The 71,235-nt window shown below is 44.3% G+C and overlaps 5 protein-coding genes across 10 annotated transcripts in view; 1 reads left to right on the top strand and 4 right to left on the bottom strand.

Moving 5' to 3' along the window:
* The window catches only part of LOC110485559 (platelet-derived growth factor subunit A-like), a 12,255-nt gene extending 9,744 nt beyond the window's left edge, over positions 1-2,511 (bottom strand). For 2 of the 3 annotated variants that reach the window (XR_005036861.1, XM_036949213.1), the window contains exons 1-2: positions 1,724-2,511; positions 1,226-1,322 (exon numbers count right to left, since the gene is read on the bottom strand). Coding sequence is in view for 2 of the 3 variants with exons in the window: in XM_036949213.1 (XP_036805108.1) it covers positions 1,226-1,322; positions 1,724-1,789 (163 nt within the window). In the remaining variant the exon portion in view is untranslated. The remainder of the gene's footprint in view (positions 1-1,225; positions 1,323-1,723) is intronic. The other variant, XM_036949215.1, reaches the window with a different exon arrangement.
* A 14,390-nt stretch (positions 2,512-16,901) lies between these two features.
* Positions 16,902-52,970, bottom strand: LOC110494906 (venom factor). 3 transcript variants are annotated; one of them, XM_036949211.1, is made up of 45 exons: positions 52,835-52,970; positions 52,565-52,594; positions 52,329-52,370; positions 52,196-52,234; positions 51,764-51,956; positions 50,537-50,711; positions 50,349-50,419; positions 50,069-50,160; positions 49,649-49,731; positions 49,415-49,502; positions 48,390-48,492; positions 48,131-48,245; positions 47,755-47,870; positions 47,336-47,479; positions 46,830-47,045; positions 45,855-46,055; positions 45,429-45,587; positions 45,032-45,161; positions 33,499-33,567; positions 33,219-33,348; positions 32,959-33,110; positions 31,751-31,958; positions 30,724-30,809; positions 30,194-30,333; positions 29,518-29,727; positions 29,305-29,371; positions 29,112-29,198; positions 27,661-27,940; positions 26,921-27,080; positions 26,659-26,775; positions 25,513-25,666; positions 25,228-25,391; positions 24,896-25,048; positions 24,675-24,734; positions 24,447-24,537; positions 24,282-24,333; positions 24,006-24,093; positions 23,253-23,342; positions 22,748-22,853; positions 21,033-21,122; positions 20,829-20,912; positions 18,599-18,679; positions 18,256-18,403; positions 17,940-18,087; positions 16,902-17,901 (listed from the first exon to the last, which is right to left on the bottom strand). In XM_036949211.1, exons 1-44 carry the CDS (start codon positions 52,921-52,923, stop codon positions 17,940-17,942), a joined length of 5,301 nt encoding a protein of 1,766 aa, XP_036805106.1. In that variant the 5' UTR covers positions 52,924-52,970; the 3' UTR covers positions 16,902-17,901. The 3 variants fall into 3 exon arrangements, with proteins under 3 accessions (XP_036805106.1, XP_036805105.1, XP_036805107.1); XM_036949210.1 differs by having other exon boundaries at positions 16,902-18,087; XM_036949212.1 differs by having other exon boundaries at positions 16,902-18,087; positions 52,196-52,231; positions 52,835-52,969.
* Positions 52,971-53,308: 338 nt separating this feature from the next.
* On the bottom strand, positions 53,309-58,686 carry LOC110485567 (coiled-coil domain-containing protein 130 homolog). The gene is made up of 11 exons (XM_021556662.2): positions 58,597-58,686; positions 58,275-58,319; positions 57,475-57,528; positions 57,253-57,335; positions 57,120-57,175; positions 56,950-57,010; positions 56,701-56,843; positions 56,130-56,302; positions 55,273-55,411; positions 54,896-55,088; positions 53,309-54,522 (listed from the first exon to the last, which is right to left on the bottom strand). Exons 2-11 carry the CDS (start codon positions 58,275-58,277, stop codon positions 54,144-54,146), a joined length of 1,284 nt encoding a protein of 427 aa, XP_021412337.2. The 5' UTR covers positions 58,278-58,319; positions 58,597-58,686; the 3' UTR covers positions 53,309-54,143.
* Positions 58,687-65,994: 7,308 nt separating this feature from the next.
* Positions 65,995-66,954, top strand: LOC118940349 (persephin-like). Its single transcript, XM_036949208.1, has one exon. The coding sequence runs from the start codon at positions 66,111-66,113 to the stop codon at positions 66,636-66,638; it is 528 nt and encodes a 175-aa protein (XP_036805103.1). The 5' UTR covers positions 65,995-66,110; the 3' UTR covers positions 66,639-66,954.
* Positions 66,955-67,294: 340 nt separating this feature from the next.
* Positions 67,295-71,235, bottom strand: part of LOC110515826 (WD repeat domain-containing protein 83) — a 4,117-nt gene continuing 176 nt past the window's right edge. The window contains exons 1-9 of one of the 2 annotated variants that reach the window (XM_036949205.1): positions 71,229-71,235; positions 70,983-71,098; positions 70,634-70,754; positions 69,025-69,130; positions 68,741-68,789; positions 68,381-68,507; positions 68,220-68,287; positions 67,881-68,104; positions 67,295-67,661 (exon numbers count right to left, since the gene is read on the bottom strand). The exon at positions 71,229-71,235 is cut by the window's right edge and continues 176 nt beyond it. In XM_036949205.1, the coding sequence (XP_036805100.1) occupies positions 67,491-67,661; positions 67,881-68,104; positions 68,220-68,287; positions 68,381-68,507; positions 68,741-68,789; positions 69,025-69,130; positions 70,634-70,754; positions 70,983-71,085 (969 nt within the window). In that variant the 5' untranslated portion in view covers positions 71,086-71,098; positions 71,229-71,235 and the 3' untranslated portion in view covers positions 67,295-67,490. The remainder of the gene's footprint in view (positions 67,662-67,880; positions 68,105-68,219; positions 68,288-68,380; positions 68,508-68,740; positions 68,790-69,024; positions 69,131-70,633; positions 70,755-70,982; positions 71,099-71,228) is intronic. The other variant, XM_036949206.1, reaches the window with a different exon arrangement.

Below are 71,235 nucleotides of genomic sequence, written 5' to 3'. Positions count from 1 at the left end.
TCCCTAGTGCCGCGCGGTGACTGTCCTCCCTAGTGCCCCGTGGTGACTGTCCTCCCTAGTGCCCCGCGGTGACTGTCCTCCCTAGTGCCGCGTGGTGACTGTCCTCCCTAGTGCCCCGCGGTGACTGTCCTCCCTAGTGCCCCGCGGTGACTGTCCTCCCTAGTGCCCCGCGGTGACTGTCCTCCCTAGTGCCCCGTGGTGACTGTCCTCCCTAGTACCCCGTGGTGACTGTCCTCCATAGTGCCCCGTGGTGACTGTCCTCCCTAGTGCCCCGTGGTGACTGTCCTCCCTAGTGCCCCGTGGTGACTGTCCTCCCTAGTGCCCAGTGGTGACTGTCCTCCCTAGTGCCCCGTGGTGACTGTCCTCCCTAGTGCCCCGTGGTGACTGTCCTCCCTAGTGCCCCGTGGTGACTGTCCTCCCTAGTGCCCCGTGGTGACTGTCCTCCCTAGTGCCCCGTGGTGACTGTCCTCCCTAGTGCCCCGTGGTGACTGTCCTCCCTAGTGCCCCGTGGTGACTGTCCTCCCTAGTGCCCCGTGGTGACTGTCCTCCCTAGTGACCCATGGTGACTGTCCTCCCTAGTGACCCATGGTGACTGTCCTCCCTAGTGCCGCGAGCAGCGGGACAGAGACAACTCCCACTATCACCGAGCAGAAGCTGGTGAGACGTCTTTTAGTTCCCTCCCGAGAGGGGCGTGCTCATGGCCGGGGCATCATCCAATGGAGATTCACCGACTCTCTCCCGCTAAGCTGCGGGAAGTAACTTGTCTAATTCAACATCTCTTATGTAGCAGACAAACCTGTCCAAGTTGCCTACAGGCTAACAGCCTATCACAAACCAGACACAGCCGTAGCACCTCTTCTCACCTCTGTCCTCCTACCTTCAAAGGGTACACTTAGAAACAAAGGTTCTGGATATAAACCAAAAAGTGTTCTATGCTTGCTTCATATATGGCACCCCTTAAGGTTATCTAGAACAAATGTTGGGTCAGTGAATAAGAACCCATGGGGTTCTGATCAACCAACTCAATAAGAGGGTTCTATATAGAACATTTAGGGGTGCCATATATGAAGCAAGCAATAGAACCCGTTTTGGTTCTATCCAGAACCTTGTAGGCTACTTCTGGCATGTTGTGTTGAGCTCAATTCAGTGTCTTTACTGAAGCCTAGCCCTAGGCTGTGTAATAAAGCCATTGAATGAAGACGGATATAAGAGGCTTTAGGCCTACCTTCCAAGTCTAGCTCCAGGAGCCGCTGGAGGTCGCTGATGCTGCGGATCTCACTGCGGGACAGCCGCTCCAACAGCTCCGGGGGGAGTGGGTCCTCCTAGAACAAAAGGAAAACATTGAAATGAAAATAACAGCACTTTATTACCTACACAGACGTTATCGTACCGTAATGGATAGCGCGGCTATAGAAGTGGTATGAGTGTGACTATGTAGCGCTGAAGAAGTGTTTTAAGCACAAATATGTGCACAATTAAGGGTGTGGTATAATGCACACTTAGTTTGCGCTTGTTGCTGAGAAGCCATAGATTCCCCCTATTGTCATGTCATTTTTGGACGGAGTTACAGCAACGCTACTCTGGAGTTTTGTGCATAATTATGCATAAGTGGAGCATGAGCGAACAAACATTGCACCTGCCAACGAAGTAAGCGTTGCACTAAAAACGGCACAATTTGAACAGATTTGGCCCCTACATAGCGTACAAACCAAAAGTCCTTTACCTCAGCGGCGGTGCGTAACAGGCACAATAAGCAGGCGAGGAGGAAGCTCAGAAAAGCGGCTCTCATCTCCCTTCAGGTCCTTTGGGCTCCAGAACGAGAGAAAGTTCCAGTAGTTCCACCAACACCGTTCCAGAACCAGGAGCTGAGGCGTCGCTCCCAAACCACGGGAATCCAGTACCATCCCTCGGGTGGAACCGCTACCTCCACGAGTCTACAGCCGGTAGTCCGAATTATTTGGCTATTATAGGCAACATGGCGAGGCTAACAGTGGGACTTTATTGGGTGTTCATTTAGGTTTACATTTAAGACTGACGTTTATTGAAGTCAGTTGGGTTTCCTACTCCGCTTTTGGACACAGAAGCAACACAGGAGCAGGAGATGGGTCGGAGTTACGGCACCTGAGACAAGAGCTATCTATGCGTATAAGAACTTCCAGGTGTGAGAAATGTAATCATTTTGTCGATCAGGCTATAATCCACGCGAAGTGAAGACGTCTCGTAGTGGAACATTTAAGTGTTTTAATCCTTTATGCATGTCGACACAATTCTCTGAGAATATAATATTTCACTATCCATACATGTATGGGAGACTTCCAAAAATATCAACTTTATGTCCTGTTTATATCAGCAAGTGGAGAATAGGTCAAAAATAATGTCAAGCCGTCCGCATGTCCCGGTTGTTCTTATCAAACGGTTTTTGTAGCCTATTGGATCCCTTCAAAGCGGGTCCGCTGAAGACTGTGATCTCCGTAGTGAATGAAGTCGGAACGCTTTGAGTCATATGATATAGCTACTGCGTTGCTGGGGGCTGGCGGGGCGCGGTCACGTTGCCACTCCGCTCCGCTCTCCGGGTGTGTGCTCTGTAACTACAGATGGATAGATCGGCTATAAAGGAGACCATTGGCTTTTGACTGTGGGCGCGCTCACATCAGTCCATTCAACGCACCAGACTTCTTTCATGCATCATTGGTCAAATGCAGGTGCGTTTCAGATCAATGCAATTATAGTGATGATGATGATGATAGTGGTGATGATGGTGATGGTGATGATGGCGATGATGGTACCCCCAAGCCAAAAGACTCCTGAACAGCTAATCAAATGGCTACCCAGACTATGTGCACCCCCCTGCTGCTCCTCTCTGTTATTATCTATATGCACAGCCACTTTAATAACTCTACCCACATGTATATATGACCTCGACACCGGTGACCCCGCACATTGACTCTGTACCGGTACCCTCTGTATGTAGCCCAGCTATTGTAATTTACTGCTGCTCTTTAATTATTTGTTATTCTTATCTCTTACTTTTTTAGGCATTTTCTTAAAACTGCATTGTTGGTTAAGGGCTTGTAAGTAAGCATTTCACTGTAAGGTATTCGGTGCATGTGACAAACAACATTTGATTTGATTTTGATGGTGATAGTGGTGATGATGATAATGATGCTGGTGATGATGATGGCGATGATGATGAAGGTGATGAGGATGTTGATGATCTCTATAAACATCATACCCTGTAACTGGCCCTAAATGCCCTGTTGTTTTACCACACAATGGCAGGTTACTAGTTAACACAGTAACATTCGATCCCTTCTAAAGCACCAGTCATTACATTTTAAGGGACTGAGCTCATTTATAACAAAGTACAAACCCATGGTTGAGTAGTTTAGGGTGTTTATAACCTATGAAGTCACTGGAGGCTTTCCACCTCTCTCTCTTCCCTCTCTTACACCCTTCCTTCAGTTCCCTCCTTCTCCAGCCCCCTCACACCTCCACCACCTCCAACCCTCCCTCCTTCTCCAGCCCCCTCACACCTCCAACCCTCCCTCCTTCTCCAGCCCCCTCACACCTCCACCACCTCCAACCCTCCCTCATTCTCCAGCCCCCTCACACCTCCACCACCTCCAACCCTTCCTCCTATCTGTTCACACCTCGAGTCCCTCACACCCCCCCCCCCCCCCCATTCCTTCCTCCACCCCTCTCCCTCCCTTCCAGGTCAGCCACAGTTGGCTGAGTGTGTCTGTTTTTAATTGGTGTTTAATTAACTTCATTAATAAGTGACCAGACCGCAGACACAACTGACCTCCATGATAAAGGAGTGAGAGAGTGAAAGGGGTGGAGGGATCAGAGGTAGGGGGGGACACGGTGTGCTGGAGCTAAGAACAACACTTGATACAAAACAGACATGTTCACACGGACCTACACACACATTGACTGTGTGCCTTGTGACCAGACACGGTGTCACGGCTGAGATAGTTAGGGACTTTGTGCCCACTGGACCCAGTCTCTCTCAACACTAGAGTAGCCACCATTCTAGCTACAAATGCAAACATTGACAGTCTATAGTAGTGGTGATGAGAAGGGGGGAGAGGTGAACGTGGAGGAAAATGAGGTGAAGGAGATGGGGAGAGGAGGAAGAAGAATGAAGGGGAGAAAGGGGCCAAGGAGGAGGGAAGGAGGAAGAGAAACAAGGTTTGTTGCCAATTAAGACCTATTTAGCCAGACAGAGACTCAGTGACTCTGTCTCTCCCTCCATCAACCCTGAAGGGCTTTGCTTTGGGCTGCTCTGGTCTGGTGTACTTGACTCCTGCAAGGCGCCAGACTCACATGCAAGTGCACATGTGTACACACACACACTCACTTACAGCACAGGGGTCCAAATTAGGGAAACAACTGGGTTAGAACCGAACCGATCCAGAACATTCCACTGTGACATCCTTGGACCCGATGAGAGTGATGCCAAAGGGCAATGATCTGGACCCTTAACCTCTCTGTATCCCTATCTCTCTCTCTTCTCTCTCACTTCCTCTGTGGGATAGAAGTGGGACATGCCTCCTGCTATGGTAGGGGCAGTAGCATGCATGTTGTCATGCCGACAGAGAGGCTAGAGGTTTCCCTAAAGTCTAGACCCAGACAACAGGATAGACACAGTAAAATAGAGAAAGGAGAGAGAAACAGAGACAAATTGAGATATGGAGAGACACAGAGAGGGAATGTGCATGAGAGAGAAGAGAGAGGGAGAAATAGGTCTGGATTCAATCCGTATCGCAGAAGTATCGTGGAAGATCTGCGTTATAGCTCCACTTAAATTGAAAGGCAATGTTCCAGTGTCCGCGGAGACTGTATTCACGGTAAACACTGCACATGTCTGCTCAATTGTAAATGACTTTAAAAAATGTACGCAGATTTACCATGAGACTTTCACGATACGGATTGAATCCAGTCGCTCGTTACATTTGATCTGTGGAGGGATGAGAGTTTTACAAGCAGGGTGTGGATGAAAGTACCTAAAAGTACCTAATACCTAATTCTATTCCAAACCCTATGCATAGTGCATAATGAAAAAACCTTTCATATGTGTCAGACCTGGGATTGATTTCTATTTGAAATCTTTTCATATACTTTTAACATTTGCTCTACAGATATAGGGTCTTAATTTGAGCCAGTTTGCTACCGCAGGAAAATAATTCTGCAGCAGCAGGAAATGTGGATTATAATTAATGGGCATTTTTTTTAAGGGTTTGATCGTTTTTTTGTTAAGGCACTAAAGTGGAAATTACAAACTTTAGAAGCATTTTTAAACCTTGAATACACTACAAGTTTTGCATTTCCTGCTGTGCAGGAAAATTCTCAGCAACAAAAGAGTGATCAAATTAAGATCCTACATCTGTAGTTTGCCTGGAGTGCTGGATGGGCAACGTTTGCATTTTTGTGACTATTCTATTGGTTCCGTAGTGACAGTCAAGCTCAATCAATCCCAGATAAAGTATTTTAAATTATTTTAGATAGTATTTTAATCCAGGTCTTATTTTAGTTTCCCCTCTATAAGAACCCATACCAAAAAAGTGAGTCAGAATGGATTTCACGATTTCAACCATTAAACCCGGGGTAATCCCATGGTTGGCCACCTCCCAAAAACTATTGTGTGACGCATGAATGTTTGGGAAGCGGCCAACCGAATACTTATCCTGGATAAACATCTTGAATATGCTAGTGTTTGGTTTACCTGTATAGTTAATGCAATGGCTCCATCTGTTTAAGCATAGGCTTGAGAGAGGTTTGGTGGATTCTCTTTGAATTTGGGAAACAGAGTCCCTCTGCTGCTACCAAAAAGTCACACACATGCATGTGTGCTCCTGCACCATACGCTTTACCCACATCTAAAGCAGCATCCTGAGCAATAGGTCAGAACAAGATTATTGTGTCTTTCCTGTGGAGATGAGATTTCAAGCATTGCCTGTTTGAGGATCACATAAGCATCAAAACAGAAGAATGCACTAAAAGACTGAATGTCACATTCCTTATCAGTCCTGCTAAGACTAAACATTTCCGATGTAAGTTAAACAGTAGAGCCACGGATGTTGCTATATTATCTCATCATCACATCTGAGGAGAGTCTACTTCTCGTGTGTACGTGTTTCCTCTTCTTCTATAATCGGCTCTTTGTTTTCAGATGGTTAAGACAAAGATCCAATGTGCATCCCAAATGGAACCCCATTCATTCCCTGCTATAGTGCACTACTTTTGACTAGAGCTCTATGGGGCCTGGTCAAAAGTAGTGCACTGTATTGGGAGCAGGGTGCCATGTGGGACATGACTAGAACACTCTACTTTATTTCTCTATGTGTAAACCTCCTCTGGCCACATCTAAGGGTCTATGTACCAGCATGTCACTGAACCTGTTCCTGGGTGCTTCTGGATTCACAGATTATTCACAGATCTTTCTCTCTTTCTCAATCAACTGTTCCTCTCTGCCTTCGTCTCACTCTGTCTCTCTTTCCCTGTCTCTGTCTCGCTGTCTCTGTCAGCGGCTGTCTCTGTCTCGCTGTCTTTTTCTCACACCCTCACAATGCCTCTCAAATCAACCAGCTGACATCCCTCTTTGAATCCCTCTTCCTCTCCCCCTATTTCGATACTCGCTAGTCACTCCCTTTTCCATTACTGACTTGTAGTCAGGTTGACGACTGACATTACTGTACACAGCTGGGGCTGAGGTTGAGTTTATGTAAAACACAAACACACAGTCACACACAGTCACACGCACACTCACACACACACACACACACACACACACACACACACACACACTTCTCGTATGATGCAGTTGCTTACAGCTGGCAGCTGTTTTGGAATCTGATTACAAAGTGTGAGAAACGTTGGAACATTTGGATTAAACAGTCATGTCGTCCTTTACATTGTTGGCTCCGATGAGAGCTGCTGTCTCTGTTTTTCCACAGCCTTTCTTTTAGTCTAACTGTGAGGCTATGAGAGAGATCATTCTGTTTTGAATTGATTAATCGGTGTGTGTAAGTAAACCCCACCAACACACACACACACACACACAAATGCCTGCTTGCACTGACACACACACACATCGACAAATCTATTGTCACCTAATTTGGCGATAAGACAATGCTTCCTCCTTCAAGCCTCTGTATCTGGGCAGCAACTAGTGACAATGATGTCACCTCTCTACCAGTGTGTCCGGACCTTGACACAGGCTGTGTGCCAGATTGCACTCTATTCCCTATATAGTACACTACGTTTGATAGGGCTCTGATCAAAAGTACTGCACTATATAGGGAATAGGGTGCTATTTGAAACACAGATACAAAAGACCGTAGTCTGATACACACACACACACGCACAGGCACACACACAGGGAACAATACCTCCCACTTCCCCCCATTAACCAGACCCCCAAAATAAACTCCCTCTATACACTAGACCATTGTTACTGGTGCCAACATTAGCACATCAGATCAGACACTTAAAGCCTTTACTTCACAACTCAAGACCAGAGGAAATCCCTTCTTTTGGAAGAGGAGAGAGGGAGATTTCTGTCCTTCTTTCCCAGAGTGATACAAGTGGTTGTGAGTGGTTTGCTAATTGTCCTCTCTCAATCTTGTTAATGCAGCAGAAGGAGAGAGCAGGAGAGAGAGAGAAAGAGTGTGTGTGTGTGTTCAAGACAACAGGGTTACAAACAGAGGAGCTGGCTTTCACAGATTGTCATGAGAATACAATGAATGACCTTTCAACCAACTTTGCCCACTGTTTACCATACTGCTCCAACACTCCTGTAGTGGAGTTACACAGCTGCTACTGTCCAATGGAAAGGTGAGGGATACCTATGGAACATGTGATGATTGGTCCATAAAGGAGAGGGGACTGTCTGTCATAACCACACACAGACAGACACAGACACAGACACACACACACACACACACACACACACACACACACTCTTAATGTAGGATCAAACAAGGCACTCAGGGTAGCGAACTCTGTCTTGGCAGATGTTTAAGGATGTGATTGTGTACATGCTTGTGTGTGTGTGTTATGTGTCTGTGTTAATGAGACAGTTATTATTGCTGTAGACAGGCCAACTGTCTAGCAGGTGATGGTGGAAAACAGGGAACCAGAAACAGTCATGTGTTGGGACTTGAAACCTGGCAGCATCATATATTCCCAATGCCGCATTTATGCATAGTATCTCTTCTGAGAACTCATTAACAGTTATGAATAAAGACACACACACACACACACACAACTGAGACTATACAGACTGTACAAGTCTCAGCGAGACAGAAAGTGAACTTGAATGAGAGTGGATGATAATGATGAAAGAAGAGAGAAGCATTAGATGCCATTAGAGTTCTCCTTCACTATGATGCTATATTGAATCTGTCCATCTGCCTGGCACAGCTTGACCATCAAGTGGGTTTGTTTGGCATGATGTTACTTTATCAAAGAAAAGGATAAATCAAGTGTGTTTAGTGGAAGTGCACACTTAGACGGTACAGTATGAGTGAAGTCAATTCATTTAAAATAACTTTATTTATACATTTAGGGCAATTACAAAATGATGTTGGCATGTGTTTTTCTATAACTTGGACGCGTGGGAGTTAGTTAGTCCTTTATGTGCAATATTAAAACATCTTATGTCACTAACCTATGATTAAAGGTTTACCTTGAGATGTTGACTATAATTGATGAACCGCAGATAGGTAGTGTGTGTGGAATTAGTCATACAGAGGAGGCTGGTGGTATGAGCTTTAGGAGGATGGGCTCATTGTAATGGTTGGAATGGAATTAATGGAATGGAATCAAACGTTGTGTTTGATGTGTTTGGTACCATTCCAGTTGATTTTATTCCAGCCACTACAATGAGCCCGTCCTCCTATAGTTCCTCCCACCAGCCTCCTCTAAGTCAGAGCACTCATACACTAAGATAAAACTCAAGACAAGTGTGTTATGGCCTTGACATTGGCAAAGTCAAGCTTATCTCGAGTCGAACACAAACAGCCACCTACCCAAATTGCACACACTGTATATAGACATTTATTTTATTTTATTGTGTTGACTGTACAGTTGTTTATTCTATGTAACTCTGTGTGGTTGTTTGTGTAACTCTGTTTTGCTTTATCTTGGCCAGGTCGCAGTTGTAAAGGAGAACTTGTTCTCAACTATCTTACCTGGTTAAATAAAGGTGAAATAAAGGTGAAATAAAGGTGAAATAAAGGTTAAATAAAGGTGAAATAAAAAGAAAATAAAAAGGATTCAATTGGTACTGCATTAGTTAGGTATGCTTTGAACTGATCTCACACCTGTTGATAAGAATGAAAGGGTTGGGTCAGCAGGTAGCTTTGAACTGATCTCACACCTGTTGATAAGAATGAAAGGGTTGGGTCAGCAGGTAGCTTTGAACTGATCTCACACCTGTTGATAAGAATGAAAGGGTTGGGTCAGCAGGGAGCTTTGAACTGATCTCACACCTGTTGATAAGAATGAAAGGGTTGGGTCAGCAGGGAGCTTTGAACTGATCTCACACCTGTTGATAAGAATGAAAGGGTTGGGTCAGCAGGTAGCTTTGAACTGATCTCACACCTGTTGATAAGAATGAAAGGGTTGGGTCAGCAGGTAGCTTTGAACTGATCTCACACCTGTTGATAAGAATGAAAGGGTTGGGTCAGCAGGTAGCTTTGAACTGATCTCACACCTGTTGATAAGAATGCAGGGGGTTGGGTCAGCAGGGAGCTTTGAACTGATCTCACACCTGTTGATAAGAATGCAGGGGGTTGGGTCAGCAGGTAGCTTTGAACTGATCTCACACCTGTTGATGAGAATGCATGGGGTTGGGTCAGCAGGTAGCTTTGAACTGATCTCACACCTGTTGATAAGAATGCAGGGGGTTGGGTCAGCAGGTAGGTTTGAACTGATCTCACACCTGTTGATAAGAATGCAGGGGGTTGGGTCAGCAGGTAGGTTTGAACTGATCTCACACCTGTTGATAAGAATGCAGGGGGTTGGGTCAGCAGGTAGGTTTGAACTGATCTCACACCTGTTGAAAAGAATGCAGGGGCTTGAGTCAGCAGGTAGGTGGGTATTACAGAAGGGGGAGTTGGTGTCATTTGCTGTTTAATCTACTGAGTTGTGATGTACGATAAGTTGTAAAGCATTGTAACTAGGAAACAATTGGTCAGACAGACTTGCCATAACTGAAAGGCTATAGTATAAGGCTCATCTACTAGATTCAGCCATGGGACAACTGTTTCCTGATCGGATGTTTAATTACAAATAATTTGTAGAGTGCAAATTGACCGCAAGAGGCCCAAAAATATATAATATTTGACTAAAACAATCATTTCAAACCTTGCTTTCATTCATTTATGATCACATATATATCTCTTTATTATGCGTGGGAATACTTTGGAACAGATTTACAAAATTAAAATCACTTGTATTTTGGTCCGAATACTTAGGGAGTGGTGGGGGGGGGGAGAAGAGACTGTCTCAAATCACCCCCAGGCCGCTAGTTGGGGAACCCTGCTGCAGTAGTATAGTAATGTCTAAACAGTAGCAGGATGAAAGGCTGTATTAGTAGAGTAATGTCTAAACAGTAGCAGGCTGAAAGGCAGTATTAGTAGAGTAATGTCTAAACAGTAGCAGGATGAAAGACAATAGTAGTATAGTATAGTCTAAACAGTAGCAGGATGAAAGGCAGTAGTAGTATAGTCTAAACAGTATCAGTATGAAAGTCAGTAGTAGTATAGTATAGTCTAAACAGTAGCAGGATGAAAGACAGTAGTGGTAGTGTAATGTCTAAACAGTAGCAGGATGAAAGGCAGTAGTAGTTGTGTAATGTCTAAACAATAGCAGGATGAAAGGCATTAGTTGTATAGTATAGTCTAAACAGTAGCAGGATGAAAGGCAGTAGTCGCATAGTATAGTCTAAACAGCAGCAGGATGAAAGGCAGTAGTAGTATAGTATAGTGTAAACAGTAGCAGGATGAAAGGCAGTAGTGGTATAGTCTAAACAGTAGCAGGATGAAAGGCAGTAGTCGTATAGTATAGTCTAAACAGCAGCAGGATGAAAGGCAGTAGTAGTATAGTATAGTGTAAACAGTAGCAGGATGAAAGGCAGTAGTGGTAGTGTAATGTCTAAACAATAGCAGGATGAAAGGCAGTAGTAGTATAGTCTAAACAGCAGCAGGATGAAAGGCAGTAGTCGTATAGTATAGTCTAAACAGCAGCAGGATGAAAGGCAGTAGTAGTATGGTATAGTGTAAACAGTAGCAGGATGAAAGGCAGTAGTGGTAGTGTAATGTCTAAACAGTAGCAGACTGAAAGGCAGTAGTGGTATAGTATAGTCTAAACAGCAGCAGGATGAAAGGCAGTAGTAGTTGTGTAATGTCTAAACAATAGCAGGATGAAAGGCAGTAGTAGTATAGTATAGTCTAAACAGTAGCAGGATGAAAGGCAGTAGTGGTAGCGTAATGTCTAAACAGTAGCAGACTTAGCACAATAAAACATATACCATTCCAGCTGATATAACACTAATCTTCTTAAAAGCTCCAGTTCTATGCTTCCCATCCCTCTCTCTCACACACATACTGTGGCCTTGGTTCTCTCTGTGTGAGCTTTGCATTACTGTTTCCTCCCTGTGTTATTATGACTGGGCATCAGGCTCCCAGGGTTCTTTTCCCACAGTCCCCCTCCCTCAGTGTCAGCCCCGGTCGGTCCCAGGGTTCTTTTCCCACAGTCCCCCTCCCTCAGTGTCAGCCCCGGTCGGTCCCAGGGTTCTTTTCCCACAGTCCCCCTCCCTCAGTGTCAGCCCCGATCGGTTCCAGGGTTCTTTTCCCACAGTCCCCCTCCCTCAGTGTCAGCCCCGGTCGGTTCCAGGGTTCTTTTCCCACAGTCCCCCTCCCTCAGTGTCAGCCCCGGTCGGTCCCAGGGTTCTTTTCCCACAGTCCCACTCCCTCAGTGTCAGCCCCAGTCGGTTCCAGGGTTCTATTCCCACAGTCCCCCTCCCTCAGTGTCAGCCCCGGTCGGTCCCAGGGTTCTTTTCCCACAGTCCCCCTCCCTCAGTGTCAGCCCCGGTCGGTCCCAGGGTTCTTTTCCCACAGTCCCCCTCCCTCAGTGTCAGCCCCGGTCGGTTCCAGGGTTCTATTCCCACAGTCCCCCTCCCTCAGTGTCAGCCCCGGTCGGTTCCAGGGTTCTTTTCCCACAGTCCCCCTCCCTCAGTGTCAGCCCCGGTCGGTCCCAGGGTTCTTTTCCCACAGTCCCCCTCCCTCAGTGTCAGCCCCGGTCGGTTCCAGGGTTCTTTTCCCACAGTCCCCCTCCCTCAGTGTCAGCCCCGGTTGGTCCCAGGGTTCTTTTCCCACAGTCCCCCTCGCTCAGTGTCAGCCCCGGTCGGTCCCAGGCAACCAACCCTCTCTCTCATACACACACACACTCTGCACCTGCCATGGGCGTCAGCGTTCATCTCACATCTTCTCTTTCCACATTAATCAACAGTCAGAAATGAAAACAAGAGGATCAAGTGGACTATACGGCTGCTCCCCAAATGGCACTCTGTTCCCTATAGTGAACTACTTTTGCCCAGGGTCCACAGGGCTCTGGTCAAAAGTATAGCACTATTTAGGAAATAGGTATGCCATTTAATACACAGCCTAGCTCTGACTGAAGCACTTCCCTTGTCTTAATGTACAGTTGAAGTCGGAAGTTTACGTACACTCAGGTTGGAGTCATTAAAACATATTTTTCAACCACTCCACAAATTTCTTGTTAACAAACTATAGTTTTTGGGTAGGACATCTACTTTATGCATGACACTAGTAATTTTTCATACAATTGTTTACAGACAGATTATTTCACATATAATTCACTGTTATAATTCACTGTATCACAATTCCAGAGGGTCAGAAGTTTACATACACTAAGTTGACTGCCTTTAAGCAGCTTGGAAAATTGCCCAGAAAATTATGTCATGGCTTTAGAAGCTTCTGATAGGCTAATTTACATCATTTGAGTAAATTGGAGGTGTACAATTGGATGTATTTCAAGTCCTACCTTCAAACTCAGTGCCTCTTTGCTTGACATCATGGGAAAATCCAAAGAAATCAGCCAAGATCTCAGAAAAAAATTGTAGACGTCCACAAGTCTGGTTCATCCTTGGGAGCAATTTCCAAATGCCTGAAGGTACCACGTTCATCTGTACAAACACGCAAGTATAAACACTATGGGACCACACAGCCGTCATACCGCTCAGGAAAGAGACGCATTCTGTCTCCTAGAGATGAATGTACTTTGGAGTTAAAAGTGCAAATCAATCCCAGAACAACAGCAGAGGACCTTGAAGATTCTGGAGGAAACAGGTACAAAAGTATCTATATCCACAATAAAACGAGTCCAGAATCAACATAACCTGAAAGGCCACTCAGCAAGGAAGAAGCCACTGCTACAAAACCGCCATAAAAGCCAGACTACAGTTTGCAACTGCACATTGGGACAAAGATCGTACTTTTTGGAGAAATGTCCTCTGGTCTGATGAAACAAAAATAGAACTGTTTGGCCATAATGACCATTGTTATGTTTGGAGGAAAAGGGAGAGGCTTGCAAGCCAAAGAACACCATCCCAATCGTGAAGCATGGGGGTGGCAGCATCATGTTGTGGGGTTGCTTTGCTGCAGGGGGGACTGGTGCACTTCACAAAATAGATCGCCTCATGAGAAAGGAAAATTATGTGAATATATTGGAGCAACATCTCAAGACATCAGTCAGGAAGTTAAAGCTTGGTCGCAAATGGGTCTTCCAAATGAACATTGACTCCAAGCATACTTGTTGTGGCAACAACGTCAAGGTATTGGAGTGGCCATCACAAAACCCTGACCTCAATCTTATTGAACATTTGTGGGCAGAACTGAAAAAGCGTGTGCAAGCAAGAAGCTTACAAACATGATTCAGTTACACCAGCTCTGTCAGGAGGAATGGGCCAAAATTCACCCAACTTATTGTGGGAAGCTTGCGGAAGGCTCCCCGAAATGTTTGACCCAAGTTAAACAATTTAAAGGCAATGCTACCAAATACTAATTGAGTGTATGTAAACGTCTGACCCACTGGGAATGTGATGAAAGAAATAAAAGCTGAAATAAATCATTCTCTCTACTATTATTCTGACATTTCACAGTGTTAAAATAAAGTGGTGATCCTAACTGACATAAAATAGTGAATTTTTACTCTGATTAAATGTCAGGAATTGTGAAAAACTGAGTTTAAGGTGTATGTAAACTTCTGACTTCAACTGTAGTTTCCCACTGGAGACTGCAGACAGTGTTATCCAGATAACAGATCCTGTTTCTGGGCTCCGTCATGCCTTCAACACACATACTGCGCCCCCTATAAATGATGATATAGAAGCACGGACAGTATAGAGATTAGAAAAAAAGGAGAGACTGTCTCAAGATTGTCATCTTGTGTTTTTCATGTCACAACACAGGAAATTAAGTCAGGATGTTGTGTGTGACGTCTTGTGTGTGTGCGCGTCTTCAAGATTTACTAGAGAGAGTGGAGGTTTGTGTGTGAATACCCATGATGCCGATCCTCTTCATTTCCTGGGCCACATCTGTTCCCCTGGGTGTTGTCTCAAGGAGAAAGGAGCGCTGATTGGCTGGCTTATGTTCTAAGGCCTACATGGTCAGAATTCAGGCAGTGTTCCATGCTTTTTACTTTGTGCTAAAAGGAGCAGCAGAAACACACACACACACACACACACACACACACACACACACACACACAGAGAGAGAGGCCAAAGCACAGGTGAACTAGTTTGGCTCCAAAACAACTTGTTCCCATAACAATCCCTCTCAGGATTCTGCTTAGTAAGGCTTTTAATTTGGAGGGTTTTGTCCTTCTCCTTTATCATACACTTGAAGATCTCACCGACAGAATGTTAAATGTTATGAACACTGACATTTCAAACTCTTATCGAACATAATGTTTCACTCTGAAATCATGTTGATTTACAAATATGTCTGTTTCACCACATGTATAATACTAAGATGAGGGTAATAACTCAAGACAAAGGAGAGAGTGTGACTTCCTCCTCTTGTATGTGAGAGAGATACGAAACAACTGCTGTGTCAGTAAGTCTCAAATTCCTCATGTTCCTCTCTCCTCACTTCAGTAGGAATAATCAAGGATTGGAGAAGAAGGAACCTAGGGTCTTGTCCTCCACGCTTTCCTGTGCCGTTTTGAGAAGGAGACGAGGAGAGAGGACACGAGGAATCTGCCATTGCACCCAGAAGCTGAGTTCTGATTCTTTACCCTTCACCCAGAGTTGTGCTTTCGATCACTCCCCCTAATGCATTTAAAAGCATTGGAAAGGTGCAAGAATGGCTAGTGTGAGTTCCCTTACACCAGTCCATTCTTTTTAAAATCATGACAGGGAGTATAAGTGCACACACTTCAGGAGAAGAAACATAGCCACTGTCCCACAGTAGCTGCTGTTCTGTGATCTCCAGTATCAGTGCAGAGCAGGAAGTTAGCGTGCTAATGTAGCCTACAGTAACTAAGCAGTAACTCAACTCCTTTTGGCCCGAGGATTAAGAGACATATTTGCTTATCTTTATCTCATTGTATTTATCTCTCTCCATCTCTCTCTCTCTCATTGTATTTATCTCTTATTGTATTTATCTCCCTCATTGTATTTATCTATCTTATTATATTTATCTCTCTCATTGTATTTATCTCGCTCTCATTGTATTTCTTTCTCCATCTCTCTCATTGTATTTCTCTCTCCATCTCTCTCATTGTATTTCTCTCTCCATCTCTCTCATTGTATTTCTCTCTCCATCTCTCTCATTGTATTTCTTTCTCCATCTCTCTCATTGTATTTCTCTCTCCATCTCTCTCATTGTATTTCTCTCTCCATTGTATTTCTCTCCCCATCTCTCTCATTGTATTTCTCTCTCCATTGTATTTCTCTCCCCATCTCTCTCATTGTATTTCGCTCTCCCTTTGTATTTCTCTCATTGTATTTCTCTCTTCATTGTATTTCTCTCTCCATTGTATTTCTCTCTCCATCTCTCTCATTGTATTTCTCTCTCCATCTCTCTCATTGTATTTCTCTCTCCCTTTGTATTTCTCTCATTGTATTTCTCTCTTCATTGTATTTCTCTCTCCATTGTATTTCTCTCTCCATCTCTCTCATTGTATTTCTCTCTCCATCTCTCTCATTGTATTTCTCTCTCCATCTCTCTCATTGTATTTCTTTCTCCATCTCTCTCATTGTATTTCTCTCTCCATCTCTCTCATTGTATTTATCCCTCTCCAACTCTCTCATTGTATTTATCCCTCTCCATCTCTCTCATTGTATTTATCCCTCTCCATCTCTCTCTTTCCAATTGTAGGCCTTTTTCTCTCCCTTTCTCAATGCAGGACTATATCCCATTATCTGATACAGAAGCAGTGAAATATCCCCCTGAGCAAATGCTACTGTGTGTAAGTCACTCTGTGTAAGTCACTCTGTGTGTACCCACTACGCATGCAATGCCAGTGTGTGTGCGTGTGTGTACACTACCAACACTATACCAACATTTGTGACCAGCTGTGTGACCAGCTGCCCATTACCAGACCTTCCTATTTAGATTATGTAGGGCACACACACATTTTAGAGGCAGCAGAAAATCCCATGGAAATCATGAGTCATTGCTATGGCGATAGCATTTCAAAAGTAGACTGATATTCTGTTATTTGAAGTTAGTTTACATACTGTTGGCCTACCTATATGTCATTGATATTAGTACCTGACCTGCGTGTGTTCCTGTGTGTGAGAGAGAGTGAGTGTGTGAGAGTGCAAGAACTATAACAGCATTATTTACAATATAATACCCCAAGAATACTTCAATCAACCCAACCACAACACATCCATTTATTTTTCTTAGAGCAGAATATGGGTTGATCATTATGTTTGCAAATCTGTGGCAACGATGGGAATAAAGTACTGCAATCTACAACATGGGCAAGTAGTCAAACTGAATGAGAAAGAGACGGCTGTGAATAATCACAACTCAATACAGGGTTTGTACTGAGAATCTCCCTGGTGTTCTGCATTCTGTTATTGTACTGAGAATCTCCCTGGTGTTCTGCATTCTGTTATTGTACTGAGAATCTCCCTGGTGTTCTGCATTCTGTTATTGTACTGAGAATCTCCCTGGTGTTCTGCATTCTGTTATTGTACTGAGAATCTCCCTGGTGTTCTGCATTCTGTTATTGTACTGAGAATCTCCCTGGTGTTCTGCATTCTGTTATTGTACTGAGAATCTCCCTGGTGTTCTGCATTCTGTTATTGTACTGAGAATCTCCCTGGTGTTCTGCATTCTGTTATTGTACTGAGAATCTCCCTGGTGTTCTGCATTCTGTTATTGTACTGAGAATCTCCCTGGTGTTCTGCATTCTGTTATTGTACTGAGAATCTCCCTGGTGTTCTGCATTCTGTTATTCTCTCTATGTGGAACATCCAGGAACACTAATGCATTCTACACAGTAGTGAGACAATATTCCACTGCACCAAGTGCCACCTGAGCGAGTTCCCATCGTGTGAGTGTGTGTGTTGTGATTGTATGCCATATCAAGTAGCCCTGGCTGTGACGAATCGCTGAGCTCCCAGTAACACAATCCTAGACCCACCCAGGCTTAACACCAGTCTGTCATGTTTTTACGCTTTCTAATTCTAATGTCCATTTTCCTCTAATGGTTACCATGGTGATTATACAACAGAGCAGTATATGTCGACTGCATGGCTCAAATGGTGACAGTTTCTGCTGAACCAGTGCATCCAGAGGTGTAAAGCTACATGGCAGCTCATAGGCAAAGTGTGAGTGAGTGAGTGAGTGAGTGAGTGAGTGAGTGAGTGAGTGAGTGAGTGAGTGAGTGAGAGTCTATTTAAACCGACATCCCTTCTCTGAGAGGTCCTTGCTGAAGTTGTCCAGCTCTGTGCACCTGGCCTTGAGTTTGGCATCACTAGCACACTCTGTTGAGGTGGGCCAACGCTCTACCCAGGCATCCTTGCCCAGCATGTATGTAGCACTGAGAGAGAGAGAGAGAGAGAGAGAGAGAGAGAGAAGAGGGAAAGAAGAGGGAAAGAAGAGAGAAAATAACCCCTTTAGGCAGATATTAACATAACTTTATTGCTCTGACTTGCTTTGTCTTGTCAGTACTATAAGTCCATTATAACATGTCACTGCCTCTCCCCACCTGTTGGTGGAGCTGTCCTTGTACCAGAGGTCAGTTTTTGGCCCCATGATGAGGTAGTCTGTACCCTCCTTCAGGTCCAGACCTCCTCTACAGCCAGCATGTGACAGGAAGACCTTAGTGTCACCCACACTGACCCCTTCCTCCACTCCTAGAGAGAGAGGGGAGGGAGGGAGGGAGGGAGGGAGGGAGGGAGGGAGGGAGGGAGGGAGGGAGGGAGGGAGGGAGGGAGGGGAGAGACAGAGTTAACCATGTTTGAACTAACTCAGCATCACATTCTGAAACAAAGAGGGTAAGGAGAGATGGGTAGAGGACAGAGAAGGACTAGATGACATAAGATGCTTACCTATTTTTATAACCTGTGTGATCTTCATCTCATATCTGTCATACTGACTCTGGCTGACACTCAGGACCTTGGCCTTGTACACTGGAGGACAGACGCGTGAGAAGCATCAGAACAGCAAAATACACTCTACTCAATCAATGATATGATACACTTGACTGTCCCCAAGGAACAATTTGACTAAGACAATTAAAGAATGAAGCGTTAGATGATAGTTTCACCTCTGACGGACAACATTCATTTATAGCTGTACCATATACTGTACATGGTATAGTATTGTCTCGGTGTGACAGATTTACAGATCTATAATGCCTATAACATGTCTATAATCTCTATAACATGTCTATAATGCCTATAACATGTCTATAATCTCTATAGAATGCCTATATGTCTAGAATGCCTATAACATGTCTATAATCTCTATAACATGCCTATATGTCTATAATGCCTATAACATGTCTATAATCTCTATAGCATGCCTATATGTCTAGAATGCCTATAACATGTCTATAATCTCTATAGAATGCCTATATGTCTAGAATGCCTATAACATGTCTATAATCTCTATAACATGCCTATATGTCTATAATGCCTATAACATGTCTATAATCTCTATAGCATGCCTATATGTCTATAATGCCTATAACATGTCTATAATCTCTATAGCATGCGTATATGTCTAGAATGCCTATAACATGTCTATAATCTCTATAACATGCCTATATGTCTATAATGCCTATAACATGTCTATAATCTCTATAACATGCCTATATGTCTATAATGCCTATAACATGTCTATAATCTCTATAACATGCCTATTACATGTCTATGCCTATAACATGTCTATGCCTATAACATGCCTATAACATGTCTATAATGCTTATAACATGTCTATAAATTCTTATAACATGTCTATGTCTATAAGATGTATATAGTGCCTATAACATGTCTATAAATGCTTATAACATGTCTATGTCTATAAAATGTATATAGTGCCTATAACATGTCTATAATTTATATAGCCTGTCTATAACGTTCAGAACATATCTATAACGTCTATAATGCTTATAACATGTCAATAACATGTATATAATGTCTATAACATGCATACAATGCATATAACACGTCTATAACATGTATATAATATTCAGAACATATCTATAACATGTCTATAATGTCTATGACATGTCTATAACACGTCTAACATATGTTTAATGCCTATAACATCTATAATGTCTATAAAATGTCTGTCTATAACATGTTTATAACATGTCTAAAGTGTCTATCATGTCTATAATGCCTATAACATGTCTATGCCTATAACGTGTCTACAATGACTATAACATGTCTATAAGGTCTATAACATGCATACAATGCCTATAACACTTCTATAGCATGTCTATAATGTTCAGAACATATCTATAACATGTCTATAATGCCTATGACATGTCTATAACGTATATAACATTATGTCTATAACACATCTATAACATGTCTATAATGCCTATAACATGTCTGTCTATAACATGCCTATAACATCCCTATAATGACTATAATATTCTTATAACATGTCTATACCCTGCCTATAATGCCTATAACATGCCTATAAGATGTCTATAAATGTCTATAACATGTCTATACCCTGCCTATAATGCCTATAACATGCCTATAATATGCCTATAAGATGTCTATAACATGTCTATATTGCCTATAATATTCATACAACATGTCTATAATGCCTATGACATGTCTGTAATGCCTATTACATGTCTGTCTATAACATGCCTATAATATTCCTATAACATGTCTATAATGCCTATAACATGCCTATAATATGTCTATAATGCCTATAACATTCATATAACATGTCTATAACATGTCAATAATGCCTATAACATGTCTATAATATCTACAACATGTATATAATGTCTATAACATGCCTATAACATGTACATAATACATATAACATGCCTATAATATTCATATAACATGTCTATAATCTATATAACATGTCTATAATGCCTATAACATGCCTATAACATGTATATAATACATATAACATGTCTATAATATCTACAACATGTATATAATGTCTATAACATGCCTATAACATGTCTATAACATGCCTATAACATGTATATAATACATATATCATGCCTATAATATCTACAACATGTATATAATGTCTATAACATGGGTATTATATTCTATAGTGAAAACAGATATAGCATACCGTGGTATAATCCTTTGCATGCGTGGTCCTCTCGTGCTCCATAGGGGACTGGATCGGTTAGGGACTTAGACACACAGCAATCACCTAATAGGAGAGAGACACACATCATTATCACACACACTCATGTATGGCACACACATAAACACACACACACACACACACAACCACACACAGATACACACACGCACGCACACACACACTCACCCTGTGTACAGCGACATATATTGTTCCTGCAGATCTGTGAGAGTTCGTCCTTGTCCTCTTTGGGGCTGTAGAAGCGACTGCAGCGGTGGTCTGATAGAGAGACACGCTATGTTAACATTTCTCCACCAGACAGAGAGAAATGATCAACTCCAATGTTTACAATAGCTTCTCTTGTTCGAGGGCATATGAAATATGGTCAAAACAAACCATAGTCCTACCTGGGTTGTAGTACTCATAGAGTGACAGTATCTACCTGGGTTGTAGTACTCATAGACAGTAGCAGTATCTACCTGGGTTGTAGTACTCATATAGACAGTGACAGTATCTACCTGGGTTGTTGTACTCATAGACAGTGACAGTATCTACCTGGGTTGTAGTACTCGTAGACAGTAGCAGTATCTACCTGGGTTGTAGTACTCGTAGACAGTAGCAGTATCTACCTGGGTTGTAGTACTCATAGACAGTAGCAGGATCTACCTGGGTTGTAGTACTCGTTGACAGTGACAGTATCTACCTGGGTTGTAGTACTTCGTAGACAGTCACAGTATCTACCTGGATTGTAGTCCTCGTAGACAGTATCTACCTGGGTTGTAGTACTCATAGACAGTGACAGTATCTACCAGGGTTGTAGTACTCATAGACAGTATCTACCTGGGTTGTAGTATTCGTAGACAGTAACAGTATCTACCTGGTTGTAGTACTCGTAGACAGTGACAGTATCTACCTGGGTTGTAGTACTCTTAGACAGTGACAGTATCTACCTGGGTTGTAGTACTCAGACAGTATCTACCTGGGTTGTAGTATTCGTAGACAGTAACAGTATCTACCTGGTTGTAGTACTCGTAGACAGTGACAGTATCTACCTTGGTTGTAGTACTTGTAGACAGTATCTACCTGGGTTGTAGTACTCGTAGACAGTGACAGTATCTACCAGGGTTGTAGTACTCGTAGACAGTATCTACCTGGGTTGTAGTACTCGTAGACAGTATCTACCTGTGTTGTAGTATTCGTAGACAGTAACAGTATCTACCTGGTTGTAGTACTCGTAGACAGTGACTGTATCTACCTGGTTGTAGTACTCGTAGACAGTGACAGTATCTACCTGGGTTGTAGTACTCGTAGACAGTAACAGTATCTACCTGGTTGTAGTACACGTAGACAGTGACAGTATCTACCTGGGTTGTAGTACTCGTAGACAGTATCTACCTGGGTTGTAGTACTCGTAGACAGTAACAGTATCTACCTGGTTGTAGTACTCGTAGACAGTGACAGTATCTACCTGGGTTGTAGTACTCGTAGACAGTATCTACCTGGGTTGTAGTACTCGTAGACAGTATCTACCTGGGTTGTAGTACTCGTAGACAGTATCTACCTGTGTTGTAGTATTCGTAGACAGTAACAGTATCTACCTGGTTGTAGTACTCGTAGACAGTGACAGTATCTACCTGGGTTGTAGTACTCATAGACAGTATCTACCTGGGTTGTAGTACTCGTAGACAGTAACAGTATCTACCTGGTTGTAGTACTCGTAGACAGTGACAGTATCTACCTGGGTTGTAGTACTCGTAGACAGTATCTACCTGGGTTGTAGTACTCGTAGACAGTAACAGTATCTACCTGGTTGTAGTACTCGTAGACAGTGACAGTATCTACCTGGGTTGTAGTACTCGTAGACAGTATCTACCTGGGTTGTAGTACTCGTAGACAGTATCTACCTGGGTTGTAGTACTCATAGACAGTGACAGATGAAGGTTGGAGGAGTCCCACTTTGAACGTCTGCTGCAGCCGGAAGATGATGGTCTCAGTCTCCTTGTTGGACACCTGGTAGTACAGGTAGACCACAGAAGAGCACAATGAAGCTACTTCCGGACACTGATCTAAGGCCAGTTTTGAGTTAATAGTTTGCCTTTTACCTTTAAGATTTGGGGAGGGAAAGCTGATCCAAGATCTGTGCCTACAGGCCACAGACAACCTCAACCCAGACAGAGCGAAAAAAAAGTATGACCAATCAACTTCTAGGGTTGACATGGTAACGCTGGTCTCTCTACGTTCAGGTCATAGAAATAGAATGAGATTCTATTGAGATTCTATTTCTATGGTTCCAGTATCTTGAACAGGTGAATGATGAAAAGGAAGTTACCCCTTGACACTGATCTAAGATCCCACCTAAAAAGTTAGGATTTCTGAGAGGATAAACTGATCCTAGATCTGTTCTGGTACCTTGAAGAGGTGGATGATGAGGGAGCCTCTGTCACTCAGGTTGTCCACTATCTGGAAGTTGTTGATGTAACGGTCCACTGAGTTGGTCAGCTGGAGGCAAACAAACACAAAAACAAACAAACATTTTCAATATGCACACGGTCACAATAAGCTACACTTAAACACATGCAGTAGAAAACAAGTTGGACATTGAGTCAAAGACCAGACATGCAGTTAGACAGCCATCTAGTGGAGACAGATGAACATTACAAGTAGATTAAAGGGATAATTCACCTTAATTACATATCGGTTTCCTTACCCTGTAAGCAGTCTATGGACAAGGTATGACAGCAATCCATGCTTTGATTTAGTTTCCCTGACACTGTTTCCAAATGCATATGTGGCACAAATCCCCTTTAGCGTTTAGCATTTGTGGCGCAAATCTCATTAAAGTAATGGGTCCGATATTAGCATTTTTTGGCATCATGTTCAAATCCTCTGTAAGTGACTTTGTTGAGCTTCACAATAAGTGTTAGATACTTTCCGATGATTTGGATACGAGGTGCAAAACAAATAAAACATATCGGTCCCATGACTTGAATTGGACTTGTGCTACACCTGCTAAAACGTTAGCATCTGGAAACAGTGCCAGGGAAATAAAACCAAAGCATGGATTGCTGTCATAACTTGTCCATAGACGGTTGACAGGGTAAGGAAACCAATGTGTAACTTAGTAATTGGGGTGAACTGTCCCTTTAACGTGGGTTCCAGTACCATCTCCAGGTCTTCATTCTCTGGCACGAACCCAGTAGGAAGACTGATGTCCAGAACAACCATCCTGACCTCCCTTAGTCCCAGTGCCCTGGAGGAAGGAAAGAGAGAGAGAGAATAGTAGAATGAAGAGGAAGATGGAATGAAAAAGTAGAGACTCAAGTGTTATCCAATAACAGTAAGTCCCCTAGTGTATTTCCCAGAGGGGACCAAAGGAGAGTATGAAAAGACAGACTGCCAGGTAGCCTAGACATTCAACATAGTACTGCATAATCTCACCTGACATTAATAGTGATCCTGTAGGACTTCTCTGCATCTGGTGGAGGTTTTTCTGTCAACGGGGTTAAAAAAAAACATTGAGTTTAAGATTTGAGACTGGGATTGAGACTAAGATTGAGATTAAGATTAAGATACAAATGGAGATTGAGAGCTGGATTAACCTACCACTAGATTCTGCGATGGTCACGTCCAAATCAAAGTTCTTGCAGCTGCTCTTCTCATGCATCTCAGGGAGCTCGTTGTAGTAGGTCACCACCTAGGTCAGAGGTCATTAGACCAGGAAGTGACAACACAAACAAATATGACGTCATACATCAATGTGACAAGATGATCATAGACAAGCTCTACTATCATGCATTGACTAATGGCCATAGACATGTGTTGTGGTCATACCTCTAGTATACCTTGCCCCTTCCCTTTGGCCTCCACTCTGAATCCCTGGTCTATAGGAGCCTGAGTGAAAACCCCACAGAAGAGGGGAGATGGTGAAAGAGGAACATCATACATTATGGTTCCTAAAACTAGGCCACATATTTGACATCAGATACAGGTAGGTTGGGAGAGAAGAAATGGTGAAAGAGAGAGAGAGGAAGAGAGAACAGCATCCCTCCTACCCTGGAGGAGCGTGCCACGTAGGAGGTCCTGGGGTCAAAGTGGTAGCGCTGGTCGCTGCGGCCCTGGATGCTCAGGTCCACCTGGAGACTCAGGTCATTGGGAGGTTTCTTCATCAGGTACCCAGACAGACCCTGCAGAACAACCATGGTGGGCTGGGGGAGAGAGAGGAAGCAGAAAGATTATTATAAAAGATGTACTGGATTGTGTGGAGATCCAAATGGCGGAGGGCAACAAACTGGACTGGTTAGTGACAACCTGCAATAACACTGTTGACATAAACTCAGCTCACTGACATCATGCAATACTCGTTTCCAATGATGTCACTCAGTACCTGGGTGGATCCGTAGCCCCCGCCCCTGCGGCGCTGCTCATTGAGCCACTCGAAAGGTGCGGCGGCTTCAGTCATGTGATGACTCTTCACCAGGGCTAGCAGGGCGTAGCCCGTCGCTTCCAGAGTGAACAGGCGGTTCTCACTGTCTGGCCAATGGGTACCGTCTGGAGGAGGGGAGAGAGGGAGGAAGGAGGGAGGGAGGAGAGGGGGAGAGAATAACAGTGAAGGACAGCAGAGAGAGGGGGGGAGAGAGAGAGAAACAGAGACAAACAGACATTTCCCTACCTGGAGAGGCAGCTTTGAGTAGCAGGGTTTTAAAGAACAGTGAAGGTGTCTCGTCAACCAGAGACAGAGCGTAGGCAGAGATGGCCAGAGAGTAGGGCCTCTTCAGACTACCATACGTGCTCCTCAGATAGTTGGCAGCATTCTGGATCCCATTCTAATACAATACAATAGAATACAACTTCACTGTCTATCCATTAGTTTGGTGGCTTATTAATTCCATTCTTATATGAGCAGAGGGATAAAGAATAAACCTGAATTTTAACACAAAAGAGTCGGCAGGAAAGCCCCATTTCCCAACACCGACATGCCATTTACACCGGTTGGATTCATGGTCAGCCATGGCGCATGCAAACGTAGCGTGATAACAGGTCGGACAACGAAATCCAAGATCCACCAGGGGAGGCAGGTAAAAACGCATCCTACTCACAGATGACTAACTTACTTCTAACTGGGGCATCAGGTAGCCTAGTGGTTAGAGCGTTGGGATCGAATCCCCCAGCTGACAAGGTCATTTTGCCCCTATACAACAATTTGGTCTTAGGTCCTCCCGGGTGGCGCAGTGGTTAAGGGCGCTGTACTGCAGCGCCAGTTGTGCCACCAGAGACTCTGGGTTCGCGCACAATTGGCCTAGCGTCGTCCGAGTTAGGGAGGGTTTGGCCGGTAGGGAAATCCTTGTCTCATCGCGCACCAGGGACTCCTGTGGCGGGACGGGCGCAGTGCACGCTAACCAAGGTTGCCAAGTGCACGGTGTTTCCTCCGACACATTGGTGCGGCTGGCTTCCGGGTTGGATGCGCGCTGTGTTAAGAAGCAGTGCGGCTTGGTTGGGTTGTGTATCGGAGGACGCATGACTTTTATCCTTCGTCTCTCCCGAGCCCGTACAGGAGTTGTAGCGATGAGACAAGATAGTAGCTACTAAACAATTGGATACCACGCCATTGGGGAGAAAAAGGGGTAAAAATTCAACAACAAAAAACAAAAAAATAAATAAAATTGGTTGTTTTGCCCCTGAACAACCCACATTGTAAATAAGAATTTGTTCTTAATTGACTTGCCTAGTTAAATAAAGGTTAAATAAATAAAAATAAATAACTGACTTATCTCCCGTCCCAATATAACAGTTTCTGCCGGTTCTGGGACTGGCTTACCTTGATGGTGTGGCCAGCTCCATTGCAGTTGAGTTCTGTACCCTTGGTGGCTTCAGTCATGGCTATCAGGACAAAGGCTGTGAGAGTGGACTGAGACTCTGCACCTTGTACTCCACCCTGGAGAAGAGAGAAGCTGTTATCAGACTTCAGTCCCAGATCTCTCCCTGTCTGTTAGAGTGTGAATGTGTGCGCACATCAGTCCATGTGTGTATTTGTGCGCACGTGCTTCTGCATCCACCCGTGTGTGTGTGTCTCTTCTTACTGTCATAGTAGTAGTGTAGACAGGGTTGTCCTCTCTGAAAGATCCAGTGGTCTGCTGTTTGTTGTTGATCAGGTAGAGGAGAGGACCACACACGTCCTGTTCACTCACTCCTACCAGCTGACGAGCCATAGAGAACACCTTCACTACATACGCTGTGATCCTATAAGGGATAGGGGAGAGAGGGGGAGGGGGTGGGGGAGAGGGGGAGAAAGAGATGGTGGGCAGGGAGAGGGAGAGAACGAGGGTGGTGGGGAAGGTAGAGGGGGAGAAAGAGAGGGTGGGGGGAAGGGAAAGGGGTGAAGGGAGAGGGGGAGAAAGAGATGGTGGGCAGGGAGAGGGAGAGAACGAGGGTGGTGGGGAAGGGAGAGGGGTGGAGGGAGAGGGGGAGAAAGTGAGGGTGGGGGGAAGGGAGAGGGGGAGAAAGAGAGGGTGGGGGGAAGGGAGAGGGGGAGAAAGAGAGGGTGGGGGGAAGGGAGAGGAGTGGAGGGAGAGGGGGAGAAAGAGAGGGTGGGGGGAAGGGAGAGGGGTGGAGGGAGAGGGGGAGAGGTCGAGGTGGGGAAAGAGAAGGTAGAGGGGAAGGGAGAGAGGGGGAGGGAGAGGAGAGGGAGACAGAAAGAGAGAGAGAAAAGGGGAAAGGTAGAGAGAGAGGCTGTGAGGGTTACAAATACAATCCATTGTATTATTTAGATTACTCTGTGATTGACACATTCTTCTTCTTCTTCTATGTATTTGAACAATACCATGTGCTTGTGCCTTCATTCCTGTAGGGGGGGTAAGAGTCGTCTTTCTTCTTATACACCAGCTGCTTCTGGTAGCCTTTCTGTATGTAGTTCATAGCCTCCACCCTGCGTTGCACCCCTACAGCCTCCCAGTCGTTGGAATGGTCCAGGTAGACAGTGGCTATAAGAGGCAGGGTGATGCTGGCTAGGTTCTGTTCCACACAGCCACCAGGCATACGGATCAAAGAGGCCAGAGAGTCACCGCTGATACTGTTGTCTATGGTATCAGCCAACAGGTTACCTGGTGGGAGGAGCAGAGCAGAGTAGAGTAGAGCAGAGTAGAGTAGAGAATGGAGAGAGCAGAGCAGAGTAGAGCAGAGTAGAGTAAAGCAGAGTAGAGTAGAGAGTGGAGAGAGCAGAGTAGAGTAGAGCAGAGTAGAGTAGAGAGTGGAGAGAGCAGAGCAGAGTAGAGAGTAGAGCAGAGTAGAGTAGAGTAGAGAGTGGAGAGAGCAGAGTAGAGTAGAGCAGAGTAGAGTAGAGCAGAGTAGAGTAGAGAGTGGAGAGAGCAGAGTAGAGTAGAGAATGGAGAGAGCAGAGTAGAGTAGAGCAGAGTAGAGTAGAGCAGAGTAGAGTAGAGAGTGGAGAGAGCAGAGTAGTGTAGAGAGTGGAGAGAGCAGAGTAGAGTAGAGAGTGGAGAGAGCAGAGTAGAGTAGAGAGTGGAGAGAGCAGAGTAGAGTAGAGAGTGGAGCAGAGTAGAGTAGAGAGTGGAGCAGAGTAGAGTAGAGAGTGGAGAGAGCAGAGTAGAGAGTAGAGTAGAGCAGAGTAGAGTAGAGAGTAGAGTAGAGCAAAGTAGAGTATAGAGTGGAGAGAGCAGAGTAGAGTAGAGAGTGGAGAGAGCAGAGTAGAGTAGAGTGGAGAGAGCAGAGTAGAGTAGAGAGTGGAGAGAGCAGAGTAGAGAGTAGAGTAGAGCAGAGTAGAGTAGAGAGTAGAGTAGAGCAAAGTAGAGTATAGAGTGGAGAGAGCAGAGTAGAGTAGAGAGTGGAGAGAGCAGAGTAGAGTAGAGTGGAGAGAGCAGAGTAGAGTAGAGTGGAGAGAGCAGAGTAGAGTAGAGAGTAGAGTAGAGCAGAGAGTAGAGTAGAGCAAAGTAGAGTATAGAGTGGAGAGAGCAGAGTAGAGTAGAGAGTGGAGAGAGCAGAGTAGAGTAGAGTGGAGAGAGCAGAGTAGAGTAGAGTGGAGAGAGCAGAGTAGAGTAGAGTAGAGCAGAGTAGAGTAGAGTAGAGAGTAGAGTAGAGCAGAGTAGAGTAGAGAGAGCAGAATAGAGAATAGAATGGAAGGAATGGAATAGAATAGGTTATGTGTCCACACAGCTGCTTTGGCTTCACAATGCCCATAACCAACCCAAAGGGTTAGAGGCACCCGCCAGCCACCATCTCTGTCTAATAAGGTAAACCTTGTTTCTCAGTTAGGCCTACCCCTGATGTTGATGAATGTCTCTGGTTGAGAGTTTGGAACCAGGGAGCCCAGCTCCACTTTGTCCACCTCCACTACCTGCCTCCCATCTGGGGGGAAACATAGTAAGAATACTTAGTAAAGGCTGTTTCTAAAGGGGACATGGTAATGGTGAGCATTAGGGTTAGAGATGATGAGTGTCTTAGTTCTGCTCACCGTTCCCTCCCTTGACAGAAGGATTCAATACAAAACTCTGCACTTTAGTCTTCTGCACTCCTTCCACCTGTTACAGGGTTTTGAAAACAGCTTTGAGATACCGGTCCTCGTATCTTAGGTAAGGACACTGATTCACAGTCGCTATATATATTTTATTTATTTTATTATTATTATTATTTATTTTTTTAACTAACATCTGAAATAGTCACCCACCACCACGCGTAGCTTCTTATTGACCCCGTCGCTACCCATAAACCCTTTGGCCATGGCAAGGACCTCCAGTAGCATCTCTCCGGCCTTGAGCGGTATGATGGTGTAGGGAACCACCAGGGACGAGCTGCCCTTCAACCTCACCTCCTGGGTGTGTTTCCCATTGAACGCCACACTGCACATGTCCTCTGTCTTCAGTAGCACCACCTTAACCTGGGTTGAGTAGAGGAGGAAACGGAGATGATCAAGACACAAAATGGCTGAGAGGAAGTGAGCAGAACTGGGTGGATTTCACATGTCCTCCGTCTTCAGTAGCACCATTGCTTCTAGGTAAGCTGAAAAGAGGAGGAAACTGGGACGGTCAAGACACAAAATGGCTGACAGTAATGGGAGGGTTAGGAGGGTTAAGACACAAAATGGCTGACAGTAATGGGAGGGTTAGGAGGGTTAAGACACAAAATGGCTGACAGTAATGGGAGGGTTAAGACACAAAATGGCTGACAGTAATGGGAGGGTTAGGAGGGTTAAGACACAAAATGGCTGACAGGAAGGGATCAGAGGGGAGCTAGCGGGTAGGTAGATAGAGGTTTCCTCAGATATTAATTCATCAGCCTGATGGTTAAGGTACGGCTTGAGGATTAGATAGAAGTCATGGGTGAGAGGCCAGAGGTGAGCTTGCCTCCAAGTCCTCGTCGCCATAGTTATGGAGCACAGCTTTGATCTCCACGTGTTCGTTCCTCGCCACTGAGTACGGCAGCTTCAGGTCCACGAAGAAACGCTTCCACGCACGCACGTTCCACGGCTCGGCTACGCAGAAACCTGGAATAAAAACAAAATGATTCAAATGAACAAACAGCAGGTGGTTGAGGACTTCATGCTTTAGTTAGAATGATAGAATTGTACAGCAATATGTTGTATTCCTCATATGGCACCAGTATCCTCACTAGCATACTACCTGGACTCCTCCTGGGAAATGACTGAATATGGGTACAGTGAGAGGAAGCCATTTTAGACCACTGACAATTAGGCCCAATCCCAAATAGACCCCTTAAATCCTAAACCCTATGCACATGTGGTGATCTGATTGGACATGACAGGTGTTAGTGATATGGTAACAGTTCCACCTTGCCCTCTGATTGGTGTTTCACCTTGCCAACAAGGGCGTGGCTATGGCTACCATGGCTACCCCAGGGGAAGGGAAGGGTCTACCTGTTACAGGTGAGGAGCTGATGGCTAGTACCCCCCACTGGGTGATAGTGTCTGGGAAGATGGATTCCACATGCAGCGTTGCCAACCTGTAAGGAACAGACCCAAACTAATGAATCCCATTGAGTTGACCTCTTGTAAGCTCAGCTTGTGGCATGAGCACAGTAAAACATTATCTTGAAGGTAAATAGAGAGAGAGACTGGTGGATTGTGATCGATTGATGCCGTTGCCTAATGCAATGCTAACAGTGACACGCACGCGCACAAATAAATACACACACACACAAATATCCCTGGGACAGTACACGATGGTGCAACAGTGTTTATTTTTGGGGGGGAATGAAAAAAGGCCAGGCTGTTCCTGATCTGTTAACCCAGCCAGTCTCAATGTGACCTCCAGTCCACTGTGGTGCAACTCTGGGGATTTACAGAGTAGGTCGTTTCATTTCAAAGGGATACTGCGAGATTCTGTCAATTTGCCCTTTTCTACTTCTCCAGAGTCTAATGAACTCGTGGATACCATTTCTGTGTCTCTATGTGCAGTATGAAGGAAGTTCTAGGCGGCTACCAGAGCGGCAGGTAGCCTAGTGGTTAGAGCGTTGGACTAGTAACCGAAAGGCTGCTAGATCAAATCCCAGAGCTGACACAAGGCAGTTAACCCACTGTTCCCACCGTGGCCGTCATTGAAAATGAGAATTTGTTCTTAACTGACTTGCCTAGTTAAATAAAGGTCAAATTAAAAAAATACTAGCTTAATTGCCAGAACCTTGCAGTATCCCTTTAAGGGTGAGAGTAGTGTGGCTTGGCCTATTCCTCTTTCGACTGGGATCACAAAACTGGTCAACCCCTCATAGAAAGAGTTTTCCCTGGACAGGTCATGTGGTTAGGAAAAACCCCTGGCCCTACTCATAGGAAGTAGCCTGTAGTACGCACAGTTCAGCACAGTTTCAAACCAAGTCTTAGCCTATGAGCAGGGAAACTGCTGTCCCTTTCTATAAAGGGGTGAGAGGACAGACACACATTCACTCACCCGTCTCTGCTGTCCTCAGGCACACTGGGCAGCGGCAGGTCTTTCCACAGCCATGACTCATAGAACTTAGACCTTACTGTCACCTCACTCTCCTCCATAAAGTCATCCTCCTCTTCCTCCTCCTCTTCCTCAGCAAAAGACCCTCTCTGAACTTCCAGAACAGGTTTGGATTCCATTCTCACTAAAGACTCGCTCAATATTTCTTCACCTGATGCCAAAAAATAAACATGTTAAAACTCTGTTTGATGGATGAGTGGATGAATCGATTGATTGACGGATTAATTGAGCAATCAATCAGTTTGAACTCAGTTCTCTGCTGTAACATACAGGGGCCACTTGGACGGAAGTTAGATCTGGTTAGAATGAAATTAAATTAGACGAGGGGTCCAAGACTAAGACCGGGAGGGGAGCGAGGGGTCCAAGACTAAGACCGGGAGGGGAGCGAGGGGTCCAAGACCGAGACCAGAAAAATGCAAATCCACCATAATAAGAGTTGAAAAAGTCCAGTATTTCTGTGTTCAGATTTCAGAAGGACATTCTTTAGACATTCAGAATGGGGATAAATGCTGAGGACAGAAGTTATCACTAATCCAAACAGGTCCATAAGAAGACAAGTTTACCCTAGTGTCCCCTTACTAATAGTTAGCATAAAACTTTCAAGCAATTTCCCACACTAGTTCCTACCAGCAAATCAAGGAAATCCTGCTGAGCACTGAAAAATATCCTCAAACCTTGTAGTGAAAGTAATGGACAGTCATTTTACAAGTAAAGTAGGAACCCCAGGTTTCAATAGGGGATCAGATATTCATGTGTCATGAAAGGAGTGTGGATATTTGGCCTGGCGAAGCTGTTTTACGTGCTGACTGGTGATGTGCAGTTTGCGAACAATTCATTATTTTTGAACAACTCTTTTGACTGACTCGAGAGTCATGATTCGTTCATTTTAGTCATTTGTTTGACCTGCTAATGCTGGCAGCAATGAACCCTACAGCAGGGTTAAGACACACTCTTCAGGCTCGGTGGCTCCAGAGAAGAGCTTTGATCTCCAACTAACTGTCTGTCATATGGTGCAGGAAAATAGATCATGAGCATAGAGAAGAAAAATACATGATTAGAACTGATAATGAATCACATGGTGCAAGAACAAGTGCAATTAATTGATTATTGAATGTTATGGACGCAGCTTTGTAGAATCAAAACACACAGACTCTGCTCAACAAACTCAATGGTCTCTCGCATCTCGGGGAAAATGTGTCTGTCCAGGGTCAGCCTGAGTAGATCTGTGGTGGTAGGCGGTATGGTGGTGGTAGGGGGTAGTCTGGTGTCAAACTCCTCTCCCCTGTACTTGGAGCAGCAGTACCTGAAAGTGCCAAACAATTCTGTTCAGTGCACTTCACTTCAATTCAGCTCAACTCAACAACTCAATTCAACTCAACTCAGCTCAGCTCAATTGAACTCAACTCAGTACCTGAAGGCCTTGATGCATTCCCATCCCTCAGTGATGTAGAGGGAGCGTCGGGTGCAGGAGTAAGGCATGGGGATCTCTCTCAGGCCATCCTTACAACACTGACGCAACAGCTTCTCTCTGTAGTGGTTCTCTGTGGGGAAGAGAGAGAGAGCTCAGAACCATCTATCTATCAATCAATCAATCGATCCACCTTTCCGTCAATAAATCAGTCCCCCACTCAATCAATGAATCATTCCATACATCAACCAAAAATGAACATAGCACTTTTTCTGTCACTGACCCAGTAGAGTTCTGCGTTGCAACATCTCAGCAGAGCGCCTCCTCCTGGACCTCCCTGGGCACTGCATGCCTGCAGAAGAGATGGAAGGGGGGGGACACAGATGTCTATACCACTGGTCTGTTTTACTCAAACTCATGATTGGGCGACTCTGGAATGTTTTGCTTTAACTAATCTTCCCTGCAGGCTCACAGTAAACAAACACAACATTACAAACATGGCCTTTGGATGCCTGCAAAGGCCATGTAACCTTGATTTAACTAGGCAAGTCAGTTAAGAACAAATTCTTATTTACAATGACGGCCTACCAAAAGGCAAAAGGCCTTCTGTGGGGGCGGGGATTAAAACTAAAATGAGTTAAATAAAAATATAGGACAAAACACATCACGACAAGACAGACAACACAACACTACATAAAGACAGACAACACAACACTACATAAAGAGAGACCTAAGACAACACTACACTACATAAAGACAGACCTAAGACAACACTACACTACATAAAGACAGACAACACAACACTAAATAAAGAGAGACCTAAGACAACACAACACTACATAAAGAGAAACCTAAGACAACACTACACTACATAAAGACAGACAACACAACACTACATAAAGACAGACAACACAACACTACATACAGAGAGACCTAAGACAACACTACACTACATAAAGACAGACCTAAGACAACACTACATAAAGACAGACAACACAACACTACATAAAGAGAGACCTAAGACAACACAACACTACATAAAGAGAAACCTAAGACAACACTACACTACATAAAGAGAGACCTAAGACAACACAACACTACATAAAGACAGACAACACAACACTACATAAAGAGAGACCTAAGACAACACAACACTACATAAAGAGAGACCTAAGACAACACAACACTACATAAAGAGAGACCTAAGACAACACTACACTACATAAAGACAGACCTAAGACAACACAACACTACATAAAGACAGACAACACAACACTACATAAAGAGAGACCTAAGACAACACAACACTACATAAAGACAGACCTAAGACAACACAACACTACATACAGAGAGACCTAAGACAACACAACACTACATAAAGACAGACAACACAACACTACATAAAGAGAAACCTAAGACAACACTACACTACATAAAGAGAGACCTAAGACAACACAACACTACATAAAGACAGACAACACAACACTACATAAAGAGAGACCTAAGACAACACAACACTACATAAAGAGAGACCTAAGACAACACAACACTACATAAAGACAGACCTAAGACAACACAACACTACATACAGAGAGACCTAAGACACCACAACACTACATAAAGAGAGACCTCAGACACCACAACACTACATAAAGAGAGACAACACAACACTACATACAGAGAGACAACACAACACTATATAAAGACAGACCAAAGACACCACAATACTACATAAAGAGAGACCTCAGACACCACAACACTACATACAGAGAGACCTAAGACAACACAACACTACATAAGAGACCTAAGACAACACAACACTACATACAGAGAGACCTAAGACAACACAACACTATAGAAAGACAGACCTCAGACAACACAACACTACATAAAGAGAGACCTCAGACACCACAACACTACATAAAGACAGACCTAAGACAACACAACACTACATAAAGACAGACCTAAGACAACACAACACTACATAAAGACAGACCTAAGACAACACAACACTACATACAGAGAGACCTAAGACAACACAACACTACATAAAGACAGACCTAAGACAACACAACACTACATACAGAGAGACCTAAGTCAACACAACACTACATACAGAGAGACCTAAGACAACACAACACTACATAAAGACAGACCTAAGACAACACAACACTACATACAGAGAGACCTAAGTCAACACAACACTACATACAGAGAGACCTAAGACAACACAACACTACATAAAGAGAGACCTAAGACAACACAACACTACATAAAGAGAGACCTAAGACTACACAACACTACATAAAGACAGACCTAAGACAACACAACACTACATAAAGACAGACCTAAGACAACACAACACTACATACAGAGAGACCTAAGACAACACAACACTACATAAAGACAGACCTAAGACAACACAACATACAGAGAGACCTAAGTCAACACAACACTACATACAGAGAGACCTAAGACAACACAACACTACATACAGAGAGACCTAAGACAACACAACACTACATACAGAGAGACCTAAGACAACACCACACTACATAAAGAGAGACCTAAGACAACACAACACTACATACAGAGAGACCTAAGACAACACAACACTACATAAAGAGAGACCTAAGACAACACAACACTACATAAAGAGAGACCTAAGACAACACAACACTACATAAAGACAGACAACACAACACTACATAAAGAGAGACCTAAGACAACACAACACTACATAAAGAGAGACACCACAACACTACATAAAGACAGACCTAAGACAACACAACACTACATAAAGAGAGACCTAAGACAACACAACACTACATAAAGAGAGACCTAAGACAACACAACACTACATAAAGACAGACAACACAACACTACATAAAGAGAGACCTAAGACAACACAACACTACATAAAGAGAGACACCACAACACTACATAAAGACAGACCTAAGACAACACAACACTACATAAAGAGAGACACCACAACACTACATAAAGACAGACCTAAGACAACACAACACTACATACAGAGAGACCTAAGACAACACAACACTACATACAGAGAGACCTAAGACAACACAACACTACATAAACAGAGACCTAAGACAACACAACACTACATACAGAGAGACCTAAGACAACACAACACTACATACAGAGAGACCTAAGACAACACAACACTACATACAGAGAGACCTAAGACAACACAACACTACATAAAGACAGACCTAAGACAACACTACATACAGAGAGACCTTAGACAACACAACACTACATACAGAGAGATCTAAGACAACACAACAATACATACAGAGAGACCTAAGACAACACCACACTACATAAATAGAGACCTAAGACAGCACAACACTACATACAGAGAGACCTAAGACAACACAACACTACATACAGAGAGACCTAAGACAACACAACACTACATACAGAGAGACCTAAGACAACATAACACTACATACAGAGAGACCTAAGACAACACAACACTACATACAGAGAGACCTAAGACAACACAACACTACATACAGAGAGACCTAAGACAACATAACACTACATACAGAGAGACCTAAGACAACACAACACTACATAAAGAGAGACCTAAGACAACACAACACTACATAAAGAGAGACCTAAGACAACACAACACTACATAAAGACAGACCTAAGACAACACAACACTACATACAGAGAGACCTAAGACACCACAACACTACATAAAGAGAGACCTCAGACACCACAACACTACATAAAGAGAGACAACACAACACTACATACAGAGAGACAACACAACACTATATAAAGACAGACCAAAGACACCACAACACTACATACAGAGAGACCTAAGACAACACAACACTACATAAGAGACCTAAGACAACACAACACTACATACAGAGAGACCTAAGACAACACAACACTATAGAAAGACAGACCTCAGACAACACAACACTACATAAAGAGAGACCTCAGACACCACAACACTACATAAAGACAGACCTAAGACAACACAACACTACATAAAGACAGACCTAAGACAACACAACACTACATAAAGACAGACCTAAGACAACACAACACTACATACAGAGAGACCTAAGACAACACAACACTACATAAAGACAGACCTAAGACAACACAACACTACATACAGAGAGACCTAAGTCAACACAACACTACATACAGAGAGACCTAAGACAACACAACACTACATAAAGACAGACCTAAGACAACACAACACTACATACAGAGAGACCTAAGTCAACACAACACTACATACAGAGAGACCTAAGACAACACAACACTACATAAAGAGAGACCTAAGACAACACAACACTACATAAAGAGAGACCTAAGACAACACAACACTACATAAAGACAGACCTAAGACAACACAACACTACATAAAGACAGACCTAAGATAACACAACACTACATACAGAGAGACCTAAGACAACACAACACTACATAAAGACAGACCTAAGACAACACAACATACAGAGAGACCTAAGTCAACACAACACTACATACAGAGAGACCTAAGACAACACAACACTACATACAGAGAGACCTAAGACAACACAACACTACATACAGAGAGACCTAAGACAACACCACACTACATAAAGAGAGACCTAAGACAACACAACAATACATACAGAGAGACCTAAGACAACACAAAACTACATAAAGAGAGACCTAAGACAACACAACACTACATAAAGAGAGACCTAAGACAACACAACACTACATAAAGACAGACAACACAACACTACATAAAGAGAGACCTAAGACAACACAACACTACATAAAGAGAGACACCACAACACTACATAAAGACAGACCTAAGACAACACAACACTACATAAAGAGAGACACCACAACACTACATAAAGACAGACCTAAGACAACACAACACTACATACAGAGAGACCTAAGACAACACAACACTACATACAGAGAGACCTAAGACAACACAACACTACATAAAGAGAGACCTAAGACAACACAACACTACATACAGAGAGACCTAAGACAACACAACACTACATACAGAGAGACCTAAGACAACACAACACTACATACAGAGAGACCTAAGACAACACAACACTACATAAAGACAGACCTAAGACAACACTACATACTGAGAGACCTAAGACAACACAACACTACATACAGAGAGACCTAAGACAACACAACACTACATACAGAGAGACCTAAGACAACATAACACTACATACAGAGAGACCTAAGACAACACAACACTACATAAAGAGAGACCTAAGACAACAACCATTAGAGGACTGATGTTACCCTCTTTCCTCGTATTAATCATTAGAGGACTGATGTTACCCTCTTTCCTCGTATTAACCATCAGAGGACTGATGTTACCCTCTTTCATCATATTAACCATTAGAGGACTGATGTTACCCTCTTTCCTCGTATTAACCATTAGAGGACTGATGTTACCTTCTTTCCTCGTATTAACCATTAGAGGACTGATGTTACCCTCTTTCCTCGTATTAACCATTAGAGAACTGATGTTATCCTCTTTCCTCGTATTAACCATCAGAGGACTGATGTTACCCTCTTTCCTCGTATTAACCATCAGAGGACTGATGTTACCCTCTTTCCTCGTATTAACCATCAGAGGACTGATGTTACCCTCTTTCCTCGTATTAACCATCAGAGGACTGATGTTACCCTCTTTCCACGTATTAACCATAAGAGGACTGATGTTACCCTCTTTCCTCGTATTAACCATCAGAGGACTGATGTTACCCTCTTTCCTCGTATTAACCATCAGAGGACTGATGTTACCCTCTTTCCTCGTATTAAACATCAGAGGACTGATGTTACCCTCTTTCCTCGTATTAACCATCAGAGGACTGATGTTACCCTCTTTCCTCGTATTAACCATTAGAGGACTGATGTTACCCTCTTTCCTCGTATTAACCATCAGAGGACTGATGTTACCCTCTTTCCTCGTATTAACCATCAGAGGACTGATGTTACCCTCTTTCCTCGTATTAACCATTAGAGGACTGATGTTACCCTCTTTCCTCGTATTAACCATCAGAGGACTGATGTTACCCTCTTTCCTCGTATTAACCATCAGAGGACTGATGTTACCCTCTTTCATCGTATTAACCATCAGAGGACTGATGTTACCCTCTTTCCTCGTATTAACCATTAGAGGACTGATGTTACCCTCTTTCCTCGTATTAACCATCAGAGGACTGATGTTACCCTCTTTCCTCGTATTAACCATCAGAGGACTGATGTTACCCTCTTTCCTCGTATTAACCATTAGAGGACTGATGTTACCCTCTTTCCTCGTATTAACCATCAGAGGACTGATGTTACCCTCTTTCCTCGTATTAACCATTAGAGGACTGATGTTACCCTCTTTCCTCGTATTAACCATCAGAGGACTGATGTTACCCTCTTTCCTCGTATTAACCATCAGAGGACTGATGTTACCCTCTTTCCTCGTATTAACCATTAGAGGACTGATGTTACCCTCTTTCCTCGTATTAACCATCAGAGGACTGATGTTACCCTCTTTCCTCGTATTAACCATTAGAGGACTGATGTTACCCTCTTTCCTCGTATTAACCATCAGAGGACTGATGTTACCCTCTTTCCTCGTATTAACCATCAGAGGACTGATGTTACCCTCTTTCCTCGTATTAACCATTAGAGGACTGATGTTACCCTCTTTCCTCGTATTAACCATTAGAGGACTGATGTTACCCTCTTTCCTCGTATTAACCATCAGAGGACTGATGTTACCCTCTTTCCTCGTATTAACCATCAGAGGACTGATGTTACCCTCTTTCCTCGTATTAACCATCAGAGGACTGATGTTACCCTCTTTCCTCGTATTAACCATTAGAGGACTGATGTTACCCTCTTTCCTCGTATTAACCATTAGAGGACTGATGTTACCCTCTTTCCTCGTATTAACCATTAGAGGACTGATGTTACCCTCTTTCCACGTATTAACCATTAGAGGACTGATGTTACCCTCTTTCCTCGTATTAACCATTAGAGGACTGATGTTACCCTCTTTCCTCGTATTAACCATCAGAGGACTGATGTTACCCTCTTTCATCGTATTAACCATCAGAGGACTGATGTTACCCTCTTTCCTCGTATTAACCATTAGAGGACTGATGTTACCCTCTTTCCTCGTATTAACCATTAGAGGACTGATGTTACCCTCTTTCCTCGTATTAACCATTAGAGGACTGATGTTACCCTCTTTCATCGTATTAACCATTAGAGGACTGATGTTACCCTCTTTCATCGTATTAACCATTAGAGGACTGATGTTACCCTCTTTCCTCGTATTAACCATCAGAGGACTGATGTTACCCTCTTTCCTCGTATTAACCATCAGAGGACTGATGTTACCTTCTTTCCTCGTATTAACCATTAGAGGACTGATGTTACCCTCTTTCATCGTATTAACCATTAGAGGACTGATGTTACCCTCTTTCCTCGTATTAACCATCAGAGGACTGATGTTACCCTCTTTCCTCGTATTAACCATCAGAGGACTGATGTTACCCTCTTTCCTCGTATTAACCATCAGAGGACTGATGTTACCCTCTTTCCTCGTATTAACCATCAGAGGACTGATGTTACCCTCTTTCCTCGTATTAACCATCAGAGGACTGATGTTACCCTCTTTCATCGTATTAACCATCAGAGGACTGATGTTATCCTCTTTCCTCTTTTAACCATTAGAGGACTGATGTTACCCTCTTTCCACATATTACCCATCAGAGGACTGATGTTACCCTCTTTCCTCGTATTAACCATCAGAGGACTGATGCTACCCTCTTTCCTCGTATTAACCATTAGAGGACTGATGTTACCCTCTTTCCTCGTATTAACCATCAGAGGACTGATGTTACCCTCTTTCCTCGTATTAACCATCAGAGGACTGATGTTACCCTCTTTCCTCGTATTAACCATCAGAGGACTGATGTTACCCTCTTTCCTCGTATTAACCATCAGAGAACTGATGTTACCCTCTTTCCTCGTATTAACCATTAGAGGACTGATGTTACCCTCTTTCCTCGTATTAACCATCAGAGGACTGATGTTACCCTCTTTCCTCGTATTAACCATCAGAGGACTGATGTTACCCTCTTTCCTCGTATTAACCATCAGAGGACTGATGTTACCCTCTTTCCTCGTATTAACCATTAGAGAACTGATGTTACCCTCTTTCCTCGTATTAACCATTAGAGGACTGATGTTATCCTCTTTCCTCGTATTAACCATCAGAGGACTGATGTTACCCTCTTTCCTCGTATTAACCATCAGAGGACTGATGTTACCCTCTTTCCTCGTATTAACCATTAGAGAACTGATGTTATCCTCTTTCCTCGTATTAACCATTAGAGAACTGATGTTATCCTCTTTCCTCGTATTAACCATTAGAGGACTGATGTTACCCTCTTTCCTCGTATTAACCATCAGAGGACTGATGTTACCCTCTTTCCTCATATTAACCATTAGAGGACTGATGTTACCCTCTTTCCTCGTATTAACCATCAGAGGACTGATGTTACCCTCTTTCCTCGTATTAACCATTAGAGAACTGATGTTATCCTCTTTCATCGTATTAACCATCAGAGGACTGATGTTACCCTCTTTCCTCGTATTAACCATTAGAGGACTGATGTTATCCTCTTTCCTCGTATTAACCATCAGAGAACTGATGTTATCCTCTTTCCTCGTATTAACCATCAGAGGACTGATGTTACCCTCTTTCCTCGTATTAACCATTAGAGGACTGATGTTACCCTCTTTCCTCGTATTAACCATTAGAGGACTGATGTTACCCTCTTTCCTCGTATTAACCATTAGAGGACTGATGTTACCCTCTTTCCTCGTATTAACCATTAGAGGACTGATGTTACCCTCTTTCCTCGTATTAACCATTAGAGGACTGATGTTACCCTCTTTCATCGTATTAACCATCAGAGGACTGATGTTACCCTCTTTCCTCGTATTAACCATCAGAGGACTGATGTTACCCTCTTTCCTCGTATTAACCATTAGAGGACTGATGTTATCCTCTTTCCTCGTATTAACCATTAGAGGACTGATGTTACCCTCTTTCATCGTATTAACCATTAGAGGACTGATGTTACCCTCTTTCCTCGTATTAACCATCAGAGGACTGATGTTACCCTCTTTCCTCGTATTAACCATCAGAGGACTGATGTTACCCTCTTTCCTCGTATTAACCATCAGAGGACTGATGTTACCCTCTTTCATCGTATTAACCATTAGAGGACTGATGTTACCCTCTTTCCTCGTATTAACCATCAGAGAACTGATGTTATCCTCTTTCCTCGTATTAACCATCAGAGGACTGATGTTACCCTCTTTCATCATATTAACCATTAGAGAACTGATGTTATCCTCTTTCATCGTATTAACCATCAGAGGACTGATGTTACCCTCTTTCATCGTATTAACCATTAGAGGACTGATGTTACCCTCTTTCCTCGTATTAACCATCAGAGAACTGATGTTATCCTCTTTCCTCGTATTAACCATCAGAGGACTGATGTTACCCTCTTTCCTCGTATTAACCATTAGAGGACTGATGTTACCCTCTTTCCTCGTATTAACCATTAGAGGACTGATGTTACCCTCTTTCCTCGTATTAACCATTAGAGGACTGATGTTACCCTCTTTCCTCGTATTAACCATTAGAGGACTGATGTTACCCTCTTTCCTCGTATTAACCATTAGAGGACTGATGTTACCCTCTTTCATCGTATTAACCATCAGAGGACTGATGTTACCCTCTTTCCTCGTATTAACCATCAGAGGACTGATGTTACCCTCTTTCCTCGTATTAACCATTAGAGGACTGATGTTATCCTCTTTCATCGTATTAACCATCAGAGGACTGATGTTACCCTCTTTCCTCGTATTAACCATCAGAGGACTGATGTTACCCTCTTTCCTCGTATTAACCATCAGAGGACTGATGTTACCCTCTTTCCTCGTATTAACCATTAGAGGACTGATGTTACCCTCTTTCCTCGTATTAACCATCAGAGGACTGATGTTACCCTCTTTCCTCGTATTAACCATTAGAGGACTGATGTTACCCTCTTTCATCGTATTAACCATCAGAGGACTGATGTTACCCTCTTTCCTCGTATTAACCATCAGAGGACTGATGTTACCCTCTTTCCTCGTATTAACCATCAGAGGACTGATGTTACCCTCTTTCCTCGTATTAACCATCAGAGGACTGATGTTACCCTCTTTCCTCGTATTAACCATTAGAGGACTGATGTTATCCTCTTTCATCGTATTAACCATTAGAGGACTGATGTTATCCTCTTTCCTCGTATTAACCATCAGAGGACTGATGTTACCCTCTTTCCTCGTATTAACCATCAGAGGACTGATGTTACCCTCTTTCCTCGTATTAACCATCAGAGGACTGATGTTACCCTCTTTCCTCGTATTAACCATCAGAGGACTGATGTTACCCTCTTTCCTCGTATTAACCATCAGAGGACTGATGTTACCCTCTTTCCTCGTATTAACCATCAGAGGACTGATGTTATCCTCTTTCCTCGTATTAACCATCAGAGGACTGATGTTACCCTCTTTCCTCGTATTAACCATCAGAGGACTGATGTTACCCTCTTTCCTCGTATTAACCATCAGAGGACTGATGTTACCCTCTTTCCTCGTATTAACCATTAGAGGACTGATGTTATCCTCTTTCATCGTATTAACCATTAGAGGACTGATGTTATCCTCTTTCCTCGTATTAACCATCAGAGGACTGATGTTACCCTCTTTCCTCGTATTAACCATCAGAGGACTGATGTTACCCTCTTTCCTCGTATTAACCATCAGAGGACTGATGTTACCCTCTTTCCTCGTATTAACCATCAGAGGACTGATGTTACCCTCTTTCCTCGTATTAACCATCAGAGGACTGATGTTACCCTCTTTCCTCGTATTAACCATCAGAGGACTGATGTTACCCTCTTTCCTCGTATTAACCATCAGAGGACTGATGTTACCCTCTTTCCACGTATTAACCATCAGAGGACTGATGTTACCCTCTTTCCTCGTATTAACCATCAGAGGACTGATGTTATCCTCTTTCCTCGTATTAACCATCAGAGGACTGATGTTATCCTCTTTCCTCGTATTAAACATCAGAGGACTGATGTTATCCTCTTTCCTCGTATTAACCATCAGAGGACTGATGTTACCCTCTTTCCTCGTATTAACCATCAGAGGACTGATGTTACCCTCTTTCCTCGTATTAACCATCAGAGGACTGATGTTATCCTCTTTCCTCGTATTAACCATCAGAGGACTGATGTTATCCTCTTTCCTCGTATTAACCATCAGAGGACTGATGTTATCCTCTTTCCTCGTATTAACCATCAGAGGACTGATGTTATCCTCTTTCCTCGTATTAACCATCAGAGGACTGATGTTATCCTCTTTCCTCGTATTAATCAAAAGAAGGTGGCTCTTCCTGTGTGTGTGTGTCTGTCTGTCTGTCTGTCTGTCTGTCTGTCTGTCTGTCTGTCTGTCTGTCTGTCTGTCTGTCTGTCTGTCTGTCTGTCTGTCTGTCTGTCTGTCTGTGTCTGTCTGTCTGTCTGTCTGTCTGTCTGTCTGTCTATCTCTCTGTCTATCTCTCTGTCTGTCTGTCTGTCTGTCTGTCTGTCTGTCTGTCTGTCTGTCTGTCTGTCTGTCTGTGTATGTGCGCCTGCGTTGTGTGCTACCTTGTCTAGAAGAGGTGGCTCCACCAGTGTTGGAGTAAAACAGTAGTCCAGCGTCAGTGAAGACACCCATGCTGTTGCTGCCCCCACCGTGGGTACAGCCTATGTCCCCCCCTTCCACCACCTGCCAAATCTGATGGGGGCAAAGAGGAGTCAGAGGAGAGGGGTCAGAGGAGAGGGGTCAGAGGAGTCAGAGAAAGAGGGGTCAGAGGAGTCAGAGAAAGAGGGGTCAGAGGAGAGGAGTCAGAGGAGAGGGGTCAGAGGAGAGGAGTCAGAGGTGTGTTATCCAGATGGTAGCTTCAGATGATTGGCTGATCGACTGACCCCTCCACTGTCCCCATTACTCTCCTCTCTGTGTCTCTGTCTATTGATTTCCACAGACCCACACAGTCTCCCTCACCTTCCTCTGTGTGAGCCTCTGTCTGTTGAGCAGGAACACAGCGTTGTCCACCACCACCAGACTGACCATGGCTCCTGGGTCTCCTCTCACCTGGAAGTTGAACCCTCTCCCTGGGTGGTAGTACTCTGAGGGCCTGGAGCCAGCTGGACCAACACTCAACTGGGGGGGGGGGGGGGGGGGGGGGGGCAATGATATTTGAATTGTCTTTATTAATTTGGAACTTCTGTGAGTGTAATGTTTACTGTTAATTTGTATTGTTTATTTCACTTTTGTTTGTTATCTACTTCACTTGCTTTGGCAGTGTTGACATATGTTTCCCATGCCAATAAAGCCTTTACATTGAATTGAATTGAAATGAGAGGAAAGAGAGTGGAACATGAGAAGCTGGTAGTTGAACCCTTTCCCTGAGTTGTCCAGTCCACTCACCGCCCCAACACAGGCATCCTCCACATCCACCCACACAGAATCAGCCACCACCTCCGACGTCCCCGCCCACGGCAGCATGTAGAATGCCACAACGCGAAATGAGGGCATCATCTCCTTGGTAACGGTCAACAGAATGTTGGTCATGTCCTGACCTCCGACCTCTAGTCTCTTGGCAACGATGATTTTGCCCTTGTTCAACACCTGTAGGAGGAGTTTGAGACACACTTCATTTTGTTCACTAAATATTTTCTTTGGGGACAGACAAAGGTACATTTTGAAGACAGAGCTACAACTACAGTGGGGAGAACAAGTATTTGATATACTGCCTTCTCACCAAGCTGCTTGCCTATTGTCCTGTAGCCCATCCCAGCCTTGTGCAGGTCTACAATTTTATCCCTGATGTCCTTACACAGCTCTCTGGTCTGGGCCATTGTGGAGAGGTTGGAGTCTGTTTGATTGAGTATGTGGACAGGTGTCTTTTATACAGGTAATGAGTTCAAACAGGTGCAGTTAATACAGGCAATGAGTGGAGAACAGGAGGGCTTCTTAAAGAAAAACTAACAGGTCTGTGAGAGACGGAATTCTTACTGGTTGGTAGGTGATCAAATACTTATGTCATGCAATAAAATGCAAATTAATTACTTAAAAATCATACAATGTGATTTTCTGGATTTTTTTCTTTAGATTCCGTCTCTCACAGTTGATGTGTACCTATGATAAAAAATGACAGACCTCTACATGCTTTGTAAGTAGGAAAACCTGCAAAATCGGCAGTGTTATCAAATACTTGTTCTCCCCACTGTATGTAAATGTTTAAGCTATATACGGTACCAACATATGGTTGAAAATATAAATATACAGGAGTAACTTGAAAAGACTTGATTTTGGATTGTAAAAAATCTGGACCATTTCAGTTTGCACTCACCAGCTGTTCCATTCAATTGTATGCTACTCCATTCGACTATATCCACTCACCAGGTATGTGAGGTGAGTGATGAGTTCCCTGTGGGCCTTATCGGCAGTGTTGATGTGTAGACTGAGGCCAAGGCTCTGCCCCAGAGAGACTGTGGTGGTCCCAGTGGAGATATACAGGTAGTTCTGTCTCTGTTGGTCAAAGGGTGTGTAGGGGTGAAGGGTCATCTGCTGTCTGGCCTGCTGCTCTGGCTGTAGGCCCGTCTGTTTGGTCTCAGCCTGTGTGTTTAGGATTTACAGGACACACACATGAAAACCAAGACACACACGCACACATGCTCGCACAGCCATACACAGATACACACACGTACACAAGTACACAGAAACAGACAGGCAAAGTTTTGCTTATGAACACTAAGAACCGATAGTTGTTATAACTGCTTAGGGCATTACTGAGGGTGGATATAGCTGGTTATACTTGATTATAAGCACCATTAGCTCTACTGAGTGTGATTATAGAAGGTTATAGCAGGTTATAGCTGGTTATAAGCCCTGTTAGCGGTACTCACAGTGATGATCTGAGGGCCTAGCTCAGCAGGCATGTTGATGGCGGTCCTGATGGTGCCACGGTGGCTGGTGATTGGGTTGGCCAGGAGGCTCACCTGGACCGGGACGTTATGAGCCGGGGAACCATCCTGGAAACTCACCTGGATCTGAAGAACACCGTTAGAACCCGTTAGAAGGTAACCTGATCCACCACCCTGACCACTGCGCTCTCGTTTCTTTTAACAGAATGTAAGCTTGTGAGATGAGGATGGTAGAACGAGGCTAGTTAGAAGAACCTGTTAGAGATATAAAACACTTTATACCTGGATCTGAACCAGACTCTCTTATCTCAGAATGATATTATTATATTGCATCTCTATGGCTCTTATCTCCCATAAGGTTGATCCTTTCTGTCTATCAGGCGTTGATGTTGTGAGTTTACCATGATGTCGAAGGGCAAGCCAGGCTTGTAGTACTTTGGTGTTTCTATGAAGGAGAGGACGTAAGGGGACTTCACTATCTTAATACCAGACTTCTCTGCTTCCACCAGGTCACTGCCTATAGAGGAGTAGAAAGATACAACACTGTGTTAGCCCGCTGAGTCAAAGTTTAGGCATTAGCTTGGGGAGCTACCACAAGTCTTTAGGTCTCAAGCAAGGTTTTAAATCAATCCTACCATAGTTTGATGGACTGGGTTCTAACCTAGGCATTAGCTTGGGAAGCTAACGTAAGTCATCAGGTTTTGGATAGCCTGCATCTGACCTTTTTCATTCGAAGGTCCATTGTAATTTAATTCAACAAAACTTTATTGACCTTACCTGATTTGGTCAGCACTGAGGCCTTGACGTAAATAGAGCTTCCAACCAGGGAGCTGAGGTCGGGGTAGGCCTTCCTGATCTCCGCCATGGTCAATGTAGCGGTGCCTTGCTGCAGCTGAAATGAAGGAAGGAAAATGGCAGTTGTTGTATGTTTACACTTTACGCTGAATTAATCTTCCTTTGATGTGTGAGGTGTGTATGACTTTAAGTTGTGGAAAGGGTCTAGCACTTCATAATGTAGTGTACTACCAGTACTCACATTGGTGACCTGCTTGATCAATGGTAACCTCCTCTTCTCCTTGTTCACCTCCACCCCAAACATCACGTAGGCCGTTCCCTGGACATCTTCACCATACAGGTATCTGTGACCAAAGAAATACAATTACTAGAACGGCCTCACCATACAGGTATCTGTGACCAAAGAAATACAATTACTAGAACGGCCTCACCATACAGGTAGCTGTGACCATAGAAATACAATTACTAGAACGGCCTCACCATAAGGTAGCTGTGACCATAGAAATACAATTACTAGAACGGCCTCACCATACAGGTAGCTGTGACCATAGAAATACAATTACTAGAACGGCCTCACCATAAGGTAGCTGTGACCATAGAAATACAATTACTAGAACGGCCTCACCATAAGGTAGCTGTGACCATAGAAATACAATTACTAGAACGGCCTCACCATACAGGTAGCTGTGACCATAGAAATACAATTACTAGAACGGCCTCACCATACAGGTATCTGTGACCATAGAAATACAATTACTAGAACGGCCTCACCATACAGGTAGCTGTGACCAAAGAAATACAATTACTAGAACAGCCTCACCATACAGGTAGCTGTGACCATAGAAATACAATTACTAGAACGGCCTCACCAAACAGGCAGCTGTTACCATAGAGCTAGAATTACTGGAACAGACATTTCCATTCAAGTCAACAGTCGTTCTATGATGGGTGAGCTATTTTTGTGACAATTATCCATTATCACAACTATTATTACAGTGTTAATGTCGCTTTCACGTCCTGTCGGGAAACTGATATTTCCGACTTGCTTACTCGTTGTAGAACGATGATATCCGAGTTTCCCACTTGGGAAGTATCAGAATCAACCAACAGGAAGCTTAATTTTAACTCTTGAGGTGCTGAGTATCTGAAATGTCATGAACCCGGCATTAGTAACACTTTGTCTGAAGGGGACCTACATAAGGGTTTCATAAACCATACATAACACATTAATAAGCAATACAGTAGGTCTACTTTAGTGTTACTAACCTGGCTGTGATCTCCACCACCAGCTCAGTATCATCCAGACGGAGGAAGGGTTTCTTGGGAGTCAGTGTGACATTGAAAGCAGGCAGCACTGCAACAGAGCATTGTGTTAGCTCCCCAAGCTTCTGCCCAGGCTTTAGCTCAACGAGTAATAATATGGATAATAATATGGAGAGGGAACCACGTTGAATGACGCACAGGCACGTGCAGACATATTTACAAAGCCCTTCCACCTACCGTATTTCTTCACCTCAAACTCACTACTGAACTTGTTCTGTTGCCAGTTGTCAAATTTTGCAATGATCTTCCACGTTCCCTCACTATGACAGACACACACAAACACACACACACACACAAACACACACACACACACAAACACACGTATTAGCATTAGTAAATGGCAGTAGGATAGGGGTAACACTTTGTATGGACATCCTCTTCATACAGTATTCCAAGCACATTTATAACGGCGTATGAGTTATAACTGCTCATAATGACTACATTCATAGAGCATTATGACCAGGCGGCATAATGATTTATAAAGCAAAGTGTTACATATTTGAAAACCAGGCTAGAATCCTCATATCAGGCTAGAATCCTCATATCAGGCTAGAATCCTCATACCAGGCTAGAAACGTCATGATGTTCCTGACTCACTTGACTATGTCAGGTAGAACGTGAGTATCAGCAAAGATTCCATTCTTAGCTATGGTCCTGGAGGTCTGTTTCACCACGACGCCGTCTGAATTCTGACACACACACACACACACACACACACACACACACACACACACACACACACACACACACACACACACACACACACACACACACCTTAAATCGTATGAAATATTTGTATTTCTAAAACATAATGAAGTGTTACTTTCTATAATTTAAGACATGTAGGCTAAAGGGCATGTGATTAAATTTTAGCCACCTGGAATTCAATGGTGATGGAGCTGTTGATGGCCTGGAAGGTAGGTGTAGACACAAAGGCCCTGCAGCGTACTGCAGAGAGAGAGGGAGAGAGAGAGAGATCAGACAGACGGAGATGCCATTCATCATTCACATGAACCTAACATGTCATTGAGAACTTTCTTTTTCTCTCTCCCTCATCCCCCTCACCAGTGTCTCCAGGTTTGTAGAGGGGCTTGTCTGTCTGGATGAAGATGTATCCAGAGTGGAAGGAGACCATAACAACCTGTTCAGCTTCGTGGTAGCCCCCAAACTCTGCTTTCACATACACATACTGGTTCCTGGAGGACTCCTCATTCCCCTTGACCAGACGCTTTGAGGGGAGCTGGGAGGGGGAAGAAGAAGTATTTTATAAGCAGATATTAGCCTTTATAATGTATTGGAGGTTCAGTCAAAATGGCAGTTATTTATTCTGGATCATAAAGACAGTATAATAAGGCATTATACAGGGGACATACATACTCATGACAAGTCTTAATCACCTGTATGGTCTACTCTTGAGGGTGAGGGGAATTTAACTGAATCACCTGTATGGTCTTGAGGGTGTGGTGAATTGAACTGAATCTAATGGAATCACCTGTATGGTCTAGTCTTGAGGGTGAGGTGAATTGAACTGAATCTAATGGAATCACCTGTATGATCTTGAGGGTGTGGTGTATTGAACTGAATCTAATGGAATCACCTGTATGGTCTAGTCTTGAGGGTGAGGTGAATTGAACTGAATCTAATGGAATCACCTGTATGATCTTGAGGGTGTGGTGAATTGAACTGAATCTGATGGAATCACCTGTATGATCTTGAGGGTGTGGTGTATTGAACTGAATCTAATGGAATCACCTGTATGATCTTGAGGGTGAGGTGAATTGAACTGAATCTAATGGAATCACCTGTATGATCTTGAGGGTGTGGTGTATTGAACTGAATCTAATGGAATCACCTGTATGATCTTGAGGGTGTGGTGTATTGAACTGAATCTAATGGAATCACCTGTATGATCTTGAGGGTGTGGTGTATTGAACTGAATCTGATGGAATCACCTGTATGATCTTGAGGGTGTGGTGTATTGAACTGAATCTGATGGAATCACCTGTATGGTCTTGAGGGTGTGGTGTATTGAACTGAATTACCTTTATGATCTTGAGGGTGTGGTGTATTGAACTGAATCTAATGGAATCACCTGTATGATCTTGAGGGTGTGGTGAATTGAACTGAATTACCTTTATGATCTTGAGGGTGTGGTGTATTGAACTGAATCACCTTTATGATCTTGAGGGTGTGGTGTATTGAACTGAATCACCTTTATGATCTTGAGGGTGTGGTGTATTGAACTGAATCACCTTTATGATCTTGAGGGTGTAGTGAATTGAACTGAATCACCTTTATGATCTGGAGGGTGTGGTAGCTGTTCGCCGGGCCGAGTGTGACGGTGTCCTGCAGGAGCTGGTACCTCCTCTCCGGGTAGTCATGGACTGTTATGGTGACGGTGACAGGGCTGTTAAGGCCATGGGATTCTAAATAGATTGACTCCTCACTGTCTGTTCTCAGAATGTTAGGGGCTAGGAGGATGAACCTGGGGTGAGGGGGACAAGAGAGGAGGCGAGGGTGGAGGTACAAGAGAGAGGAGAAGGGATGAGAGGGAGAACAGGGAGAAGATTAAGGAGGGAGAGGAAGAGAGAGTGAGAAGATCACTTTTTTATTTTATAATCTTACCCATTTGGCAAACTTTGACATGCATACAGTAGAGTAGTATTTTAGTAACCGAAAGGATTGCCTTTTGTGCTTATCTAGATACTTTTGGGAGCACTGTACCTTGGTTCCAGACTGGTGTGGTCTTTTGGATTTCTTCTACTGTAAATAAATGAAGCATTGTTTTTTCCTTTAATGCCAACATTTGGTAGTGCGACATGAGGGTTCAACAAGGTAGAGAAGATTCTGTACTCACTCATGAAGATCAAAATACATGTCAAGGTCCATATATTCAAATCTGAATGGGCACATTGAGTGTTGTATACATTTCAGAGAACTGCATTGTTCTTAGACTGATATTACTAATAATACATTATTGATCATTATGATTACATATTGCAGTTACGTGTTACTGTGAATTAGGAATATAGTGAATATTTAGATTTGGTCTGAATTAGAATAAATAGAAGAGATAATAATCATAGACCCTACCGGCGACGATCCCGTGGACTCAGTCGCATCCTAAAAAGTTGAGAAATACATCTGTTAAAAATGTGACAGTCAGGGAGTAGTTTAAAACAGCCCAGAAACAAGTAAAAAATAACTATATTTTAGTATTTTGATTAGCCCACTGTGTAATATACAACCCCAAGAAATCGTGCCTGTCAGCAGTCAAGTTTAAGAAATAGCGCTTTTAGCAGAGAGCCAAAACGTAGTACGGTCTACGGCAGCAAAATGAAAAGTTGAGAAAGGAAAACTTACCGTTCTCGGTTTGGGTTGTTGAATATTTGGGCGCAACAGCTACAGAAAACACAAAGCAACAAAATGTGGAGCAGTGTTCCCCCTGCCATTCTGACAGTGTATGGAACTAAACTCTCACGACACTGGGGAAAGAACTCTTTCACACAGAGACAACACCCCCCCCCCCAGAGCCCAGCCCCCAAAGAGTGTGATATTTTGGCAGACTATATTCAAGCAATACCTATCCCTTTTTTAATTGGTGAATACAATTGCTAACCAAATGCAGCTAAGCTTCAACAATGCTAAGAGGTCAGTTGCTTTTGTAATCATGTAACATACCCCAAATAGTATGCCTCCTCTGCGTGTGTAGCAAAGACAGAACATTTGATATTCCCAATATGAATCATACATCACTGGGATCCATGGCTGTGCATTATGTTCTAAGTTATCTTGATCATGGCTTATAGTTTCTATAAAGAAAATACAAAAACAACATTGATTTACAGCGAGACCCGCAAAGGCCCAGATATTTATCAGATTCATGTATTACCAAGAGCAATGTGGACATACACTGCATATCAGAGGACAACTGTTTATGACATTCGCATAATCACTCCACTCTGTAGAATACACGACTTCTACACAAATCAATACAACTGGAAAACAACATCTCGTCCATGGTTATTTAGGGTGAAAAGATCCCGTTGTCAAACACATTCTGTACCTTCAGTCCCAGTCTCACACACACACACATTTTGGCCATAGAGCAAACTGTCTCGTAGCCGGTTTACACCAGACTGAATGCAGGGCTCACCATTGTTTCAATACACATAGAAAGTGGGTACACATGGATGCACATCACAATGATAACATGTAAACCAAACAGGAGACAACTTAGTCATTTTGAATACATTCTATTGACACAGAAGTGCTACTGTACCTAGCAAAATAGTGTCGCAGCGATTGCTAACTAAACCATTTTAGCAGGCTAGCTTATCATTTTGGCTCACTATGGGGCAAAACAATTCGCAAATGTACCATTAATTAGCCACCGCAAAATGTATTTTGCTAGCAAACACTGCAGCGGGTTCTATGACATCTCCACTTTCCAAGCATATTGAGCTCAGCATTCAGTCTGTTTTAACCAGGCTAAAGGTCTGGTTTGTCTAACACAAAGTCAACAGTCCATCCTCATACTCCTAGGTCTGGCTTCAGGTTGATGTTTACCATAGCTACAGATCTAGGATCAGATTCCCCTCCCCCAACCTTAACTATTTAGTGGAGGAAAGTCAAAACTGACTCAAGATCAGCATCTAGGGGAAACTTGACCCTACACCCCGGGGTCGGAGTCGGAGGAGTCACTGTAGTCTGCAACCAGTGACGTCCTCAACACCCCAGAGCAACCACTGTCATGGTCCTCCAGTACTGTCCCACAATCCTCTCCTTTCGATCGTCCTCTGTCCTCTTCTTCTGTTGTGGTGTTAAGAATCTGCATCTCCAGAGATCTCATGTGAGTTTCAACCATTTCCTGTCTCTGCTCAGGCTGTGCAACTCCCAAATCTGTCCCCCCAGTCCTTTGTGTTTGTGCAACCTGTAACTCCTTCCCCTCCGGCGAGAGACTGTTTCCCAGATCATTGGTTCCTGGGTCTGAGTTCCTGCGTGTGACTGTAGCGCAGACCTCTGGTTTGTTCCCAGAGCCCTCGGTCTTCCTGTGGATAACCACACACACACACACGCACACACTATCAATCAACTGTGTAGAAAATATGGTGAACACACTGCAACAGGTTAGCACAACAAAAAGGTGGCTTAGGTTACATGAACATTACTGGGCCTGTTTTCACAAAGCGTTTCAGAGTAGAAGTACTGATCTAGGGTCAGCTCCATCCTGTCCATGTAATCTTATTCATTATGATCCAGAAGGGAAAACTGATTCATACATAATGATGTTGATAGATCCACTAACATTCATGTAAATTGTAAAGTCTTTTGACTAGTTGTGTGTTGGGCCCAAGGAAGATTATCTGTCGTCATTGGCGTCAGCAAATAGGGAAATTCTAATTCACCCATTCATTGACCTACCTCCTTATGAGACTGTGTGGGTTAGGGGAGGAGACTTGGGGACCCAGGGCTTTGGCCACAGCAGCACCTTTCCCCTGTAGGCCCAGCTTCTGAAGAAGGTTGCCTGCAGCGCTACCTGGTGGCAGAGTGGGGGAACTGAACCAGGAGCGGCTAGAGATCTCCTTCCGCTTGTAGTTCTGCCTGTCATCGTAGGCTAGAGGAAGGGGATGAGGAGAGGATGGTGTTCTTTTATGAAAAAGTAGTGTGTGTGTGTAGTTTGTGTGTGTGTGTGTGCACGCTTGCCTGTGATATAGTGTGTATGAACAGTGTGTGATTGAGAGAGTCTGGTTTAGAGTGCATTATTATTCTCTGTGTGTGTGTTGTACATGCCCACTTACAGTCAGGAGCTGTGTAGGTGAGCAGTGCTGCTAGTTTCTTGTCCTCCTCTTTCTCGGGCAGCAGAGGGATGGACAGATTTGTCCTCTTTCTCACGGCGTTGTCTTTCTCCTCCTCCTCCGCCATCACTTTCTTCTCAGTCTGCGTATTAGATCAGTGGAGATGAACAGTTAAGTCAGCAGCCCTAAAGACAGACCTACACCTATCCACCCTATTTACACAACGTCCCATTGAGATACATCTCCTTTACAAGGGGCTTCTCGCATCCTCGCCGCCTTTTGAACCATACTGGAGGAAAAACTCCCAAGGTCCCTCCACACTGACCTACTTCTCCAATGTGTTTTAAGGAGGCAAGGACAAAGGATACGAGGAATCAAGGAAAAACTATTTGACAAAGAGTCCAAGTAATTCCATGGGCGAATCCCAATCCTCTCTCTTTCCTCCTGAAGTGTGCACTCGTTCACTACTCCCCACAAATGTAAAAGCATTGGATTGTGTAGGTATGGCTAGACTAGAGGGAGGCGAACAAGTGTACACTTCAGGAGAAGGGTAGAGAATCTAAATGTGGCCTCGAGTGCATTGTAAATTGTAATTACTTCGCTACTATGGCCTATTTATTGCCCTACCACCTAACGCCATTTGCACACACTGTATATAGACTTCCTTTTTTTCCTATTGTGTTACTGACTGTGCGCTTGTTTATCCTATGTGTAACTCTGTGTTGTCTGTTCACACTGCTTTGCTTTATCTTGGCCAGGTCGCAGTTGTAAATGAGAACTTGTACTCAACTAGCCTACCTGGTTAAATAAAGGTGAAATTAAATAAATAAACAGTTATGATCTGAATGCAGTGCATTTACCCTGAACTTCCTGCGGAGCTTGCTGTTGAGTATGAAGTCGTCCTTCCATCCAGCCTGATGATCCTGTAGCTCAGACAGAGAGGGAAGAGCCTTCCTCAGTTTCTCCTTGTCCTTACCACCATGGTCCAGCTTATACATGGGGTCTGTCTCTAACTTCTCCTTCTCACTACGCTCTGGGGAGACACACAGAGGGAGCAGGGACAGGAAAGGGGGGGGGGGGGGGGGGTATAGGGGGGTGGTAGAGAGAGGGAAATAAGGGGGGTAGGTGACAAAAGAAGAGAGCACATGAGAGATAAAGGGAAGACAATGAGGCCTAAGAAATGAGCAGACAAGACACTGACATGGAGGAATAAAGGAACTGATATCAATAGTGCCATTGTTGGAAGAGAATTGGAGTCCATTCTGTTTTGGGGTTTGACGTATTAAAGAATAAGAGGTCGGGACTAAAAGGTGGCTGAGAGGCCAAATGTCATTAGTTGCCAGGGATGAGGATGTTCGTTGTCGGCCATACCCCATCCTTCTTCTCACACACCTAACAGAATGTAAAGGTCAACGAGGAGAAATGAGTTACCTGTAGTGAGGATCTGTTCATTGTCAGCCATGTCCCATCTCTCCTCCTTCCGCTGCGCGCCGCACACGATGACGTAATCACAGGTGGCCGGGTCTGTCTGCATCTCAATGTAGTTCACACACAGGTGGCACTTCATCCGGAACCTGAAGAGGAGCACACAGGTAAACCAACACAGATGTATGCATTGGCCTTCAGTGTGTGTGTGTGTGTGTGTGTGTGTGTGTGAGATTGAGATGTGTCTGGTCTCACCTGTAGATTGGCGTGGTGTAGTAGTTCCCCACTTTCTTCTTCTCAGCGTTATAACGTACACCTGAGTGACACAAATGTATGATAAGAAATGGCTGTAATTGATTATGTTTCTGAAAAAGGAAAACATATAGCAACTTGGTTGAAAACTGAGAATGGACGAGAGAGCTTACCCATGCCGATGTGATTCTTGCAGCCATCACACCAGATATTATAGGGCATCTCAAACCTGTGAAAATACATAGACAAGAGTCAGTTTCCTGTAACCCTCCTGTAACCACTGAATTTGATGTTTGTGTTACTGACCGGATGATGAGGATACCCTGGGACAGTTTCCTGGCCCTCTCTCGTAGAGCATGGGTTCCATGGTAACCATTGAGGGAGCCATGCTAGAGAGAGGGATGGGGAGAAATGGAAAGCGAGAAAAGAGTCAGAGTGAGAACAGGTTAAGAGGCTCACGTGTAGACTGATTTCTTAAATCCATTAACCTATCTATTATATGTGATGATGGTCAGTAGTCATATTTACCTTCTGTGGGTCGAAGTCCGGAGGGTAGTAATGGTTTTGTCCTTTCCTCTCACCCTGAGAAAGGAGATATGGAAAAAGAGGAAAGTGTGAACACCTAGTAAGTATTCAACACACTAGTAGTTAACAGTGCTCTTTTGTCCACCACGGGTGGCACCAGATTCTCTCTACATGGATAAGGGGGAATAACTAGTCAGTTGTACAACTCCTGCATTTAACCCAACCTTTCTGAATCAGATAGGTACTGCCTTTAAATCAGCATCCTCGTCACGGGACCCGGTGAGCAGTTGTTGTTGGGGGTTAGCTGCCTTGCTCAAGGGCAGAACGGCAGATTTTTCCACCTTACCGGCTCGGGGATTCGAAACAGCGACCTTTCGGTTGCTGGCCCAACGCTCTTAACCGCAAGGCTACCTGCCGCTCCAGTGGGGCTTCCTCACCGAGGAAACCTGGTGCCACCAGTGGGGCTTCCTCACCGAGGAAACCTGGTGCCACCAGTGGGGCTTCCTCACCGAGGAAACCTGGTGCCACCAGTGGGGCTTCCTCACCGAGGAAACCTGGTGCCACCAGTGGGGCTTCCTCACAGAGGAAACCTGGTGCCACCAGTGGGGCTTCTTCACAGAGGAAACCTGGTGCCACCAGTGGGGCTTCCTCACCGAGGAAACCTGGTGCCACCAGTGGGGCTTCCTCACAGAGGAAACCTGGTGCCACCAGTGGTGGACAAATACTAAAAGAGCTCATTTACAAGGACACTAATGTTCGCTACTAGTGTGTTGAACACATTTTGATGTGGCCTGGCAACTTACCATGTTGTTAGCTTGTACAGCGCACTAGAAGATAGCCTTTGTCACCTAGGGGAGAAAACACAGGGTCATAGCTTCGTTTTTGTGTTTACAAATGTTTGCACACCTTGAAGTTAGCCATCTAACTTAGACGTTCGAAATAATATAGCTTATTTACAAGCACAACCGCTAACTAGCTCACGCTACCATCTTGAATAATAAGCCAAACAACCGTTTTAGGAATGTAACAGGAGATGTGTGCCCATAATTAACACGAACTGTAACCGAAACATAACTGTTTTCGAAGAAAAACAATTGAGATATCACAAAGTAGCGTGCTCCTTACGGTTTTCCAAAGCATTAGCTAGCAGAACAAAATCGACAACAGTGCATACACAAAAACGTCACTTCCGTTTTGTGAGAAACGTCACACATTGGTGTCTGCTTTTTTTAATCGTCTCTGATTAATTGTGCCTGCACAAAGACTTCTACTTTTTGTGAAGATATTTTCGTATACTTATTTTTGTACCCCAAGACCCATTGGAAAAGTCCACAACTATGACAATTCACCTTTTTACCTCCCTCCTCCTTTGTAAGTTGTTATGATGGAAACCAGAGCGTCCATCAAAGTGAAGGGACATGGGCAGTCAGGAGACAGGCCAAAACTCCTGGATAATATCAACATAACTCAGTTAGCATAGGCACTGGACTCTGGAGAAACCTCAGACTGTGTGTGTCTGCCAGGGGGGTTAGTTTTGACCTGGTGGATGTGCCAGAGACGTGAGGGATACCCACTACAGGTGTCTCCCTTAACAGAGAGAAGAAACAGTCTGGCAGGTAATGACTGAGAGTGGGAAAATATATTATCTCCATAATCATTCTATTCTGGATGTTGGTCTGACCTGGGTCAAAACAGTATGTAAATTAGGCCTAGGCCTATGATAGAACAAGACTGTCTCTCCAGCTATGAAATGATTTTTTTTTCGAATTTCACATATCTCTGAATATGAAAATGTTTCCCCCACCAAAGATTATAAAAGTAGCTTTTTAGGCTACTGACTTCTATGTCAATTTGTATCTGCCCCTCACTCTCACTGTTTTCCTTTTTAATAAAAGCAATGACTACATTGGAAGAAAAGAGGCAATGCCAGAGAAGAGGTCTGGGGAAATGATGGGCTACTGTCTATCAAGGATCAGGTGATTAGGACTGGAGGGAGGGATGCAGGGTAAGGAATGGAAGGGAGAGGTCAGGGATACAGCAAGAAGGATGGAGGGAGGGAGGGAGGGATGCAGGGTAAGGAATAGAAGGGAGAGGTCAGGGATACAGCAAGAAGGATGGAGGGAGGGAGGGAGGGAGGGAGGGGGGGGGGGTAAGGAATGGAAGGGAGAGGTCAGGGATACAGCAAGAAGGATGGAGGGAGGGAGGATGCAGGGTAAGGAATGGAAGGGAGAGGTCAGGGATACAGCAAGAAGGATGGAGGGAGGGAGGGAGGGATGCAGGGTAAGGAATGGAATGGAGAGATCAGGGATACAGCAAGAAGGATGGAGGGAGGGAGGGATGCAGGGTAAGGAATGGAATGGAGAGATCAGGGATACAGCAAGAAGGATGGAGGGAGGGAGGGAGGGATGCAGGGTAAGGAATGGAAGGGAGAGATCAGGGATACAGCAAGAAGGATGGAGGGAGGGAGGGATGCAGGGTAAGGAATGGAAGGGAGAGATCAGGGATACAGCAAGAAGGATGGAGGGAGGGAGGTAGGGAGGGAGGGAGAGAGGGAGGGATGCAGGGTAAGGAATGGAATGGAGAGATCAGGGATACAGCAAGAAGGATGGAGGGAGGGAGGATGCAGGGTAAGAAATGGAATGGAGAGATCAGGGATACAGCAAGAAGGATGGAGGGAGGGAGGGATGCAGGGTAAGGAATGGAATGGAGAGATCAGGGATACAGCAAGAAGGATGGAGGGAGGGAGGGATGCAGGGTAAGGAATGGAAGGGAGAGATCAGGGATACAGCAAGAAGGATGGAGGGAGGGAGGATGCAGGGTAAGGAATGGAAGGGAGAGATCAGGGATACAGGAAGAAGGATGGAGGGAGGGAGGGAGGGAGGGAGGGAGGGAGGGAGGGAGGGAGGGAGGGAGATGTAGGTGGAAGGAGGGAGGGATCAGGGATAGGGCGAGACTCAAAAAGGATGGATGGAGAAAGAGATGCTCAGGGTGGATGGAGGGGGGGATGGAGACAGATGGAGGGATAGAGAGAAAGAGATTCTCGGTGCAGGTGTCTATCTGATCCAGATTTACGTTGTAAACAGCATTCCGAAGTTTGATATGCTGTGGCATTGAGTTTGACATTCCGTGGATAAATCCCCTTAGAATGCTTCCCATTACAGGAACGTTGCTCCCATCTAACATTCCTGCCCGGCACAGACAGACAAGCCCTATTTGGGCTGACCCAGAGAGACCAGCCCTCTCCGCGGTCCAACCACCACCAGGAATGCACAAGCCAGCAATGCTCAGGAAGAGACATCGATCTGACCTGTCTGTCTATCAGTCTGTTAGTACCATGGATCCATCCCTTCATCCCTCCATCAGTACATGTCTCTATCACTCTATCAGTCTGTCCAGTGGATCCCTCCGCGATCTAGGCCTAGATTACTCTATCATTCTATCAGTCTGATAGAAAGGATCCCTCCTCCTCTATGCCTAAATGGGCCTATCAGTCTATCAATGGGACATCTCAGAGAGTGATATGTCTATTGCCAGGAATTTACAGACAGCAACCTCAGGAATAGCTATCTCCTAAACCAGTAGAAGCCCTTACCGAGTAGGATAAGTTCCCCCTAGTCATGGTCAGTTTTGCATCTTTCTCCCTTAATGGTTCAAGTTAGCAGGCCACTTTGGGGGGACGTTAGCTCTGTTGGTCCTAGAACTGTGCTTAGAGAGCCTGTTGCACCATCAAACAACACTGTAAGCCCATCAGACACAGACAGGCAGACTCTGAACCCTTCCAAGAGAGTTTATCTTTATTTACTGCTCTACACCAAACGTTAGGAGAAGAGATTTGAAACAAATGTGTTTCCACTGATCCCTACAGGGCCTGATCCAGTTGTGTTTTGAACCTGGGCCAAGCAGTCTGGTAGTTGCAGGGAGAAAGACTGCTCTAAGATCAGTTGAAGTATGTTTCTCTGAGGTTAATGGTTATGATTTGGCAGAGTGAGACTGATCCAGAGTGGCATTATCTGATATTGAAAGGTCTGTAGATCCCCTATAAACAAGTCACCTTCACAGGAGATCAGCTGCGTAAGGTAGAGGCTGGACACAAGGTAGCCAATAAGCAATGCTCAACATTGTTATCAGACATTACTACAGTGCATTAGTAACACCATCAACCATTGGCTCGGTGTAAGGAGTAAGGATTTGACACTGCAGTGACTGGCCTTCCGAGATGCTTTTGTGATGAAGGCATCATATCGAAATTGGGATGACCGCCGTTTAACTCAGAGCTTTCTCTCCAGGTGAGACATCAGCACTCCGGGTACGAGACGGAATACAGAAAGAAGCTCGCACACATTCATCTCCCGGTTAATCCTCTCGGAAAACATGGAGCGTGAGAGGGCAAAGGGCCTGACACATTCCTTCCACCTCCCGCCCGGAGAAAAGGATGAAGATGGAGAGAGAAAGAGGGAGGAGAAGGAGGAGGAGGGATACAGTGATAGAACAATCCCCTTGGTATTTCTCTTGAAGATATGGTCTGGAATTTAAAGATGTCTCAGGTAGAGAGGAATGAGAAGAATCTGACAACAGTGTCATGTCAGGAAAACATAACTCATATAGGCCTATACAGACAATGGTGTATCATGCATATAGTATGAAACAAATGTTTATTACACTTCATGTTTCGCATAGGGTATTTGGAAATGATCACTTTTAGCCCAACAAGGCCATAGAGTCAGCTAGGTTTGATTGACAAATGTCTCGGCTGCTTGTTTGAGTACCAGAAGGCAGAAAGACACCAACCAGCGGATGACAATGTCTATGGGTGTTGTCTGTGTCTGTGCTCCTTCTCAGTATAGAAAATTGGACACATGGTTTTCCGTAACCATGCTTACTCACATCATATTTCCCTCTGAGTTGTAGGCTAAGTCACTGTCTACACCATGTACCATTCTGTAGCTGTGGGCATTTACACATTCCTGCACGGTCAGCATGTTCAATCCCAAAGCCTCTCAAGTCTTCCTAATTCTGTCGTCACTGATTCCAGACAGTAACATAAATACACCAGATTGTATCTGATCGTACTTCTGATTTTCTGCCTTACTTTAGCTGTTACTGAGGTATTCTCCCTCCCCTGGCCTGGTGCTACACTACATAGACCTACCATCACACCTTAGCTGTTACTGAGGTATTCTCCCTCCCCCGGCCTGGTGCTACACTACATAGACCTACCATCACACCTTAGCTGTTACTGAGGCATTCTCCCTCCCCTGGCCTGGTGCTTCACTACATAGACCTACCATCACACCTTAGCTGTTACTGAGGTATTCTCCCTCCCCTGGCCTGGTGCTACACTACATACAGTAGACCTACCATCACACCTTAGCTGTTACTGAGGTATTATCCCTCCCCTGGCCTGGTGCTACACTACATAGACCTACCATCACACCTTAGCTGTTACTGAGGTATTCTCCCTCCCCTGGCCTGGTGCTACACTACATAGACCTACCATCACACCTTAGCTGTTACTGAGGTATTCTCCCTCCCCCGGCCTGGTGCTACACTACATAGACCTACCATCACACCTTAGCTGTTACTGAGGCATTCTCCCTCCCCTGGCCTGGTGCTTCACTACATAGACCTACCATCACACCTTAGCTGTTACTGAGGCATTCTCCCTCCCCTGGCCTGGTGCTACACTACATAAACCTACCATCACACCTTAGCTGTTACTGAGGCATTCTCCCTCCCCTGGCCTGGTGCTTCACTACATAGACCTACCATCACACCTTAGCTGTTACTGAGGTATTCTCCCTCCCCTGGCCTGGTGCTACACTACATACAGTAGACCTACCATCACACCTTAGCTGTTACTGAGGTATTCTCCCTCCCCTGGCCTGGTGCTACACTACATAGACCTACCATCACACCTTAGCTGTTACTGAGGTATTCTCCCTCCCCTGGCCTGGTGCTACACTACATAGACCTACCATCACACCTTAGCTGTTACTGAGGTATTCTCCCTCCCCTGACCTGGTGCTTCACTACATAGACCTACCATCACACGTTAGAAGCCCAATTCATTCAATTTCTTACATGGTGTCCTAAAGTCAGTTTTCGGTAATGTGACCATTAGGGTTCTTAATAATTGCGTAGCGTGTATTTACCTCGCCTTAAATGAAAGAAAGAACTTCTCCGGGTAGAGGAGGATGGAGAGACGTGGAGCGGAGACGACTGATGTAAAAAACAGAATGTGTATAATGTGTAGGTTTTACAGGAGCTATGTTTAAACCTTAAACAGTCTGTCTCTCTCTTCAGAGGCAGGAGAGCTGTATCAGGCCTGACCTGGAGTACGTACAGTATGTCATCATGGAGACAGTACATGAATGGTGCTGAGAGATGCAGGGACAGGTATTCTGGGTAAAGTAATGGATGATGATGGAAGGAGAGAAAAAGTGAAGAGCAAAAGTAGTAGAGAGTGGAATCGACTCAGTCGTCTTGTCACTGTTGATGATCAGGATGTTCACCTAGTGAGAAATGTCCAGTCATACGGTCCGTGAGGGCTTAAAGACGTCACTGAGAGTTTAGACAAGAGACTTGAACGCATATCCTCAAACATCATTAGCTTCCCTTTCCCACCAGGAGGGTTAGTCACCAGTTAGATGTGGTTTGTGTCACAGTCATCACATGATGGTCAGCAGCATCAAAGCATTCATGAAAACTCTTAACAGTCTGGAAGATTATTGTCTGAATTGGTCACTGAATAAACCCTCTGAATCAATGCAGTCTGACACACACACACACACACACACACACACACACACACACACACACACACACACACACATACAAGCAGAGAGAGAGCTGTATTGGCAGGTGAGCTGTTTCTCAATATCCCTCGTGGACACACACATACACACACACACACACACAAAAGAGAAGGAATGAAGGAATGATAGCTGATGTCATCTTGATACAGTGTCATATTAGGCCTAGACTACATGCTTTCTTCCGCCCATGGGCTTATTTGGTTGTGATTGTGAAAAGACGGTTTGGGCGCCCAGTGTTTTTCCATGTTACAGATACTGACTGACACACACTCACTCACCCACACACACACACACACACACACACACACACACACACACACACACACACACACACACACACACACACAAGCAGAGAGAGAGAGCTCTATGGGTAGGTGTGTGTGTGTGTGTGTGTGTGTGTGTGTGTGTGTGTGTGTGTGTGTGTGTGTGTGTGTGTGTGTGTGTGTGTGTGTGTGTGTGTGTGTGTGTGTGTGTGTGTTAGAGGGCCAGATGGGCAGGGTTATGGGGCTATTCCATTGGCAATCTCAATCAAGCCCAGCTAAAGTATTTGAAATGATTTGGTCTGATAATGTGACCTGACAAGCCCACATTTCCAACCAAATCCCTGAATTTATGGAAGAAGTTACTGAAGATCTGGGAATGTCAGTCGCCAGTCTCGGAATGTCCATTAAAATATCTCCAGTCCTGTTTTTTTCCTTCTTCTCTTTTTTAATTACGACCATCCCTTCCCTCTTTTATTTCAACTCTTTCTTTACTGACCCAAAAGAGACAGAAATGCATTCTTCGCTTTCTGTCTCATTTGAACATTGACCTGGTGGACTTTTTACTTAACTGTCTATTTTTCTATGTCCTCAAGTCAGTGTCAATCCCCCAGGTCTTTTGTTAATATTACACCCCCCCCCCCCCCCCCCCCCCCCCCCCCCCCCCGCTCCCTCTCTCTCTTTCTTCATCTGTTCAAGTGGTAGTTCTGCGTTCTGCCTAGCATCAATTGCCAACCAACTCAACCTCTGACCAGCCTAGCCCGCCATTCAACTTCAAAACAGCTTTAAGTTATTAGCCTCCAGATTTCATTTTTCCCATGAAGCAACCTTTGCATCCATCGGAAAACACCTGGGCCCTCAGAACTAAATTTATACCTGTTAAATATAATCCCAATATGACACATTTCTTGGTCAAACACCCATCCAACAATCAAACCGCTAACCGTCAAAACTCAAGTGAGTCTACGGGCTTGGCGCTTTGGCGAGGAACGGGTTAGTGTACCCCCCCCCCCTCTGTTTCACCCCCCCACATCCTGTCTCATCCCCCCTTCTTTTCAGAGGGATATATAATGGAGGTTGGGACTCTGTTGCATCTCAGCATCACTCGTAGACACTCATCCACTGTTCAATCGTTTACTTAGAGAGGAAGAGGGATCAACATAAGAGAAGAGGGGAGATATGAGGTCTCTACTGAAGCTGGTTGTTCTGCTGTTCTGTGTCCAGAGAGGAGAGGGACACTGGATGCGCTCACTACTCGGTAAGGATGGATGGGGGTCACGACTCACGACCTTCGACATTGGAGATGGGACAGGATAGAATTTTTTCCTATTTTCTTCAGTTTTGTACTGGGTTATATGTATCTAGATATTGTTGTGTACTTTGAGATTGGTTTACATCAGGATGATGTTTGACACTGGGACTTGAGTGACAAGGCATACACAGTCACTGGAGAATTTTGAGACCATATTGTGTGATTTCTGTTCTGAAGATTTTCTGTAGGGTAGCACTGACTATCAGTCTACTGCAGTCTATAGTGTAATGCAATCTGGTCCAAGCTGGTGTGATGAGTTTTTTAATAACCCTCTCTCTTTATCACCATCTTTCAGAGCAGCGAGGCAAAGCATCATCCTCCCCATCAGAGGAGGAGAGGAGAGGTGGAGGAGGAGAATCCAACAAAGGGAACAACAACAATAAGAACACAGAAGGTTCCGGATTTGGAGTAGAAGACCAAAGGGGTTCCGTCCCATCCCCAGCCCCAATCATCCCAATCCGGTCCCGCCGCTCTTCAACCCAATGTCGTCTCCGCTCCATCCTCCTCCAGGTACGAGAGCTGGGTCTGGGCTACGACGCGGACGAGACCGTCCTCTTCAAGTACTGCAGCGGAGACTGTCCCCGTGTCCGCTCCAACCATGATCTGACCCTGACCAACCTGCTCCTGAGGGGGGCCCTGCCCGAGCAGAATGGAGAGCTGTGGCAGAATGGACCATGCTGCAGGCCCACCCACCACCAAGATCTAGCCTTTTTGGATAACGCCCATCGCTGGCACAAGGTGGAGAAGCTGTCGGCTGCAGGGTGTACCTGTGTGGGTTAATGGGGAGGAGCTGGACGTGAAGGGGGAGGGCCTGAACATTGACTTTTGGGCCGTGGCCATTGGCTGTTCAGAATGCAATGTGAGCGGCATAGAGGCTCAGGCTGTACAAAAGGAGAATCAGGAGGAAAGAGATTACAGATGTAGCTATAATTTGCTAGAAAGAAATGCATTCATTTTGCATATGTATATTTATATTTATTTAAAGTTGCTTTGGGGGAGTTTTATTATTATACCAATGACGTTGAATGGATCTTATTTTGCTGCATAGATTAAATGAATAGTGGTTTACACTATGGTTGATTGTTGAGTAAAACTGTTACCATTCCAAAAAAAGGTCCTCAGCAAACCAACCAGGTATTTATGTAAAATAAATGATTTATTTATTTGAGATGATAACTGTATGATGCTACTTAATTTATTTTGTCCATGTGCCATGTTCATATGTACAACTCGTAATAAAGACAACCATATCTACACGTTTTATGACCAATGTTGGTGAGTGATATTACATTTTCCCTCATGGCTACTAAGAAATATATATTAGAGCCTATGGTTCATTTGGAGAACACAAAGGGCTTATTCCAGACTCATCATTTACAAAACATTTACAATGAATATTAAATAAAACATTATTGATAATGCTGGGACATCAGCAGTACTTTCATTCATTTATTCCATATTTTAGCCATGGAAGCAACAGCATGTCACTTTTCAACCACACAACCATTTCCCTCAACCGAACTCCGATCCCTGACCCTTAGTCAAGAACAGGCAGTTCAGTACAGTAGGGAACTCATCAGTTCTGACGATATCATGACTCTTGTCCTTTCTGTTATGTCCACCTAATGATTACTATGCTTTCTCCTGTTGAACAACCACCACGTCCTCTTCAGTTTCCTCTGGCTCCGCCCCCCACACCTGGACACGCCCCTCCATGGCTGTGAGGAGGCGGGTCTCCGAGGGGTGGAAAGACAGCGATTGGACGACAGCCTTCCCGACTGGCAGCTTCAGCATCAGAGAACCCTGAGAGAGAAACAAGAGATGTTCAAAGATGGAAAGAATCTAACACCAATAGGCACACATACCAAGTCCTTGAATCTGCAGCTGTTGACATTTACAGATACTGCTGTGCTATTCCGTTTCAAATACGCATCCAGTAAGCAAAATCAACCAATCAAATCAATTCATTTTGATAGGTAGTGGAGCTATCTATTAGATGAACAAATCCTCCATCCCTCGTACCTCTACCAGGTCCCAGCAGTACACGTGTCCGTCTTCAGAGCAGCTCAGGACGTGAGTATCCTTACTGGACAGACAGCAGTCCAGCTTGTAGCCCTTCATCTTGTGTCCTGTGTATTCTCCCAGCATCTCCCCTGTGCTCTTGTCCAGTAGACGCACGGTGGAGTCCAGGCTGGAGGTCAGAGTGCACTGGCCGTCCGCACTGAAACACACACACGTGATGGGGCCTGGAACACAGAGACAAACACATAACAAATCAATGTGACTCAGGGTGGTTTAGGTACAGAAGTTAGTGATAGTTAGTACAACAACTAGTTGGTACTAGATAGACTAGATACTGACTGTTGATGAAGTCCACATGCAGCTGGCCCATCCGCAGGTCATACCGTCTCACTCTCCCGTCCACTGACCTGGAGATAGACATGAGATAGAAAAGATGCTTAGAGGACTCTTCTATAAGAATGAAACTGAAATGAACAGAAAGGTTCAGACTTGGTACTGACCCAGTGAGCAGCTCGTGTTCAGACACCTTCAGACTGCTGACACCATCTTGAGCCTCGTCCAGAATCTGGATGGGGTCAAATTTTCTGGACCTGGTGTCCCAGCAGCGCACGGTCCCATCTATGGAGCCTAGAGACCGACACGAGCACGCACGCACACACACACAGTCACACACACACACAGTCACACACACAGTCACACACACACACACACACACACACACACACACACACACACACACACACACACGTGAGGTGGGTCCTGTTGTGGATGAGCAGGACAATGCTGAAGCCACAAACCTGGTTGTAGAGGTGACTGAGATGCACTTTGCTGAGGAAGGACAGAGGAACGAGAAAACTCACCAGATAAAATGACTGTAGCTTCTTCATTGAACTGGACACAGTTGACTTTCTGCAAACAGAGAGACAGACCAGAGCCATATCCATGTTAATAAACGGCTCCAGTTAGAAGTTTAGTTGTTGTATTCTTTCCTGTCTCTATTCCTTCAACATAAACATCTCTTTCTATATTTTTTTCTGACCCACCTGACCTCTCCTACCCGCCTCTTTCCCCCTCCCCACTTTCTCTAAAACTCCATCTCTCTCTCTGTGACACAGGAAAATATAGTTGTATTGTTTTCTCTCACCCCAGCGTGACCCCTGAGTTTCCGGGTGACCTGTCCCGTGGCGACGTCCCAGAGGATCACCGTCTTGTCCGAGCTGCAGGAACACAGCTGGCTGTTGTCATAGGAACTAGGGAAGGAATCGATGGTAAGACACACACCATTACCTCAGATCATATTCCCCCAGGGGCCCAGAGGCAGCAGGGAGACAGTGAAGGACAAAGCAGGCAGATGGATAGAGGAAGACTACACAAGCAAGCATGTAGATGGATCACATAGAGAATGACCAGCAGAAGCAAGACTGACAGAGAGTAAAGGACACAGAAGGCAGATGGATGGATAGGGGAACTTAAACAAGAATACTGAATGAGTAAAAAATGTGCTACTTCTTATCTATCAACTATACAGTATGTCTCATTTCTAATGCATATCTCCTACTTCATATAGGGGAACATACAGGCATTGGCGTCTGCATATAAGCTAGCTATCACACTGAAAGAGAACGCTTAGTGAAGTTAAGTGCTTTCCACTCAATCAGATCTAGGATCAGCTTTATTTAACCCAAATTTGGCCTTTACCAAACACATTCTTCAATAAAGTGTTCCTCAATTAGCTGTCTGTATTGCTCCAGAGCAAGGGTCTCCATCAGGCAGATCTACCAGTAGCTCTCAGCCCACCTGTGAGTAGCTCGCCAATCAATTCTGAAAGAGCGTGCATTTTTTAAATGTGTTCCATCGCAAACGGTCATAAACATAAATCTCCCGGCTACTATCTAATCAAATCCACAGTGACATTATCCCTCCCCTGGTTAGCCACCACTGCCTTCAAAATCCAAACTTAGCACAATATCTGACAATTCATTTCCAGCAATATTGCTGTCTGTTTAGTGCACGCGTTTGTCTATCACTCTGTTTGCAGGACAGTTAGCAATGATGATAACCGTCTTGTGGGTAGACAGAAAGACTTTCCCCCCAAAACTTTCTCAATGAAATGTTAAGTGCAAAGTAGGCTTACCTGACAGAACTGTATTATGATTATTTGTATCAATTGTTTTGCAAACCCTGCCATGACGTGCTGCAGCAGTTGTCTCAGCAGAAACATCGCTCAACTGACACATTCCCCTCTTCACTAAAACGTTTCAATTAATTGGGTTTTCTTCAGATGTGATTTAAGCACTGACATGGACTCAAAACGTCAATTTTCAATGTTTCTCTTTGAATAATTGTAATATTGAGAGTAGTTTTACAAATGGTATATTGACATAAAACACATCTGTTGAACACCTAGGACCCCAGGAAGAGTTGCAGGTCTCGTGACAGAAAAGGTTGGAGACCCCTGCTGTAGAGACACCAAATCATCACTTTTTGCACCGTTTTGGAGACTACAAAAACTCAAATCAGATTAAAAAATTTACCTAACTCAGTGGAGATTAAAGGGATCTCCAGAGTAAGCCATTCCTGAGACCGGGTCTGGTAACTCGTACCTCTGCAGGTTAACAATTAAGTAACGTACCACAGAAGTTTATGCAAGAGGGCTTTACAACCAAAAAGAGCGCAATGCATCGATCTACAAGACTTCAAAGAGGGTCAGCTTACTTTCTGATATAGGTTTGTGTAATAATACAGATACTGACCCATCAGCATCTAGAACCTCGTATCCATGGCCACTGTACGTCTTCAGCAGTGTCCCTCGACTTACACTCCACAACTTCAGAGACTTGTCACTGCCGCAAGACAGCAGGTAGTTACCATCAGCTGAGAAGGAGAGGGGTGGGGGAGAAAGAGACAGGGTGGGGGAGAAAGAGACAGGGTGGGGGAGAAAGAGACAGGGAGGGAGAAAGAGGTGGGTCGAGAGAAAATGAGAGGATGAAAAACACCCGAAACGCGTTATGTAGATACAGCCTCTCATGACATACACAAGCAGCTCCAAGTAGAGCAACAGTCAATGCACCTCACGGTATGGGTGTTTGTTTGAGTTCTCACCATTGAATCGCACAGCTCTTACAGCCCCTTGTTGGCAGTCTATGGTCCTGAGAAGGTTTTGGGGGAGCTGAGGGACCTCAGGTTTGGGCTGGGGAAACGACATTTCACACTTCTGCCTGTAGAAAGAGAGGTTGAAACATATAGCTATTATTTTTCTCCTGACTTGAGGATCAACTACGCTAACGTTAGTAGTGGAAAGAGCAAGTGCTATGGAAAGAGCATCATGGAACTTGGATAGATATCTACCTGAAAT

Source organism: Oncorhynchus mykiss, chromosome 17 (genome assembly GCF_013265735.2).
Source record: "Oncorhynchus mykiss isolate Arlee chromosome 17, USDA_OmykA_1.1, whole genome shotgun sequence".
NCBI lineage: Eukaryota > Metazoa > Chordata > Actinopteri > Salmoniformes > Salmonidae > Oncorhynchus > Oncorhynchus mykiss.
Note: the sequence above shows the minus strand (reverse complement) of the source record. Positions and strands in the feature narration are given on the sequence as shown.

Bases quoted from the DNA above. Each gene is read 5' to 3' on its own strand.
- LOC118940349 (XM_036949208.1), top strand. From the start codon at position 66,111: ATGAGTTTTTTAATAACCCTCTCTCTTTATCACCATCTTTCAGAGCAG.
- LOC110485567 (XM_021556662.2), bottom strand. The intron at 56,844-56,949 runs GTGAGACCAGAC...GCTCCTCTTCAG, and splicing joins TACACCACGCCAATCTACAG to GTTCCGGATGAAGTGCCACC. The intron at 56,303-56,700 runs GTAACTCATTTC...GTGTCTCCCCAG, and splicing joins TGAACAGATCCTCACTACAG to AGCGTAGTGAGAAGGAGAAG.
- LOC110494906 (XM_036949210.1), bottom strand. From the start codon at position 52,923: ATGGCAGGGGGAACACTGCTCCACATTTTGTTGCTTTGTGTTTTCTGT. The intron at 47,046-47,335 runs GTGAGTACCGCT...CTAAACACACAG, and splicing joins TAGGCCCTCAGATCATCACT to GCTGAGACCAAACAGACGGG. The intron at 21,123-22,747 runs GTAGATACTGTC...TCTCTCTATCAG, and splicing joins CTATGAGTACTACAACCCAG to ACCACCGCTGCAGTCGCTTC.